General features: G+C 44.2%; 5 protein-coding genes and 1 long non-coding RNA gene across 6 annotated transcripts in view; 3 read left to right on the forward strand and 3 right to left on the reverse strand.

Annotated features, from left to right (window-relative positions):
- The window catches only part of HMCES (5-hydroxymethylcytosine binding, ES cell specific), a 13,733-nt gene extending 12,759 nt beyond the window's left edge, over window positions 1-974 (forward strand). Inside the window, exon 7 of the mRNA XM_081900944.1 lies at window positions 1-974. This exon is cut by the window's left edge and continues 223 nt beyond it. The gene's annotated coding sequence lies outside the window, so the exon portion shown is untranslated.
- A 3,080-nt stretch (window positions 975-4,054) lies between these two features.
- On the forward strand, window positions 4,055-7,651 carry LOC309363958 (histone H2A). Its single transcript, XM_081900558.1, has 2 exons — window positions 4,055-4,186; window positions 4,392-7,651. The coding sequence occupies exons 1-2, from the start codon at window positions 4,070-4,072 to the stop codon at window positions 4,869-4,871; spliced, it is 597 nt and encodes a 198-aa protein (XP_081756684.1). The 5' UTR covers window positions 4,055-4,069; the 3' UTR covers window positions 4,872-7,651.
- Window positions 5,974-11,193, reverse strand: LOC309363971. The gene is made up of 2 exons (XR_014165682.1): window positions 9,467-11,193; window positions 5,974-8,984 (listed from the first exon to the last, which is right to left on the reverse strand). It is a non-coding gene; the product is annotated as an uncharacterized lncRNA (long non-coding RNA).
- A 1,370-nt stretch (window positions 11,194-12,563) lies between these two features.
- H1-10 (H1.10 linker histone) lies at window positions 12,564-14,148 on the reverse strand. Its single transcript, XM_081900920.1, has one exon. The coding sequence runs from the start codon at window positions 14,043-14,045 to the stop codon at window positions 13,368-13,370; it is 678 nt and encodes a 225-aa protein (XP_081757046.1). The 5' UTR covers window positions 14,046-14,148; the 3' UTR covers window positions 12,564-13,367.
- Window positions 14,149-20,970: 6,822 nt separating this feature from the next.
- RAB7A (RAB7A, member RAS oncogene family) lies at window positions 20,971-48,001 on the reverse strand. The gene is made up of 6 exons (XM_081900557.1): window positions 47,843-48,001; window positions 27,370-27,460; window positions 24,544-24,670; window positions 23,237-23,455; window positions 22,760-22,888; window positions 20,971-22,263 (listed from the first exon to the last, which is right to left on the reverse strand). The coding sequence occupies exons 2-6, from the start codon at window positions 27,420-27,422 to the stop codon at window positions 22,168-22,170; spliced, it is 624 nt and encodes a 207-aa protein (XP_081756683.1). The 5' UTR covers window positions 27,423-27,460; window positions 47,843-48,001; the 3' UTR covers window positions 20,971-22,167.
- A 10,972-nt stretch (window positions 48,002-58,973) lies between these two features.
- RPN1 (ribophorin I) overlaps window positions 58,974-70,592 on the forward strand; it is a 13,625-nt gene continuing 2,006 nt past the window's right edge. Inside the window, exons 1-9 of the mRNA XM_081900470.1 lie at window positions 58,974-59,317; window positions 62,486-62,550; window positions 64,685-64,991; window positions 66,013-66,222; window positions 67,253-67,445; window positions 68,068-68,167; window positions 68,618-68,756; window positions 69,035-69,154; window positions 69,991-70,236. Of these exons, the coding sequence (XP_081756596.1) occupies window positions 59,003-59,317; window positions 62,486-62,550; window positions 64,685-64,991; window positions 66,013-66,222; window positions 67,253-67,445; window positions 68,068-68,167; window positions 68,618-68,756; window positions 69,035-69,154; window positions 69,991-70,236 (1,695 nt within the window). The 5' untranslated portion in view covers window positions 58,974-59,002. The remainder of the gene's footprint in view (window positions 59,318-62,485; window positions 62,551-64,684; window positions 64,992-66,012; window positions 66,223-67,252; window positions 67,446-68,067; window positions 68,168-68,617; window positions 68,757-69,034; window positions 69,155-69,990; window positions 70,237-70,592) is intronic.

Here is a 70,592-nt window from a genome sequence, read left to right on the forward strand (position 1 = left end):
TGCACTTTATTCTTAAAACACATTTGGCAGTTTCTACTGATTTGAATTTGCAGAGTGGGATTGCAAATATTCTGACTATGTGGGCCTTGACATTTAACACTTTTTCTTGTCTATAGTACAAACTGGGGTGTGCATTTTATGTGGTGTTGCTATTCCCCTGCCAACCTTGGGAGAGCAATTGTACTTCAAATATGTGAGACACTTAATATATTTCTCCTCCTAGGAGAGAAACAAAGATTCTGTAAGGCATGTTTCTTGTCCTGGTGTTCATCCAGTACACTTATTGGATTCTTTGGAGAGAACACACCACCATTAAAACTAAGATCTCCTGTTGCAAAAATAAAAATAACTGTGTTCTTAAAGCATTATAAATTTCTTATGTTCATCTTATGAGGCATGGGGTGTCTCCTTCACATACTTTGTAAGTATGAGCTGTATTAGTGGGAAACTGCTGTGGTGGTATGTCTGTAGCTACTGTTTTAATTATAACTGCCCAAATTTGTGATGAGAAAATGGATAGCAAAAATTCAGAACACTGGCATTGTAGAAGGAATGAGAGTTTGGGCCTATTTTTCTGACATCAGACTTACTCATATTTGGAACTGTACATGTTTTCATGTTTTAAGCAAGGTTGCCTGTTTCAACAATAAGAGATACTTCTTTTGGTTTAGTTTCTGGCTAGCAGTGTTCTTGGCATACCAAAGGATTATTTTGTAACCTCTCTGTTTTTAGTACCATTGAGCTGCTCTGGTACTCTGCTGTGTTGAACAACACCTGCTAAAAATTGATCCTCTAAAAGGGACAAAGCACATGCTGTGATGTTTGTGGACTTAAGTTTTGAATAAGCAGGTGCAAATCTTACTAAAGCTCACTATTTGAGCACAGTTTAGCAGAAGCCAGGCTATCTGGAAAAACATTCATTGCTTTTATTTAAATAATGGTTGTAAAAAATAAAATGCGTTTCTATCTCGTTATTTTTTTGTGCATTGCCCAATTCCAGCTAATCCTCAAAATACTCGTTTAGGCTACAGTGCTAACCATGCTTACTCAGAAGTAAATCCCACTTACTCCAAGGTAAGTGAGGTTAGGACTGCAGCCTCAGAGGCACTGAACAATATGCCTGTCTTGTCTTGAAGACTATAACAATGAACGTTAGCACATGAATTTGTAAGCACTCTGGCTATGTTAAGAATTAATGCTATAAGTGTATCATGCTAGCCCATGAGTGTTTGCAACATTTTATAAGTTCAGTACAGTGGTACCTTGGGTTACAAACACCTTGGGTTACAAACTCCGCTAACGCAGACGTAGTACTTTGGGTTACAAACTTTGCCCCAGGATGAGAACAGAGGCTCTATTAGCGAAAGCAGGAGGCTCTATTAGCGAAAGCGCACCTCAGGTTTAGAACGGTTTCGGGTTAGGACCGGACCTCCAGAACAAATTAAGTTCGTAACCTGTCTTCTACAAAGTCAGACTAATGGTCCGTGTAGCTCAGTATGGCCTGTACTGACTAGCTGCCTCTTCCAGATTTCAGGCAGGGGTCTCTCCTAGCCCCACATGGAGATGCCAGCCATTGGACCTGGGACCCTAGATGCAGGGCGGATGTTCTACCTGGGCCTTTTGACACAATGTCTCTGAATGCAGTTCATATTGCCTTGTAAGTAATATATATGAATGACGTGTGTTTAATAATGATACTGCCACAAGCTCAGTGCTCTTTTCTTATGAGGAATGGAATATGGGTCCATCACAAGCCTCTCCAATTCTTTCAGCTCTGGAAAGCCTCCAGAAGCAAATTTGTCTCTATTCTAGAGCCTTCTTACAATGTATATCACAGTGCTAAGTCCACCAAATAAATTTGTTTCGGTGTTTTGGAGGATGCCTCATATTTCTGTACAATTACCGTATTTTTTGCTCTATAAGACTCACTTTTCCCCTCCAAAAAGTAAGGGGAAATGTGTGTGTGTCTTATGGAGCGAATGCAGGCTGTGCAGCTATTTCAGAAGCCAGAACAGCAAGAGGGATTGCTGCTTTCACTGCGCAGCGATCCCTCTTGCTGTTCTGGCTTCTGAGATTCAGAATATTTTTTTCTTGTTTTCCTCCTCCAAAAACTAGGTGCATCTTGTGGTCTGGTGCGTCTTATAGAGTGAAAAATACGGTATGTCCAAAGTTGGTCTTCCTACCCATGGGTTGTCCGTTTCAATAATTTAAGGAAATAATTAACCTAGCTTGTTTAGATTCTTCTTGCTTAACGTCTAGCTGGGCCTAATTTCTGCTGAACCTAGAAACGATTTCACTCTCCCCTGGCCCTAGAAGCGTATCCCTGACTCAGCGGTTTCATCTGCCCCCTAAAGTCCAGTCTGGCAATTACAAGTGTTGGGGCATGCTGGAGACTTAACAAGATTTATTGCAGCAAGCATTTGTGGACTAGAGTCTACTTCAGCAGATGCATATTCATCCGTTTCATCTGGTAAAATGAGACACTGGTCCACAGCAGTTTATGCCATAACAAATCCTGTTAGTCTCTTAAGTGCCACAACATTCTACTGTATTTTGCTGCAACAGACTAGCACAGCTATCCCTGTGTGAAGTCGCTGGTCTGCCTGACAATGTTTGATTTAGCATTATTTGCAGCAGGTATTTAAAAACAACAAACAAACTAATTTAACTAGAATAGGAATGCTTGTGATTGGAGCATGGCCTGCTTGGCCCAACATACAGTACATCACAGAACAAGCTTGTTGGCCAGGCTCTTCTAAATCCTGCTGGCTTTCTCACCAGCCACAAAAACAGTAACAAAACCAGGCCCAGCATAACAGGCACAATTGCTGATCCATGAAGGTGGCACAACTCTTACTACAATCCTAACCCCCATATAATCTCAACCTAAATCCTTCCAGATGGGTATCCCCCCTGCCCCCACCCATTGATTTAAACTGGTGTAAACCCTCACATCTTCCCCGGCAGATTTCCTGAGTTAAGACTGCTCTGCCTTTCATTTCAGGGTGGCACAGTTGACTGGTTTTAAAAATACAATGTGACGCTTAAGACACTGACTTCTAATTTCACTTCTATCCATGAACTCCCTACAACTAGGTGGCTTTAGGCATGCCACTGTCTCTTAACCTCAACTGTAAGAACTTAGCAATACTGACTAGATTGTTAAATCATACCAGGATAACACTTGCAAAGTGCTCTGTGCAATAAAGGCACTATATAAAATGCTAATAAATTATTGCTGGATTAGGTTTCCCCACCTCAGATGTGCCAATCAAGAAACCCTTGATTTGGCCTTTTGACTAAGGTTTGGTTGGGGTTTGGGCACAGGCTTGCCTGCCTGCTTTGGGATGGGCCAGCATCCTTTTTCAGTGTCTTTGCCATAGGGTACTGCTAATTAGGCTTACAGAGAGAAAGCAATACCCAACGAGAGGATCTATAAATAAGAAACGTCCTCCAAAAGGGCACCCAGATACCGCACAAATAAATGGGAGGAGGTGTGTAATCCTATCATGCTCTTCCTCCTCAGGCCCTGCCTGAGTTAAGTTCCCCTTGTGAAAAACCAGACGGCCTTAAATGTTTGCCTTTATTGCGGGTGCTGCATTTGCCCTAGGGCGCGGCGGTCGTGATCCTAAGCTTGGGTTTGCACCTGCGGGTTAGTCTTCAGCTGGGTTTGGGGGAGGCAGACCAAGTATTTCAAGCAATTCAACTCGGGAGAGAAGGGATTGGGGAAATTTTGCTAACCTTGGCTGCCTTCTCCTCACCCAGAGGGGCGGCTGCTTGCTCCAGGTGGCATTATCAGGAGCAAGTGCAGCAGCCGCCCGCCCGCCTCCTCTTTCCCCCGGTGCATCCCTTTGTCACGCCGCGCCAGAGACCCCCCGCGTCTCCCAAAGCTGCTGCTGCTGCACATTAATATGCTTCACCAGCAGCTCTCTTTGCAGGCGGCCAAGCCTGCGCGTCTGTTGCCGCTCCAGCTCCCTCCGAGTCCGAACATGGACGACGGGAGTTCCTATGCAAATCAGGGATCGGAATACCCGCCAATAGCGGCGCGGCTCCGCGCTCGCCCCCGCCAATGGGAAGCCGCCGACAGGCTGGGCTTGGATTTATATCCTCCAGCATCTCGCGCTTGTTATTGTCACTGCAGCTGCGGCTCTCGGGCGGAGCGCTCCGCTTGGCGAGGCGGCGAACGGTGAGGGGAGGGAGGTGACCCCTGCGCGCGGCCGGGAGCGCGGCCTGCAACCTGCTCCCTGCCAGTCCGCTCCGCGGTTGGGTTGCAAGGCGGGGTGGCGCGCAGCGGGGAGGGGGCGGAGCTGCTCCGGAACACGCGTCAGGCTCGCAACCTGCGTTCCCACGTTACTTTGCTAACAATCTGTGGTGGCGGTGTTTTTCTCCAGGTCTTCCTCCTCCTCTGCCTGCTTCGCGCCGGGCCTCGGCTTGCAGCCCTTTCGGAGCGCCCCCCTGCCCGCCCCCTCCAGCCCAGCCGCCTGCCCGCGATGTCCGGCCGAGGGAAGTCCGGCGGCAAAGCGCGCGCCAAAGCCAAGTCCCGCTCGTCCCGCGCCGGCCTGCAGTTCCCGGTGGGCCGCGTGCACCGGCTGCTGCGGAAAGGGAACTACGCCGAGCGGGTGGGCGCCGGGGCGCCCGTCTACCTGGCGGCCGTGCTGGAGTACCTGTCGGCCGAGATCCTGGAGCTGGCCGGCAACGCGGCGCGGGACAACAAGAAGACCCGCATCATCCCGCGGCACCTGCAGCTGGCCATCCGCAACGACGAGGAGCTCAACAAGCTGCTGGGCGGGGTGACCATCGCCCAGGGCGGGGTCCTGCCCAACATCCAGGCCGTGCTGCTGCCCAAGAAGACCCAGAGCTCCAAGAAATGAGCCCGGCCCTGTTTCCGAAGGGGAACAACAAAGAATGGGCCGGTGATATGTCCCCGCCACCCCACCCGCAGGATCCGACCCAGCGGGCACCGGACATTTTCTCCCTTTTCTCTCTGCTTCACTTGGAGCAGCCAGCGCCAGGCAGATCTCTTCCTCTCCGCCTCCTCTGCCTTGGCGCAGACATCGCTGGGCCGCCTCTGCGCCTCCTCTCCTCGCTCTGGTCCTCCCTGTCCGCCTGGCGCTGCAGCCGCCGGGCTTCCCTCTCGCCCCCGCCAGCCCTCTTTCCTTCCAATGATCTGCACCTCGCTTGGCACTCCTGCCCCCTTTCAGTCCCAGGGATAGGTGTGGGAAGAGCAGGCTTAAATCATTTTTCTGTGTCGCGAGAGGGGCACGTGCTGGGGCCTGGTGGCTGCCACCTAGTGCCCTGCAAATTGATTTCTGTATTATTATTTTTCCTCCCTCCGTCTCTCTCTTCTCATTCTCCCTCCCATCCCCATGATTTATCCCCTAATCTACTACCCTGAAGCTGCTTATACCTGCAGCATCTGTGCAATTAGCTTTTCTTTTCCCTCCCTCCCCCTCCCTTAAAGCCACTATTAATTTTTCGGGAAAGGGGATTTGGAAAGAAAGGACAGTTTTGGAACTAGAAGAATGATTTGTGCATCTTGTTTTTCTTGCATTGGGACTAACTGGAAGAACGGAAGTCACGAAGCAAGGTGGAAGCTGCAAGCCTGCCCTAGGAAGGCAAGGGACTTGGCAGTGTGCCACCATTTGTGACCATGGAGGCTTTCTGCATCCTGTCTGTGCACCTGTCAGGGAGGGAGGATGAAGGCAGAGCCTCTCCATTCATTACTGTTCTGCACAAATATTCCGTCTACTCTCTTAAAACTGCTCTGTCAGGGAGCTCAATACAGTGATGGATCTATCTACCTGTTGTTGCTGCACATCCCCATTCAATGTGATCACAAACTTAATAAAATGTTGGAGGGGGGAGGGGAGAAAAGGAAGCTGCCAGAAAAATCGTAATGTGAAAAGAGCCACTACTCTTGTTGAGAGAAATATTTCATCTCTTCAAGCGCTAAGCTTTTTTTCTCCCCCTTCCTTGTTTGCTTTATGATGAGGTATTGTGTCACTGTATCTGTGCTCCATTCCTAATTGTGTGCTGGTGTTAAATTTTGATTTTATTGTTGTTGCAAACCTTTTTTTAAAGAAAGGGGGAATCTAGTTTATGAAGTTAACAGCCTTGGGCTGGAGGCAAACAGTAGTGTGTGTGTGTGTGTGTGTGTGTGTGTGTGTGTAAGAGAGAGAGAGGGGCAGGTTATTGGACAGTGTCTTCAGTTTCCTAAGGTATGCACATCTTGTCCTACTGTCACTTCTGGCCAAACATGCTTGGGGTAAGGTTTTGAATGATGTGAATCATTTGGGCCAGACACAAAAGTGAGATGAGTGCACAGGCCAAGAACAGTAATTGTCTTTCAGACCAACTCTTTGGAGAGGGAGGGCTCCTATTATCTGTCTCTAGCCTTGATTGGTGCTGCATTCAGATCTTCTGAATGCGCTTAGCAGCTTAGCTGGAACCTCATTTTAAGCAAGGGTTCTTGGATTTAGGTTGTATTTTTGTCCTGTTGACGTCAGCAGAGCTAAAATCAAAAGTATTTTAGTATAATGGCTTTTGTGGTTTTTCAGCCTAAGTGATGGTAGGTCTGGAGGTGCCTGAAGCTTCCTTGAGACAGAAGCATTACGTTGTGTGGTCTGTTCTGTCCTCCTCCCACCCCCATTCCCTTTTGGGTTATTAATTCTGTTATAGACCTTTCCCCAACGATGGAGGTTTGGCATTCTATATCTTTGTTTTGCACTTTAAAACTATACACAGTTTTTCCCCTGTTCAGAATTTCACGCCTGGTGCATAAAATAGAGTGCAATTGTGGCATCTGTTTAATTGTAATCCTCAATGGATTAATTTTTGGGATTTGGGTTTTTCTAGGGGAAAAAACTGAATTTATACTAGAGTAAAATATCTAGTTAATGTGTTGGTTTACTAAATTGGTGTTTGGGTAACGTATGAGCATGGAAGATGGCCTAGCCAGTCCTGTGGTGCATAGTAGCTATGGTACTCTAGAGATGGTATCGGAGCCAAATCTTGCTTGCTTGCCTAGGTGAAAAGTTTATAGAACCACGTGCATGCAGCAGTGTCTAGGCTATTGAGCAAGTAGAACTTGTAATATTTATGGGCAACTGTGTATGTGCTGTCAAGTAGCATGTGTTCAACCTATCAAGTGAGGTGTAAATCTGTGGATGAAGTATTGTCTTGCTCTGATTTGACAAATAACACATAGGTTAGTGGAACTTGGATGCTTTAATACCTGGGTAATGAAGGTGGTTTGTTCACTCCTTAGTGATACCTAAGAGGTAGAACCTTGATCTGCTCCTGTCTGATTTGTCTTGCCTATCTCCCACTGCAGACCCAGGAAAAAAAGACCCATTGTTTCTAAGTTCCTATCTCATTCCTCTGGCACTGGACCAGTGTGAGGCTCTTGCCTTCTTCTAGAATGAACATGGATTGCATAATTGTGGGGAAGAGATTGTTTAAATGCAAATAACTACTGAGAAATAGGAAATGAGAGTTTGTGTCTTTCTGTCTTTTATTATTTCAAGATCAGTATTTTGTGTTCTGTCAAAAGACTGCTTTGTATTTATTAGAAAATGCAGAACTTGTGATACTGGAAAAGTGCAAAACCAATATTCTTATTAAACCGATTCAGTCTTGAATGCACGTCAAAGATGTCTCTTGTCGACACATCACTTAATTAGCTGTTTGGGGGTTACTGAATCCACGAAAGGTTTTTGGGTGGTTTGAGGTCTGTAATGTGCATTTATGCCCTACTCTCCTGAAAATACTGCTGGAAGAAAGGGAAGGTGGGCAGTGGAAGGTCAAAGGTTTGGTCTAGTAACTCTGACTTGACTGCAGTGTGAGCTATTTGTCTTTCAGCTCCCATGTTCCCTCTTTCTATCTAATAGCAAATTAAATGGTGTTGATTAATAAATGGGAAATTGTTTGTATCAAATCTTAAAGCCCATTTTGCCCAAAGTGTGGTCCTGGCAGTGGAGCCCATTTTTTAAAATATTTATCTGACTTGCACAACCAAATGCCTCATATCTTCCTCACTTCTCTCTGCTTGGCAAATGACACCCTGATCCCAAGATTCCCTTGCATGCAGAGAGCCCTGCACAACCCAAGGTTTCCCATTAATTTACATTATAAATGCACTGGGTTATTCCTGACATCAGTGCAACCCATGCACTATTAATCTGTGTTAGACCCGTCAAGCATTTATTTGGTGGTGCCCATTCAAAGTTGATATGACTTGCTTCCGAAAAGTGCTAGCATCAGAGTATGAAGTCCTGAGGAAGCCAGTTCAGTTGGATGCAGTATTCAAAGTAAATGGGGACAGGATTAAGCTGTGCAGTGCATTTCTGGCTGGCAGAACTTGCATTGTGCTCTCGTGTATTCTCTGTTCAGAATTAATGAAATCTGTTTAGCAATTAACAAATATAACCTTCCTAAGCCCTCATCACATGGCCCCTTGGTATATTTTACTTTTAACTGTGTTTTAAATGTAAAGCTGAAGGGAAGAGAACATGATTAAATCAACAGATGGTAAAAAGTAATATTAGAAAGGGATGTCAGTTCTACAAAGGGGCTTCGCTGTGAAGAGCTTAGGGTCCCGTATGTGAGCATCTAAAAGGCTGGTGCTTCCCTGCAGCCTCCCCCCTTTAGTACCTTTCTACCATCTGGTTATGTCAATGGGTAGAGCTGGCATGTGGGGTTGTGAAAACTTAAATGACACTAAAAGAAAATATTGCTCTTGTCCAGAAAGGGCATTCCTTACAATAGCAGCTAGCTTGCTCTTCTATCTGTAGGAGTCCATAGTTCAGTTTGCAAGTAACACTAAGCCAAACCATGAATGTATTGATGTCCAGACGGCCAAAGAGGAGAGAGTATGGCTGCTTTGTTCTTCCTCCGAGCTAAGCTATGATTTAGTTTAGCATGTTATCCAGACTTGTAGTTTGCCTTGCTCCAGACAAACGAGGAACTGTAAACCAAAAGCAAACCTTGGAGTTTACTGGAGCAAGGCAAGCCATGAGCCTGGCCTGCATTTGGATGACATGCTAAGCTAAACCGTGACTTAGCTCACAGGGGCAGGAGCTAAGTGGAATCTATGATCTCCAGGAATCCCGATGGTATGGCTTAGCGTGGTGTATGAACTGTGTCTGTATATTGCTTGAATTAGTGGCACAAATGTGAGCTTTTCTGCCCTGTCGTAAGTGTCACCGTTAACTCTTCCCTTTAACGCAGGTGGAAATGAATGAATGGTGGAAACTAGATTCAGGAAGAGAATGCAGGTGGCAAAGTGTGTGGAAAAGCTTAGAAGTGACTTGAAAGCAGCAGCCTTTATATCCATTTTAGAAGATAACTTTGGATTGAGGGTGAAGAGAGGAAGTCTTGGTGATCGGTCACTTCAAATGTACAGCACAGCTTAGAAACATAATTTAATTGTACAGCTTAACATAATGTAATTGTACAGCTTAGAAACATAAGTCATTGCAATATATAAGGATCTTGGTGAACAGCATTAATGACCACTCTACAGAGTACCAAAAAATAAAAAATTATTCTAAATTTATTAGATTCCCAATAGTGAACTGAACAGCCATCTTTAACAAACTGGGGATATGCATTTAAAAGGCCTTCCATCCATACTATAGAATACTGTTGAAATCTGATGTGAGCCACAGCAGGTAGGTCAGGACTAGTACTGTGTTGCCACATGATGCTTCTCAACACATTATATAATATAGCACTTGGATTGAAAAATGTGCTTCTATAATCCTGAAAACAGTTTAAGGTAGTGGACACAGAGCTTGTGTAAAAGGAACGAGAGATCTTCAACATAAAAATGCCTCCAAACTCCCAGCAGACTCTGCTACCTGCTACTCTTCTGTTTGAGCCTGTAGCCTGAGAGCCTTGCAAATTATAGAAGGGGGTGCTGTGGTTTTCCCCCTCTGCCTATTTTTCACGTGCCTGTTTCTGCCTTTTGGAAATATCCTTGCAGGGAATTAGGGTAATCATGGCTCCTTTTGGAAAAGGTGAAGTCATTTAATGTTTTCCTTCTCTTGGAGAAACATACCATGCTGCTACAGTGGTGGTTGTAGCTATCTGCACTTAGATATAACAGGGGTAGCCAGAGTGGGGCCCTCCAGGTGTTGAACTACTACTTCCATCAGCCCCAGCCAGTAGTTCCAAGGTAATGGATGGTGGGAGTTGTAGTTCAACAGCTGTACCACATGGTGTTCTTTCCCCCCCTGTGTACAGAGCCCCCATAGCTTAAGTGTGGCTTAGTTGGATGCTGCTGGTTAAAGCTTGAAACTGTTGGATCATTCTGGAATGGACAAAGTTGAACTGTAAGAAATGTGAAAATACCAGTTCACAAAAGTGAAAGTATCTCCATGCATGATTTGAATAAAGTCTATCAATATAGTTTGCAGGGGGGTGCCTTGCTCCTGTATGTGCATTGGGTTGTGAAGCTGGGAGAATATCTTACCATCCTGTCTTCTTAAGTAGTTTATCAAGATAGAGGTTTTTCCTGAAGTGCCAAAATCTGGCCCACTGCAGGCAGTTCTAGGCCACAACCCAGGCTATATTTATTATAAGGATCTTTCTATTTCACTAGTTTTATCTGGACATTTAGAATAGTATTATCACCCTTTTTGTACAATTTGGATACTCCTTACAGTGGCACACTTGCTATGTATTATTACGTTCTTCAGAACCAAATGGTGGTGGTTAAATTTGCATGATGGTGAGTTATGGCACCTATTAGGGACCATTTCATGGTGGGTGATACATTCTCTTACCCTCCCCCTTATTTGTAAACCTGAACTGTGTGCTGTGTGTTTTCTTTTATGTAGAGGATTCCTTGTGGACAAGTGCTAAGATTAAAAGTGTAGGAGAAGCAGTCAGGCTGCTCCTTCTACAGGCTTGGTCTTAGTTCCTGATCCTAATGTGCTCAGCTATTGGAGCTCCTTTAAGTGTTCTCCAAGGGGTTGAAAGTTAGGCCATAATTTAATATGTGGGGTGATATTTGTGTTTGTATTAGCAGGGCCCTGCTCTACTGCACCATTTCTGCCACCCTAAACAGGTGCCCTCCAATTCCCTTCTTAAGGTTATATACTTCCCTGACCTGAGTAGCCCCATGGCAAGATCCTGCAAAAGCAGGCCTGGGGCTAGCCCAGCTTCCCTCTCTCCCAGGCCATATTTTCCCTAGACCTTTCCCCTAGCCGACGGCACCAGGGTACCAGCCTCCGCCGTTCATTTCCCACTTTCACCTCTTCATTTGCTGCGACTGCCCCTTCATATTGCTGCCACGGACAGGTAGCAAGCTGCGGAAGGTGTAGCCGTGAAGTCCATTTCCCAGCTCTGGGTGGAGCTCTTGTTTTTCTGGCAGCGGAAAGCAGGCCACTGGCAGGAAGGGACACTGGCAGGAAGGGTGGGTGACTATGCAACTACAGTGGTACCTCGGATTAAGTACTTAATTCGTTCCGGAGATCTGTTCTTAACCTGAAACTCTTCTTAACCTGAAGCACCACTTTAGCTAATGGGGCCTCCTGCTGCCACCGCGCTGCTGCACAATTTGTTCTCATCCTGAAGCAAAGTTCTTAACCTGAAGCACTATTTCTGGGTTAGCAGAGTCTGTAACCTGAAGCGTATGTGACCCAAGGTACCACTGTACCGCCCAGCATCATATGGGATGGTTAAGAAGAGCACTGACTCTATATGTATTATAGGGTGTTTTTACACATTGGGTGTTTGTAGCTTAGGGAGCTACACTGCAGGGCTGTTGTAAGGCACTCCCGCCCCTTACGCTGAGATAAACGATAGGCCGGAGCAGGCCTTTGGCCGCGAGGGCGGGTGGCAGAAAGCAGCGGTAGCAGCTCCGGAGAGATGATCAATTCACGACTCAGTTGAGCACTTTGGTGCCGCCTCCCCCCTTTCAACCTGCTATCTGCGAAAGGAGTGACGCTACCGGTGCAGACGAATGGCTTGACGTAACCGCCCCGGCCAGCCAACCAACGGGCGTTTCCCCACTCGTGCGCACTGGCGCCCGATGACGTAACCCCCCATGTACGCAAAGGCTAGGCTCGCCCCCTAGACGCTTCTTTTTAGCAAGGTGCTTGTGCGGGGTTTGGGAAAGGAGGGGGACCGCCAAACCAAAGGACTGCCGCCTTCTCCCTGGAACTTCAGGTCCGGCTCGGATTTTTATGTGGACGACGACCTCCAACTTGCAATATAGGTGAAAAAAGTGACCAAGGGCAGAGTTTTTGCTAACAGGGCAATGCAATGCCTGCCGGCTTTTGCAGAAAATGGAGCTCAAATCAGAGAGGAAAGAGCTCGTTTGAAATGATTGACACGCCCACCTCCAGAAAACTCCACACCGGCAGAAAATTAAGCGGGTGGAATGCGCAACCTTCCCCACCCCCCACGCACAAGCTACAGCTTTCCCCTGCCTGGTACCCAGCCTCCTCCACCCTATCATCTCCGGTTAATCCCACTAACGCCCCCATTTCCCACCCTCCCTCCCAAGCCGTTTTCATTTGCCTCTTGCAGTTAAAACACACGGAGGAAGCAGCGAGTGAAAAAAAGCATTTTAAACGATTTATTGAACAAAAAAACCAAAAAACACAAGTGCGGAGGGGAAAGGCTACCGAAGGCAAGACACATTTGAAGGCAGTACTGTATGATGATCTTCCAGGAGAGGAGGGAGATCCCCTCCGATCCCCACCTTCCCTAGAACTGAGCATCTACGCATCCCGCCCGGTAATGGCTGTGCAGGCCTCTCAAAGGCAAAAACGAAATAAAAAAGCACCCCGCCACAACCCCCCCCCCTTGGTCCCAACCGCTCCCCATTTCTCCCCTCCCTCCTTGCATCCCGAGAAGCGCCTTTTTAAAGGGAAAAGCCGAGACGCCCTTGCAAAGCCGTTGCCATGGCGCCGCAGCGGCATCCGAGGGGCGGCCACGACGGCCGGGGAAACTTTCGGAAGGCAGCCAAAACGCCCCCGTGAGCATGGAGAACCAGGGGCAAGCAGGGAAGCGGCGCCGCCTATCCTCCATATTTTTCGAGGGAGGGGGGCAGGAAAAAATAAACTATTCCAAATTAAAAAACAAAAGAACCCCGCACAAGCCCTCAAGTCATCCCCCCTTTATTAAAAAAAAATAAAATAAAGGGCTGGGGCGAATAACGTGTTCTTCTCCCCTCCAAGGAACCGGCGGCCATGAAGAAAAGGTGCGCCTCCAACCCACGCCCACCCCTCACCCCCCCAAAAAGAAAAAGCTACAGAAACGAAACCGGGTAACATGGCTGTGCTGAGAGCAATAAGTCACAATGTCTCGAGGCTCCACAAGTCCAGGGCCCCCTGCCCTCTCCATCTGCGCCTCATTCATTTCCTGCTCTTGAGCGCCTTGGGCTTGGCCGACTTCTTCACCTTCTTGGCGCTGGGCGAGGCGGCCGTCTTCTTGGCCGCCTTCTTGGCTTTCACCTTGTCCTTCTTGGCGGCGGCCCCGCCGGCGCCTTTCTTGTGCGACTTCTTCTCCAGCTTTTTGCTCTTGGCCACGGGCTTCTTCTCGACCTTGCGCGAGGCGGGCACGGCCACCGCCTTCTTGTGCGACTTGGCGTGCGAGGCGCCGCCGCCTCCTGCTCCGGCGCCCCCTTCTCCGCCCTCCAGCTTCTTCCTGTTGAGCTTGAAGGAGCCGTTGGCGCCCGTGCCCTTCACCTGCAGCAAGGTGTCGTTCTGCACCAGCGCCTTGATGGAGTACTTGAGGTAGGTGCGCCCGTTCTGCTGGTCGAACCAGGCCACTTTCTTGGCTTCGTTGTAGATCTTGGCCAGCGAAGAGCCGTTGCGCTCGCCCAGCTTGCGGATCGCCTCCACCACCAGCTGGCTATACTTGCCCGGCTGGTTCTTCTTCTTGCTATTTTTCTTCTTCTTGGAGGGCGACAACACTGACCCGCCGCCGCCGCCGCCTTTGGCTTTCTTGGCGGCGCCTTTCTTCTCCGGAGCCAGAGGCGCCTCTTCCGCCTCGGCCAGGGGCAGGTCGGCTTCTTCCAGCTCAACAGACATGCCGGATAAAGCGGGACGGCGCTCTTCGCAAGAGAAAAAGACCAGGCTCGTGTGCGCACTCGGGAAGCACAGCTCGCCTCTGCTCCGCCCGAGAGAAAGCCGTCTGCCTGGGCGGGCTCCGCCACAGCTCTTTATATGCGCCAGGAGCGGACCACGTTGAGAACAACAACAGGCAGCGAGGAGGCCGGCTCCAAGTTGTGCTTTTTGTGGCCCCTTCGGCGAGCTCTCCCGCCCGCGTCCGGCGGCCTAGGGTCGGGCTGCCGGCGTCAGCGGCTGCTCCCGACGGTGCCTGACGGAGCTGCCCGGGCGCTGCAGCCTCCCGGGGCTGGGAAAGGTTCCCTGGAGGCGATTTTAAGGGCGCACCCTATGCTGGGGGAAGGCAGAGGATGGGGGCGCCCTGTATGGAGGGCTCTGGGGGCCCCCGAGGGATCCGCACGGCACGGCCAACGCGCGGACCCCGTAGAGAAGAGTGCGCCGCGTGCCGCTGGCCGGTCGTGGGGCGCCGGCGACCCTCGGGGGGGTGACTAGCCCAGGGTTAATTTGTTGCAACTAACACACTGGACGCCCTCACGTGGTCGGCTGCAGCAGCAACGGAGCTGTGGAGCTCATTCCAGGGGGGTCCCCGCCCGATCTGGAGGGGCCGTGACTCAAGGGGTTGCGGGGCTCAGAGAGGGCAGGATTTGGCCGCCCAGGGATCCTCGGTTGTAGGGCGGCAGCACCTTCCAGTTTGAGCTAGAGGGGGTTGCAAGCCCTCCCCCTACCACGCAGGCACTCCCGACGGAGGCGCGTTTGGTCTCTGGTATGAAGTGGTATGGAAGGGCAAAGGGGCGCCTCTATTTGTGCTGCTTTTGGGGGCGAGGAGGCGCGATGTATATTTACCATAGGAAATGCCCAAATTCGTGAAACAACTGATGAAGCGAAGGTCGGGGGTGGGTGGGCGATTCTTGAACAACCAGGTGAAGGAACCTGCAGAGAAGGCGTTGGGTGCCCATCGCTTTATTGCTTTTGAGTTTGTATATATTTATATTTGCGAGTTCATTATATCAGCCTCGGTAACTCTTGTTAGATGGGGTTGGGGTGGCCATGTCTCAACTTGGGCTTCGTGCGGGGAAATGAATATGGAGGATGCTTTCAGGATCTTGCCACTTGTCTTTAAAGGCACGGGTCCATTGCAAGGCACCTGGAGATAAGAGGGTATGTAAAGTCTAGCCACGAGAAGTCTCTCCGGGCTACTCCGCACCCCACTTCGAGCTACCTAGGGAGGGGGCGGTGCCCTTTAGTTTCTGGTTAAAAGAAAGCGATAATCGGAGGCGTGCAAAACGGGGAGAAGATCAGCGCCGCGGGGTGGGGGCGGTTTGGTGCAGCGGCTCCTTTTCAGCCAAGGCGCACCTTGGGTTTTTTCCCCCCTTTTCCGGATTTGATTGGAAACAGATCGGGTGGCAACGGACACTTCCTTCGGGGAGCAGCTACTGGCCGCAGGAGGCATCTTGCTCCGCACGCGGGATGCCATGGATTTATCCCGCCTGCCAAGTGTCCTTCCCGCCCCCCAATTTGGGCAGAATTTAAATTCCCCTTTACCCACGTTAGCTTATAAGCTATCTGAGAGGGCGCCCGATCCGGACGTATTTAAATAGGGGGGGGCGCATATGCCCCCCTATAGGAAGGGGGCTGGCAGGGAAAGGGGGGCGGGGCGGCACCACCTCTGCTTTAGAAGTGCAGACAGCCGTAGCCAGTGTTGCCAAGAGCAGTGTGTAAAATATGTGTGTGTGTGTGTGTGTGTAGGAGGGGGACGTTTCTTTTTAGATTGGGGGGGTGGGGGGGAGAGCTTCATGCAGGGAAGAAAACGAAAGCAACCCAGCGCGGTTACTGAAGGCGAGGGAGCTTTTTAGACATGGAATCCGCCTACTCCATCAAAGCCTCTTCTCCGCTGCCACCTTTTAAAGCTGGTTCACGATCGCTCTGGGAGGGAGAGAAGCAGGCGCGTTACACCCACTTTCAACTGCATCTTCCTGCGCAGGAAAAGTTACCCCCACCTTCCTTTGCCTTGAATCTGATTTGCTTCTTATGCCAAAAGGGGGGAAAGGGGGGAGAGAGAGGCAATTCAAACGCTCGAGCTCCGCAGCTTGCTTTCTCGCTCCCCCTCCCACTTTCGATAAATCTGACACCCGTCCTCCTCCTCCTCCTCCTCCTCCTCCTCCCATGTCTTATTTTCTCCGCCATTTCGCTCGCCCTGCCTCCCTCTTGCACGGCTTTAAAAAACAGCAGTTCTGTGCAGGAGGTAAAAGCCGCGCTCTGGGGAAGAGCCCACCCCGTAGACGTCTTGCAAAGCATGTTGGGACGAGGTGGACCTCGGTTTACCACAGCCTTTTCTGCTCTTAAGCAAAGGATCGCTTTTAAACCCATTGGTTATGCCTTAGAACAGCCAGAGGTTTCTTCTATGGAGATGTAAAAAAGCACGTTGGTGAACCGTGGGGATTTTATTTTTAAAACCTTCAAAGCTGAGACCATATCACCACACTGCTTCTCATCTAACTTTTGTTTGAGAAGCAGAGTTCAAATCCCCATGCATCCAGGTAACTACCGACTGGTCAGTTTGACATTGATACCAGGACATTGATACTAGAACAGATAATTAAACCGTCCATCTGTAAGCACTTAGAAAAGGATGCTGTGATTACTAAGACCCAGCATGGGTTTCTCAAAAACATGTCATGCCAGACAAATCTTATTTCTTTTTTTTTATGGAGTTACAAGCTTGATGGATCAGGGGAATACTGTGGACATGGTGTATCTTGATTTCAGAAAGGCTTTTGACAAAGTCCCCCATGATGTGGAGAAGCTGGTAAAGTGTGGGCTAGACATGGTAACTGTTAGATGGATTTGTAGATCCTTGACTCACTGAACCCAGAGTGCTCACTAATGGTTCCTTGTGTCTTGGGAAAGTGACAAGTGGGATGCCACAGGGTTCTGTCCTGTGCCTGTTGCTGTTCAACATCTTTATAAATGACTTGGACAAATCAAGGATAAGATCATCCAATTTGCAGATGACATGAAACTGGGAGTGGTAGCTAATGCTGCAGAAGACAGAATCAGGATTCAGCATGATCTTAACACACTGGAGAACTAGACCTAAACTAATAAAATGAAATTCAATAGAGACAAATGTAAGGAATAAACTTAGGCACAAATAACCAGTTGCAAACGTAAGATGGGGAACACCTGGCTTGCCAGTAGTACATGTGAAAAGGATCTTAGTAGACCAAAAGCTTAACATGAGTCAACAGTGTGATGTATCAGCAAAAAAATTAATGCTACTCTAGGCTGCATCAACAGTAATGTCCCAGTCAAGGGAAGCAGTAGTCCTGCTCTGTTCTGCCTTGGTTGGATTACACCTAGAGTACTGCATCCAGTTCTGGGCACCACAATTTAAGAAGGATGTTGACAAGTTGGAACGTGTTCAGAGGAGGGCAACCAAGATTATCAAAGGTCTGGAAACCAAGCCTTCACAGCCTTACAAAACTGAATTCTGCACTTTCCCCCAGGCTCTGATGGAATCACAGTATACACACATCCCCAATAATAGGGAGTACAGTGTAAAATATGGAAATGCCAAAGAGCATCAGCTTATAGGTTGGCCAAATTTCCACATGGAACCCACTAGAGAAAAGGGAGTGTTAATAAACAAGCTAAAGAATTACCAACCCAGTGTGGTGTAGTGGTTAGGAGCGTTAGTCTCATAATCTGGGGAACCGGGTTCGCATCTCCGCTCCTCCATATGCAGCTGCTGGGTGACCTTGGGCTAGTCACACTTCTTTGAAGTCTCTCAGCCCCACTCACCACTCACTGTTTGTTGTGGGGAAGGAAGGGAAAGGAGAATGTTAGCTGCTTTGAGACTCCTTCAGGTAGTGATAACGTGGGATATCAAATCCAAACTCCTCTTCTTCTTTTGACCAAGGCAATAGAGTAGGCCTGTTACTTCCTTTGAATGGCTTGCATAACTTCCTAGCCCTTCTTATTACATGTGTTAAAGATGCACAGCACTCAGAAGTTTTAATAAATTTTATTCCAAACTGCTTTGGGGCTAGTGGCACTGGTGATTTGGAATACATGGTCAATCCAAGAGTTTACCGCTCTGTCAATGCATTATTAGCTCCTGCTTTTGCCTTTTTGAACCATAGCAGCTTTGCATGTATGCGGAATTGACAGAGGACATGCCCAGTTGCCATGCATCTCAAGCCTTGTTAGAACCCAGAAAAAAAAATATCAGTTGACATGCAGGATATCATTATCTACTACACTCCTAAGTCCTATACAGGACATCGCATTCCCCCAAACAGGCAGACTCCCAAGAAAAAAGCTAACCTATTTTGTCTAGTCTTCCAACTCCAATTTCCAAAAGATTCTAGCTGATATTTAAGGATACTCAAGTGACAATGATGCGAAGGCTATAGAAAATCCAAATTGTTCTACGCCTAGGAGAAAGGAATTCATTATAGACCAGTTACTAGAAATGAAATCATTAATATGAACTTTTCATTGAATCAGCTGGTCCAAAACAGCTTTTGATCTAACAAAAGGAATCAGTTGGGGAGCCCTTTTTGCTGATTATCTCTGTACCACCACCAACTTCCACCCTATTTTTTTTTGGGGGGGGGCTTTGAATCAGCAAAACTCTCTTCTGTTAAAAGATGCCTCTGCTGGACCAGAAACCCTTCCCTGGGGGGTCCCCACCCACTGATGCCAATTCATCACAGAGCAAATATGAGGTTTTCTAATGAGGGTTCATCAATATGCTTTTGAAAGAATGTAGATCGAAGACAGTGATCAGACCATTGCAACTGCTACAGAACTATGGTATAAGTGAGAGTGCGGGTCCAAAGCAAAATAGCTACTCCAAGTTCAGCAGCATTTTCTAACTATACTACAATGGCAACAGCCATCCCCTGTATCACAGCAGAAGTTTCCTGAAGGTATATTGGAGGGCAGCTGTCAATGGTTTTACATCCATGAGTGAAGACTTGTTGCCATGACAATTTTAAAATTTGCAAGCATTCTTGGTGTTCACAACACAGAAATTAATAGTGGGCTCTGCTATGACTTTTTCAGTTCCTCCTGGGTTGTTTTGATTTGTCAGCTTCTACTTCACTGGAGCCCTGGGAGGCCTGGTGTTACAAGATGCGGTTTTGAACAAGTCATGCTTTTCAAGTGGCAATTCTGTTTGATCAGTGAAGTACGCTTGAAGATACTGAAGCAGCTGGCTACACTGAAACCTGCAATGGCAGAAAAGGCTGTGACATCGCAGCACAGCTATGAAGTAAATCAGCTGCAAACCTCTTTTGGAAGACAAAGAGAACATTTCTGAGAAGAAACCATAGACCATGAAAAAGGCAAAGAAATTTAGAGGAGCCCAAACCATATTGCAACAACCATAGCACATATCCATTTTGTGGCATTCATGTACCATATAGCCATGGGTGGATGTTTTGACAAGTGAAAGAAACTAGCTGCACAGGCAGAACAAGTGTATAGCAATCTGCAGTTCTCGATCTACCTTGTCAAAGGCATAAAGGTGGGACATTGCAACAATCCTACTGACAATAACCATACCAGAAGGCCTGTGCATACATGGTAACGGAAGAGGTTACATTATATACTGGCCTAGATCATCCAATTATTCCTGGCATTGGAGGTGAGCACCATCACTGAATGCCCGGAGGATAAAGAACAGCAGCAGCTCCTTGAAAAATGTTCTAAGCCTCTCCCACTATAGAAGAATTTTACTCTGAAATACTACCAATTAACTGTGTTTGCTTTCTAGAGCTCAAGGCTTTTTGAAAATCACATTGACCTCACACACAACCCACTACCAGGAATGCGTGGTTTCAGCATTGCCGATGTTCAGAGAAGCAGAAGTGCTCAGTATTTTTATCCATGTTTAATTTTGGAGGGATACTCCACACATGAGATGCCTTGAATCTAACGCTTTCATGTGTCATCTATATGGCTAGTGGCCCATATAGTGGTAAGGTTTTGGAGCCAGCTATTGCATTAAAACAATCTGTCCTACATTGTACAGCAAGGATTTGACCCCATTTCTGTTAAACAACATATACAAACTACAGAGTGGAGGAACTAAATATCTGTTCCTTCTGATATGAAACAAGAAACTGCAGTACAACAATGAGAGCTCTATTGTTCTCCAGGCAATTAGTTAGCTATACAAGACAATGGCCCAGTTTGCACTCAGTGCTAAGCCAAACCATGGCTTAGCACAAATATGCAGGTGTGTGGGTTCCTGGGATGCAGAATGCAAACACTGTGCTCCTTCCCTGGTCCTGCTGTGCTACATAGGAATAAGTCAGGGTTTAGCATTGTATGAACCTGTGGTTGTGGTTGGTTTCTGCTCAAGCCATGAACAGCAAGCCAAGAACAACAAACCTCGAAAATGCGCTCAGATGCAATGCCAAACCTTGGCATAGTTCTGGGTAGCTGGCAGTAACAGGACAGGGTGTTTGGGAGATGGCTTTCAGCAGAATTTTCACTCCAGGAACGCATTTGCTCATTCATGCTAAGCCATGGTTTGGCTTAGCTTACATGCAAACAATGTCAATGTCAAGCCACAGAAACTATCCATATAGCTCATGATGAGAATTAGCATGGTAAGTCTGAGCATGTTAATGTTTGCTGTCACAACGTTTCCCTAACAAGAATTAAAAATATTAAAAGCAGCACAGCTTTACTTCCTTGCTGTTGCAAGCAGTAGCTGAGATTTCTGCTTCATTCTACCCTTTCCCTGGCTGGCTAAGGTTATGCGAAGGGGAAGTAATAGAACAGTTAAAAGTGGGCAGTGGACAAGAAGAGATTAAAATTAGCTCAGGAGCTTCAGTTTCAGTAACGTGATAAAAATAGAAACAGGAGCAAGAAGTTTTGTTCTTGTTAAGTTTATTGGCATGTTTCTTTACAGAAGAGCTCTGCCTACATACTAGAATGTAGACCTCTGGGAAAAACAGTAGAAGGGCTCCATTTAAGAAAGCTACAAATGCAAGAACAAGGAGGGGGCAGAACAAAGTTGCCAAGTTTCCATCCAGAAAATCCAGACTAGTGACAGTAAGAGAGAAAGGGGAAGGTGCTCTTAGTCACCAAGAATGACCATCACAACCCATATGGAGATTGTTCTACAAGACAGGCATGTTAGATTCCTCTTTACATTTGCAGAATTAATCATGAAGGGTGGTGGTGGTGGTGGTAAAAGGCAAACAAAGTGATCATTCTGAAAGCTGTATTTAATTTTTCTTTTTAAGTCCAATAATCCAGTGTGCAAGGTTATGCAAATCATCCTTTGAAGATTTAGCTACAAAGAAGCCAGACAATATTTTTCCAGAAGATGAAGCTTTTTGGCTCTTAAAATCAATAAAAATGTTTACATAATTCTTGCTTCTACTGTACAGAATACTGCCTCTATCTGGACTTGTGTTGCTAGCACACGGCATTCCACAAGTGTCCTGTTCACTTCCTAAACAACCTGTGTTTCAGTACTTAAACATGTAATTCAAGAATTTTACACTAATTTATACATTTTAATTGGTTGCATATATTAACATGTACTATAAGATTTCTCCTAAAGAAGCCATTACATAATACGTGGATACTGTAAAAAGATCTGATTAGTTAAAAGTAACAAGCATTAACAGATACATACAAAACTCAACCTAGTTGGATCGAATGCTGAGCTTGCAATGAACTATGAGTAATCAGCCTTTCCAGTTGCAGCCTTCACAGGGGAAACACAAGACATTAAAAGGTAAATTGTTACAGATTCTGTACATAGTTTCTTTCCGCTGGGACACCTGGAAGTAGCTTAAGTTCCAAACATAGTTTCCTCTTTTTAAAACTAGGAGAAAGGTCTGCTACCATGAAATAATGAGATGGGATGTAGGGACATGGGAGGCGTGAAAAGGAATGGGCTTACAAGTTGTTCATGGTAAAATGGGTGATTTTGGCCACTGAAAATAGGATCTTGTTTTTCTTTTTACACAGAAGAGGGGCTGTGTGTGTATGTGTTTGAAGGCCTAAGTGTGATATCTGTTTGTGAAGGACTGTTCCCAACCCCTCCAGCCCCACCTCAGCAGCTGCAGCTCTCCGCAGAGGCTTTCGCCCGGTCATTCTTGTCTAGTTTGATAGGTTCAGGAAATTCGTTGTAAAGCTCCACTTCAGTTTCCTATAATGAAAGAAAGAAAATGTCACCAACTACAATTTGGTCCCTTTATTCAACTAAGTGGGTGCTAATAGCACCACTTCACCATCATGTCCAATACCTGCTTCCTCAACTCCTGTTCTCTGGAGGAAACAAGCGAAGCAAAGTCTTCCTAACTTGGATGGAACCAAGTTAATACTACAGTTTATGACAGGAGAAGGTGCAATGTAAAAACCAGGTGCAGCACACCTTGAAGTGCCATGAACTGAAGCACACAATTCCAACTGTTGATGACGTAAGAGGCATCACTGCCTATGGGGATGTATGTTCATCCCACTTTTGCCTTTGAAAACAGGTTTTTGCAATGTTTCAGAATCCTGTTCAACTGGAAAACATATTGGACAAATGCCAGTGCACAAAGGCATCAGTGCCTCCATCACCTATCTCCAGCCATCGCCTGGTTTGATATTGCATATAGAATAAGGACCAGACTGCCAGAAGAGGGCACTAGAACTCATACCTGCTTAAGTGCATTTCGTGCAATTGTTTGGAAAGCCTGTTCCACGTTAATGGCCTCCTTGGCACTGGTTTCAAAATAAGGGATATTGTTTTTGCTGTAGCACCAGGCCTGTGCTCGTTTTGTAGTAACCTGTAATAGAAGCAAACTCCTTTAAGCTCTTTATAATTACCAAGAGTCAACTGCATTCATCTTCCATGTCCGTACCAGCCATCTTTTTTCACTGCCAAAAAGCACAGCAATTTGCCATGCTAATGTAAAACCCCATGTTTCCCAGAATCCCCAGGAAACATTGTTCACCAACTGTTCTCCCCCTCCCCCCTCCCATTGTTTTCTCTTCACTATTTAAAAATAGCAGACTTCTGCAGACAGGATTCAGTTTAGCATCCTTAGGAGATCCTGGTTAATGGTGGTAGATTCAGAATGTTTGCTTTGATAATTATTCTAATTAAACCCCACAGTATGCATCAACCAGCTTACTTGTCTGTTTTCAAGGTCAATCTTGTTTCCCAGCACAACAAAAGGAAAGTTCTCAGGATCTCGCGGACTGGCTTGAATGAGAAACTCATCTCGCCAGCTGTCGAGAGTTTTAAATGTGTTGGGAGCCGTTACATCAAACACCAGCACGCAGCAGTCTGCTCCTCTGTAGAAGGCTACTCCCAGAGACTGAAACCGTTCCTGCCCTGCTGTATCCCATATCTGCAAGACATTGGAGAAGAACTCTTAGGGACAAGCTCAGATCAGGCCTCAAAATCATACTGACTGAAGTTCCTCAATGCCATAACGCTGCTTGTCAGAATGTCATACAAATTTGGAAGGAACACATTCATGCCTTTGGAAAAAGTATCAGCATGCCCCTAATGGAGAGTAGGTTCTTAAAGACCAATAGTGCCAATAGTTTGGCAAGTGAATTTGGAGCAGCCTGCCAAATGTGGGAAGGAAGTGCCTTTACCCCTTAAACAAAGCAGGACCATCTAGAATTACAAACCATTCCCCACCCCACCCAGTTCAGAAAATTGCAGGCCATGCAGGGAAAGCTCCATGCCATGCTGAGCTATATAAGAGCAGGCTAGTCTTTAGTCTGCATGACAGAAAATAAGCCTCTCCTTCTCAGCTCTCCTGCATCCTATACTTGTGCCTGTGATTTTTTTCTATCTAGATGCAGGATTTCACATCTATCTGTTAAATTTCATCTAATTGTTTTTGCTCAGGGTTGTTTTTGCTTATGGTGTTGCTGGGAGCAGCACCAGAGGGTTAGAGCAGGTTGCCAGAGGGAAAAGTTTTGTGATGCTACTCAATTTGCCCTCTGGCACCGCAGGGTAAGGGGCAAGCCACTCTCACCTATGTCGCTACTAACAAGACACCATAACATAATTTAAGCATTCTGTAGATATTTGACAACGGCTAGTTTAGAGTAGTTGTCCAACTATCAAATATGCCATCCCTAGTAAGATCTGATTCTTTTCTACTTGTGTCAACGCATCAAGGGTCTCTGTCTCTCACGCACAGTCACGTTTGCCACTGTCTCCTCCAGAGGCTTGAGAAGAGCAAGACATGTTCTCAACAGTGTGCTGAGCCTTGGGACCACCAGTCAATCATCCTATTGCTTTCCAAGCATCAATGCAGGGCCTGGTGTGACTGGCTCTTTCAAACTGGGCATTCCTCCCTACCATGCTGTTACCCCTATCAATGCTGTCTAGCAGCAAAGCAGATTATAAACACCTAAACACAAAATACAATTTGTGGATCTCTGCAAGTTGCAGAAATGCAACGGATACAATTCTTACCTGCATTGTGACTAGCCTGTCATCCACCATCACTTCCTTTGTGAGGAAGTCGGCTCCTATTGTAGCTTTGTACTGGTTACTGAATTTCTTGTTCACATACTGGTTCATGAGAGATGTCTTTCCCACCCTATGGGAGGAGGAAGAGAGAAAAGCCATAAGGATACAAAGAATACATGTTGTTGTGCACACACAGTATGCAGCCATATTCCATTTACAGAAGAATACAAGTTACCCTGCATCACTTTTGGATTTATTCAGGAGTGTTTTAATCCTTAGGACTAGAACTAAAACACTGGTGCATTGGTGGCAAACTTACGACTCTCGAAATGTTGTGGGACTCCCAACAATTAGCCCCAGCTGGCATTGCCAATGGTCAGGGATGATGAAAAGCTGCAGTCTAGCAAAGGGGGTGGGGGTGGGGGGAACAACAGGATGCCGACCCCACCTTAGATCTGAAGGTACATGAGACCACCACTTTGCTGAAGCTAACAGGCCAGAGTCTGGTCTGGGTCTGCATGTAAGACTGTTTGGAAAGCACCTACATTGCATTGGGTTTCATGATGTAAGAATATCAGGATATAAATGAAAAAGGTAAAGAAATCCAAACAACTAACTCCTTTCAGGGGTCATTTCAGTGGTGGCCCTATATTTAGGTGCATCTGGGATCACTTCCACATAACCCATTTAACTGAGAATACACCCTAATTTGTTCACAGAGAGATCAGAAGATGTTGCACCAAGCAAATGTCACCCTCCTTGCCAGTGCATTTGCCTGTCACTTTCCTTCTGGCAAAAAGTATGATCTTTTGTTGAAACAGTTAGTTGAGCAAGACCTCAAAATCAACTTTAACTGCATTAACTTGAATTTGCCACAATAGAATTTCACCTGAAAATAGCAGCAGTCTGGAAGCACCCAAAGCCTGTCAGCTTGCTTTTAAGTGGGCTTTGAGTGTTTTTATTGCCATCTGTTTTTTACTGAAATGATCTTGATCTTGAAATACCATTGCTCAGTTTTCAATTACAGTATAGCTCTTTTCTGGTGTGCCTGGAAATTTTTGTATCCTGCTGTTTAACATGCATTTTTAAATACACGTTTTTAAGTTAGTTTCAAGTGTTTTTGAAAGGCAACATAAAGCCCTAAAAGATAAGAAAATTCAGCCCCGTGTTTAGCATTCAACTTATGAAAGAAATAGTTCACCCTCCAATACATCCCTTTAATAATTTGAGGTTGAATTAGGTTCAGGAACAAGTTATCCCACAGAATAACTGAAACAAAAGAGGCTCAAAGATGTTGCATGAGCTATCTGAAGCAGCACTTTCAAATATATTGATTAGATGAATACATCAAATGCACTATCAGTAAGGTGGGTGTTATATTCTTTCTCTGGAAAATAAAGGATTCATTTCAACATGCCAACCTGCACAAATGTGGAATTAAAACAGCAAATTGTGCTGAAAGCCTTGTGTCTCTACTGGACTAGGCTTTAATTCCATTAGTATCTTTAGGTGCTGAAGTAAGCTCTTTCACAAGACCAGTATTGAGATGTGGCCCAAATTTATTTTCTATTGAAGCAACTCTGCCTATTAGGTGATATAGGGTATGAAAATATGTGAGCAGGCTGTAATTGAGGAAAGGAAATTAGTATGGATGGAATAGTTTTGGTCTTTCACTTACACCTTTCCTCTGGTATGATACAATATCATATGTGTGTACAACAGATTGTTTAAGGAAGCTTCACTCTATCGAATGAGAGGCTGGTGTGGCACATTAGCAGAATTTGCTATTTCACAACTATGACTGCAGCGGCCAATCTCTTTTGCAGAGATGTACTCAAGATGGCCACAACATCTTTCAGAAGCCTGGGCCAAATGACATCAGATCTGTTTATTAAGAGTAGAATTTGGGTCACATTACATCCCAGGCAGCAAATATGAAACTGCTTTTCCACTGACAGTTGTGAAACAGCTTTACTCACAAAAAAACCCCATCCATTTGCATTAAGCATCTCTTTGGTATTCTATGACAGCATGGTTTGTACCGTGCTGCTTTAATGCCTAGAGCACTGCTCTTAAGAGAACTGGTAGAGCTTTATGATCATTGATTTTTCTGTCGCACATCTGCTCTCTCTCTTGTGGGAAGCTCCAAAAAGCCTGGATTTCCTCAGTCATGCAATATGTAGGTGAAGCTCTTAATTGCCTAGGCAGCATAATGCAGGTAGGATGTTTTGACAATTTATTCAGCACTGAAGGTTAGATCAGGCAGCAACAATATAGTTGTTTTTAAGTTTACACCCCATCTGACTCTGAAGAATTTACAATAAAAAAATAGTCTTAATTCTACCAGGGTTGTGAGTTTTTGTAAAAAAACAAACAAACCTATCCGTGTAATTTGAGCCTTTAAACAAGTTTCCCCAGCAACTATGGACTGAAAGTGGAGTGCTGGTTTATTTATTTTTATTATTTTCTTCATTATTCTTGAACTTGTTTCAAAACCTAAATCTACTTCTCCCTTTTGTGGTAATCCGCACAACACATGCAACGCTGCAGCCCAAGTTGCTTCCTTTACTTTTGATCACAATTCAATGGCAGCAACAATTTGAATTTCAACAAGTGTTTTCCTGGATTCTGCATGGCTCACTGATGCTGCACAGCAATTTATACAGTGCCAGTAAAGCAAACAAAACTTAGGTAGCTTCACAGGTAAGATAGATAGGTCCCCTTCCAACTACCCCAGTCATATGCATTTCAAGTGAGTGTTTTAAGATGCAGCAAACACTGTGCTACATCCAACAGTAACAGACACTACTTTGCTGAGGCTCCACTTACCCCGAGTCGCCAAGGATGATGACCTTGAGTAATACTTTCTTCCTAGAAGTCATTGTTCAAGGGTTCAGAAGATCAGTTCCAAGTGCACTTACTGGACCAAAAAAAGAGAGAGAATACTATTTTTTTAAAAAAACAACATGGAGCTCATTTGCCGCTTGCAGCATCTCAAAGTACAGGACAACCGATGAGCAGGTTGTGTGGCTTCAAGCTAGGTTAACAGGTACGTACTGCCTCTTCAGATACATACTTGTTAAACCCGTAGGGTTTGGCCTACTCTTATGACTAGAAAACACGAGGACCCATCAGGCTCTTCAAGTTCTGGGAAAGTCTGGCCATGAAACACAAGTAGTAAGGAAATAAAATGTATCCAAGCAAGAGCAGCAAAAAGTTGCCTGCCAGGGAAACTAGGCTGCCACACTATCTAATAATGAAGAATCCCAATGATTAACAATGGCTTGCATGCAACATACTTTTTTTTTTATCCAGCTGCCTGAATGCTAACAGTCTTAGTAAATGCTACTATGCACACTGCAACTTCAGTCCTCTTTAGGCTTCAGATTTCACAAGGATTATCCCTTGTGAAAGAACAAAGAGTCTCATCTTACCCCTATTCTATGCATGAATCATGCATTACTAACCAGATTAGACTCTGCAGCAAGGACTCCAGTTCAAAAGTCTTAATTTTCACCAAAAGATCTATAACAAGTTTAGAAAGCGGTTTGGCTATTTGCATAGGCAGAAAAGAAATGCTCAACAAGATTCAGGTTTACACACACCCTTAAGGGATAAAAAAAAACCCTTCGATCTACAGTGGCCCACTGGCAGTTAGTTGCAATGCTTTGCAATGTTTGTATACCAAGTGCTGGAGAATTAAAACGGGCAGCAAGGAAGCTTTCGCAAGCAGCCTCTTCCAAAGGAAGCAGGATGAAGGAGAGCAGGGGCTTTTAAGAAGAACCGATGAAGGCACAGGAGCAAGGAAAAGGTATCACAGTTCTTTGAATGCTGGACAGTCACTATTGTCAAGATAGCAGCATCTGTAAATAGTTCATAAAACAGCTATAAAGTTCAGCTGGTCAGCAAATGTAGAAGAGGAAAATATCACAAGGGGCAAGCAGCAATTAACCAAAAGTTCTACATGCAATTCATACACCAGAGATTGCTAAGCTGCACTGATAGCTTATGACAGCAGCCTTTTGCAGCTTCTTTTTTTTTTTTTTTTAAAGGACGGCAATGGTTAATCACTGGGCTTGCTCAGGAAGCAAGAGGAGCTACCTACGTTAGAAGAATGGAGAATGAAGATGAGGGACTATGATAGACTGACTGGAAGGATTCAAAATTGACGAGATCAGAGATTTACAGAAGATTGGGAAAAGTTTATAGAATATATGCATAAACTAAGTGATAATCAAATAACGTTTGTAAGTTTTAATGAAGCTCTGTGAGAAGAAACGTTGGGTTGTGTGTAAAAATAAGAACTAATTTATAAAAATAATGGAAATAAGATTTTAGAAATGTGTAAGAAATTAAGAAGGGAAGGAGTATCAGTCAAGTTGAGGGAAGTCAAAAAGAGAATGGAGATAAAAATAAGATGTATGAATTGTATAAATTTTGTATTGGAAAAATGAATAAAAATATTATATATATATATATATATATATATATATATATATATATATATATATATAAAATCACTGGGCTTGCTCATTGAATGCACAAACTAGTATTTGTACTCAGTTCCTTAGAATTTGTTGTTTTAGCTGGCACTTAAGGGACCCAGACATTGTGCAACAGACTCATTGCTGTAAATTTCTACTGCAGGCAAGGGAAATTTCCATCCTGTGTACCATATTAGGCCCACACTATTTATTATTTTGATAAGCATGAACTAATATGCAATTGGCATAAGTGACACATTGTTAATGTGACATTTTTAGCAGAAATTGTTAATACACGTTTTATTTGGTGTTTAAAATAAAACTATTGGTACCGTACTTCAGTTTTCAAAACACTCTACTCTTTATTGTTAAACTCATTGGCATATTGTCTATCCTTAGCATATACTTTGAGGCTTCAAAAGGACATACACTTCAATAATCCTTGAGTGTCAGTCAGGAACAAAAAATGGCACCCAGACTTTTTGAAGTGCTCACAAATGAAGAATCTTCAGATGCAAAATGCACCTGGTGCCCTGCTAATTTCAAGCCCAGTATCATAGTGTCAGGCGAATGACAGGAGGGTAGTCCCACCCTCTTCAAAGTGGTCCACAATAGGTGGGTGAGGTCAGGATCCAGCACACCAGAGGTTTCCAACCCCTGTTCTAGAACTCTGATTTTTGACACTGACAAACCCAAGGCAACTCTTACTTCAAGACTTAAGTGCACAGCCAGAATCTAAGTGAAATCATTTTTAAAAGATCACCTAAAGTATCCAGGAATTTTTACTTGCTTCGTGCTTTTGAAATTATATGCAGAAATGCAGCTTGAAATAGATCTACAGAAATTATCTTTTGAGATGCACAAAAGCACTACCACATAAGCTTCCTATTCCTGCAGTGTTAGGAACTCAGATACAGTCGTACCTTGGCTCCCGAATGTCTTGGGAGTCGAACGTTGTGGCTCTCAAATGATCGGAAACCGGAAGTGAGTGTTTGGGTTTTCGAATGTTCTTTTGGAAGCTGAACATCCAGTGCAGCTTCCACTATTGTTTCCGGTGCGCCTGCGCAATCGGAAAACAATCAGAAGCCGTGCCTTGGTTTCTGAATGTTTTGGAAGTCGTACGGACTTCTGGAACGGATTCTGTTCGACTTCCGAGGTACGACTGTATACAAGTTAGGCGCCAAATGGCTCCTTAAACCAAGGCTACAGTTGATGGACTGACTGATAATGATTCTCAGTTCAGATTACAACTTTGCGCTGGTTTAAGAGCTTTTAGAACTTAAAAGTAGAAAGGTCACTTGATCCAGGGCCTATTCCAATCTCTTTTTCTTAATGGCGACTGCTCCTGCTCAGGCTGCACAATAAAAGCAATTTGGTTCCAGAAATTCATTCCGATTGTGCAGATTAAATGTAACTGATAAAATTCTACAGGATAGGGTATTAGTGTGTGAAAACAATCTAGATCCAATGATCCTCAGATGATGGAGATGTCAGGCACCAGCCTGGCCCCCAGGCATCCTCACTTGGTTACAAGTGGTCAAAAACCTGGTGCCAAATGCGCCTGCCGCTTGGCTAATTTCAAACACTGCATTCCTGTTTGAGGCATTCAGTCTTAAAAACCCCACACAACCAAGGAACACGAGAAGTGCAGCAGCACAAGCAGTACTGCTTCTGAGTGTTATTGCCCACAAAAAAGAAACTAGAAAAGAGTTACAGAGCATGTCAGATGATCATGGCCACCCAACATTTTTTAAGGTGGAAAAAGTCATGCTTGGTACAAACTTTGTTTTCCATCTAGACACATTGAAAGAGCTAATGAATTTGGTTACAAGGTGTCTCATGTCTCCTGTTCGCTATTCACAGCAACAGTATTGCATTTGAGCCAACTAGCTTAAGAGGAGCTACACAAGAACAACTGGTATGTGGAAGCTTCCACATAACTGAATTGCTGTACAGTGGGACCTTGGGTTACAGACGCTGCAGTTTACAGACTCCACTAACCCGGAAGTAGTACCTCGGGTTAAGAACTTTGCTACAGGATGAGAACAGAAATCGTGCAGCGGTGGCGCAGCAGAAGCGGGAGGCCCCATTAGCTAAAGTGGTACCTCAGGTTAAGATCAGTTTCAGGTTAAGAACGGACCTCCAGAACAAATTAAGTTCTTAACCAGAGGTAAAGGTAAAGGGACCCCTGACCATTAGGTCCAGTCGTGACCGACTCTGGGGTTGGGGCGCTCATCTCGCTTTATTGGCCGAGGGAGCTGGTGTACAGCTTCCGGGTCATGTGGCCAGCATGACTAAGCCGCTTCTGGCAAACCAGAGCAGCGCGCAGTAACACCGTTTACCTTCACACCGGAGCAGTACCTATTTATCTACTTGCACTTTGACGTGCATTTAAACTGCTAGGTTGGCAGGAGCACGGACCGAGCAACGGGAGCTCAGCCCGTCATGGGGATTCAAACTGCCGACCTTCTGATCGGCAAGTCCTAGGCTCTATGATTTAACCCACAGCGCCACCCACATACCATTGTACTAAAAAAATGGGTGAGTGGAATACAGTGGTACCTCTGGTTACAAACTTAATTCCTTCCGGAGGTCTGTTCTTAAGCTGAAACTGTTCTTATCCTGAGGCGCGTATTTGCTAATGGGGCCTCCCCCTGCACGCATGCCTCTAGCACACGATTTCTGTTCGCAACCTGGGGCAAAGTTTGCAACCAGGAGCAGCTACTTCTGGGTTAGCAAGAGTTCGTAACCCGAAGCGTTTGTAACCAGAAGCTAATTCCTTTAACTGCACGATTTCCAAGGAAACACTAGGGACTGCAGATCAGTTTTGCTATTAATGCTTGTCAAAGAAGCCTTGTCCCTTCCCACTGAACGAGTTTGTCAGACACAAGGCAACTTGAGGCACTATAATTCTGTTGCAAAAGCATGAACTGTAACAGCCTCAAACATTTTGGTACTGAAAGTCTATTTAAAGAAATGGGCATGTGATATAGGCATCTTTGATGAAGCAGCTCAAAAATATTAAGACTGATACTAAGATAATCAGAATATCCTGCCTTAAGTCAACTTGTTATTAACCTGAAAATTTGCTTAATAAGTGTTCCTTTAGACACCTTGTCAGATATTGCCCCAGTATTCTCTCTTGCAGCAAAATAAATCCGAGACAGTTAACAGGATTTTGCTTCTTACTGAATTCCAACAGCTAGCATTGCTCACACATAGCAAGGATGAATACTATCATTGAAAAGTAGTTTTTTTGAGTCACTTGTGAGAAATACTTAATAAGTCCATGTGACAGCCACAATTAGGAGAGTCAATTGTTCAAGAGTGGCTGCCTCATGCTATTCGATATACAGCCTTGGCCAGTTCAAGCACTTCTACCACCAAGGCATGACTAAGGACTCCTGAAGACTCAGAAGGATCACATGCTTTGTAAACATCCACAGAGCCAGAGCTTCCTAGTGACGAGCCAACGATGCATCTCAGTTTCAGGCTTTATATAAATCCTCTGTGCCCTGCTGCAAATTCAACCTTTGGTGATCAGCTGGACTAGTTTAAGTACATCATGAGTAAAGTCAAATTCAGCATTTGGTTTTGGGCCAATATATTCCAATTACTCCAGAGGCCCGAACAATTTGGAGTTTGCCTCAATGAAGGCCAAGGTGGTAACAACTACCTAAACCAGTGTTTTCCAACCTTTTGCTGACCATGGCCCCTTTCAGACCTTGTTTCCTTCCTATGCCCCCCCCCCCCACGGTCCTACCGGTAGAAAGGTAGCTATTTAAATGTTTTGTTTGTAAATAGAGTATGTTTTATTTATATCTTTTTATAATTCATACCAAATACAATTCCATTAAATGGTAGGAACAAAATTAAATATTGTTAAAGCAGAAAAAACAAAGAATCATAGAGTTGGAAGGGATCAAAGCATACATGACAGTTGGCCATCCAACCTCTGCTTAGAAACCTCCAAGGAAGGAGAGTCCAGAACCTCCCAAGGGAGATCCATCTTTCATGTATTATAAAAAGTAAACAACACTTATTTGACTCCAGTTATTAGACAAAGACGGGAGAACCTACAGATTACAGTCCAAAACCATACCCTCCAACATTTCTCCAATGAAAATAGAGATGTTGTATTCCATAATAATAATTTTACTATTTATACCCCACCTATCAGACTGGGTTGCCCCAGTCACTCTGGGCAGCTTTCAACATACATAAAAAACATAATAAAACATTAAACATTACATAAACTTCCCTACACAGGGCTGCCTTCAGATGGCTCAGGGGTCAGATACCCTTCAAAGTTTTCCAGTGAAAATAGGGACGTCCTAAGGAAAAGCAGGGCATTCTGGAATCAAATCAGAAACTGAGACAATTTCTGTAAATCCGGGACTGTCTCAAGTGGTCCTCACTGACCTGGTGCAAAAAGATCTTGTCATCCAGAGGAGCCCTGGCTGCCTAGATAAAACACTATAGCCCCACACACCTTCACCTAGGAGGAAGGCCCGCTGAGGCCAGTGTGGCTTTCTTCTGAGTAGAAACGTAGTAATTTACTAGATGCAAGTCAGCAGCACCAGACCTTATTGGCTAGGCTCTGGGGGGGGGGGATCCCTGATCTGCTAGGTGCTGGGGTGGATTGCACCCCAGCAACTTGCAGAGTCTGTCCCAGGGTGCCACTGGCACTGGCAACTGCTACAAGCAGTGATCAAAACGGGAACCTCAGTGATCACCCTCTCCGACTGGAAACAAACCAGGACTGCTCCAAGAAAATGCATGTGGCAAAAAGAAGAGCTAGGCCAACCCCTTACCTGCTTGTTATTGGCCAAGCAGATAGCCAGCCAATCTTTTTTTTAGAAAAAGATTTTTTTCTTTTCTTCTCACTTCACTCTGTGGCCCCCCCGAGCCTCATGCTATGCTCCCCCCCCCCATTTATGTAATTTTCACCTGGGGAGGCCTGGAATATCCTGGGGCCCCCAGCTGGGAAACACTGACCTAAACCATACAGTCAGCAGCTATCATAATGGAGATTGTAAGGAAAACTAAGAGCTATGCATTTTGAGGATTTAAGATGCCTTCTGCACCAATTAGTACCCCTGGTATTCCATCAGCTCTAATTTATTAAGATGTTGGACTTCCTTCAATTGTGGCCCAAGTCCATAATTAACTGTTTTTAAAAACTTCAGATACAATAAGATTCTTATTATCTTATGATAACTCAAGTTATAGAATTGGCTCTCCAGGAAACTCTTGAGATAAAATGAACACTCTCAACATCAGGGGCAGGAAACCTTTCCGGCCCAAGGGCTGTATGCAAAAGTAGGCATGCAAATGCATGTAACTCTTACCTTTGTACAATAGATTTATATTCCAGCTGCACAAATGCCAGAGGTTTTTACGGACAAAGCTGCCTCCCTCCAGAATGAGAGGTATTTGCACTATTCAAGGAAACATTCCAGGCAGGCAAAAACAGTGAGGCCTGGACAGAGTCCTGAGGGACAACTAGAAAGGTGTGGAGAGCTGCATTTAGCCCCTGACCCCCAAGGTTCCCTATCCCTGCTCTATATACTCTTTGATTACCCAAATCACAGGTGCTAAAATTATTGCTCTTAAAATTGTCCTTGTTCAAAAAGACTGAGTTTTATGTTCAAAAACTTCCAGCTGAACTTGACTATGTAAAGATAACCACTGTAGAGCTCCTTTTTGGTTTAATCTTGTTTTCCCAAGCTCAAGCAAGCCTTTATGGCTATTCTCAGAGTATGTCATTGATGGCCATGATTGATGGCCAGTACTGCTGGGCTCATTTGACTCAGGATGCAATGTGGAAGATCTATTTTATGCTTCATACTTTTATCTAGGCACTTGAATTGGGATCCTACTTTATCGGGATTACATTCAGCATCTTTTTTCTGGGATGGTACCTTTTTGCACTGGTTACTGCATGGATATCTATTTATGTATTTATATTTAGTTAGTTATTAAGTAAGTACTGAACTTATATGCCACCCTATACCTGGAGGTCTCAGGGCGATTCACAGAATAAAATCAAAACATTAAACCACAAAATACACAATCACAATAAAAACAACCCAATAATCCCCCCCCAAGTCACATTTTAAAAGGGCATAGGATGTCAATCAGATCAACCAAAGGCCTGGTTAAAAAGGAATGTTTTTACCTGGCGCCTAAAGGTGTAGAATGAAGGCGCCAGGTGAACTTCCCTGGGGAGAGCATTCCACAGATGGGGAGCCACTGCAGAGAAGGCCCATTCTTGTGTTGCCACCCTTCAGACCTCTCGAGGAGGAGGCACATGAAGAACGGCCTCAGAAGATGATCTCAGGTTTTGGGTAGGTTCATATGGGAACAAGTGGTCCTTGAAGTATTGTGGTCCCGAGCCATTTAAGGCTTTATATGTCAAAACCAGCACTTTTAATTCGGCCTGGAAACTAAGTGGTAGCCAGTGCAGTCGGACCAGGATTGGTGTAATATGCTCAAATGATCTTGCTCCGGTGAGCAACCTGGCCGCTGAATTCTGCACTAGCAGAAGTTTCCGAACCATCTTCAGAGGCAGACCTATGTATAACACATTTCAGTAATCTAACCTTGAGGTTACCACAGCATAGACAAAAGTAGTTAAGTTATCCCTGTCGAGATAGCGGCGTAGCTGAGCCACCAGTCGAAGCTGATGGCAGACACTCCAGGCAACTGAGGCCACCTAAGCCTCAAGCAACAGCTAAGGATCCAGTAGGACCCCCAAGTTATGAACCTGCTTCTTCAGAGGAAGTGTAACCCCATCAACAGCAGGTGATCTCCCACCTATCTGGTCTAGGGTACCAACCACTAATAGTGCTCAGTCTTATGTGGATTGAGTTTCAGTTTGTTGGCTCTCATGGAGTCCATTACTGAGGCAAGACACTGGCCCAGCACTTCCACTGCCTCACCTGCAGATGTAAAGGAGAAATAGAGCTGAGTGTCATCAGCATACTGCTGACAACATACTCCAAACCTCCAGATAACCCCACCCAGTGGTTTCATGTAGATGTTAAACAATGCAGGGGATCAATGTCCCCCACCTTCAAATCAGCCTCTTGCTGCCCAGTCAAGAAAACAAGGTCCAGAGTGTGGCCTGCCATGTGCTTTGTGCCGGGGAAATGTTGGGACAGCCCCATGGTTGTCATGGCAGCCATGAAGTCGTGAGCTGCCCCAGAGCCAGCTGCCTTGACATGAATGTTGAAGTGTCACAGAACCAGCAGTCTAGGAGTACCCAACACCTTCTCCGAGACCAGTTCTGTCCGCTCAGGCAGGGAGATTGCTGGGCAGCGAGGCAGACAGCAAACCAGCAGAATCCCTAATCTGTCCCAATTGTCCAATGCTAGGAACACACACTCTAGATTCCCACCCCACCCTACCCCCCCGGACTGGACAAAGAGCCTGGAGATAGAGAGAGAATCTGTATAAACCACAGCAACTCCCCCTCCCCGACCCTCAAGTCTAGCCTGATGCTGCACTGAGTGCCCAGGTGGGCACAGCTGGGTGAGACCAACTCCACCCTGCTCACCCACCCAGGTTTCAGTGAAAGATGCCAGATGAGCCTCCTCATCCATAGTCAGATAATGGATGAGGGATTTTATTCTGGACCAACCTGGCATTCAACAGCAGCAGTCACAGATCCGAGGGCTGGCTGATATGACAACCACAATTCCCCAGGTTGGAGGAGGGGGCTGGCACACAGCACAGTCACTAACTACCTGTGCCATGTGCACCTTAACTGGTCTGCCCCACCTCCCATGCCATACCTTCCGCTACCCACAACCACTGTAATTGGGCCTGTCCCTGCTTTCAGAAAAAGCTAGAATTATCAGGGTGATACCCAATTTAATTTTATTGCTTTCTTCATCCTTTGTTTTACTGCTTTCTTATCCTCGAGTCTGGCTTTTATTGTGCTTTCTATACTTTTTAAAAACTATCTGTATTTTCAAATATAATTTGTTGCATACCTTTGAGCCGGTTTGAATCTCAATTTTTGCAAAGGCTCTAAGCAATAGAAATTTGACCTGCTCAATGAGTGCAGAATTAGCAGTTAAGGTCTGCATTACATTTTTAAAGGAATATCTGGCACCTTTAACACTCTGGTAGTTACCACTGCTTAAGGAATGCCATGAATTCACACAATGTTTGCCACTTCAGCAGTCAATTGCATTTTAGGGGCATGGTGTGTATGACCCTCCCTAAATATTTTTCTTTTGAAATCACATTTTAAAAAACTATAACCTGTAACCTATCTACTGTGTCTGTAACAGCAGTACTTCACTACATAGAGTATGTTTTTAGATTTATATATACTTCACCAAGAACCTTCCTGTTTTAGAGTTATGCTGGAAAGAGGCTCTTAGGAGTTAGGAAAAGGTTTGCAAGCTACTTCTGATATGCCAGATACTACCTAATTCACACCATGTTCCAAATTCTGTAGTTCCAAGGTATTTTCTACTCATTAGAATTGTGAAGATTTTTTTTGCCGTTTTACTGTTTTCTATCACAACAGCAATTTATTTATCAAACAGCCTGAATAAAACAAAAGCTGAATTAAGTAATTACAGGAGAGGTGTGGAACCTTCAGCCCGTGAGCCTAGTTAGGCCCAGCACATGCCTCAATTTGGCCCGCCGAAGTTTCCCACAGACCACAGCCACCTGCCACATACCTGAGGTCACAGGCAACATCAAATGTGAGGAAAGGGTGGGTCCATTTGTTCCTTTGCAAGTGTGACTCCCAGTCAGCAGCAATCAGCTGATTGATGCTGAATGGAAACCCTGCTGGGAATTCTCTAGAGCATTTGTGGGGGGGGGGCTGAAGGAAGTGATTTGAATCAGCAACTTCCTTTGAACTTGGACAGGTGTCAATCACCTGACAGATGAGTGACCATGCCCACTTACCCAAGGTGGCCTATTTTTTGGGGGGGGGGGATTTTGGAAACTGGCCCATCAGCAGGATCCAATTCCAAACCCCTGCATTATTAGGGTGGTCTCCAACCAGGTAATATTCAGAATACAGCAAGAGAAAGTGACTTTTAGTCATTCCTAATTTTAAGTACATTAATTTTAATGGATCTACTCAGAGCATGACTTAGATAGTACCCATAGTTAATTTGCATCTGCTAATGTTAACTCACCTGGGACAGATTATTCTGTATTTGGCTGCTAGGTATTTGGCCACAAGCAACTAAACCGCCATTTCACAATCACTACCAGATAGAATGTAAATTAGGACACTGCAAATTTAAAGACTACAGGGCGAACTATCAGTCACATAGGTAACAAGTCAGCCGCTACTAGCCTTGCTACTTTACTGATTTCCTGTACACTTGGCCTGAATATGCCTTTACGCTCCTGACCAGTTGCTGCCTCCTTTAAAGAGGTATTTGGACACCAAGCCTCTCAAGTGCCAATCTGGAGGAATGTAAAGAGTCAGAAGCTTCTGGAAAAGTACAGGTGGCATCCATACCGGTTCAGCAGCTCTATATATATTGCATCTGATGAAATTGTCAGTTCTCCCATATAAACATGGGACCTACACTGTGCGACAGATAGAACAGGCTCTTTCTGCATTACCAAGGAGTCAGAAGCTGTTCTACTGAGTTAATATACCGGTATGTCTCAAAGCCTAGCACACTGTGGCAGGTTTGTGCTTCTATATTGTAGAGCACAACTATGAGGGGAGGGGCCAAAAGAGAGGATACCTTGAACATGCTATGCTACTTTGAAGGAAATAAATTCAGTTAAAACTGAACAGTATTTCAGTTTCTGCACATATTAAGCAAGTTCCTCTTGCCAACTTTCTTTCTGGTGGCATGTCTTCCCTCCTCCTGTTCACTCCCTCTGGTGTCCATAGGAACAGTACTTGGCTCAAGGCTGCACAGTCAGATTACAGCATCATGTGTGGGCTCAGGGTGCTTAATCACTTGCCCCCCCCTTGAGAAAACACTCCATGTCTGCTTCCCCACCCTGTCAGAATGAGTCTTTGACTTTCTATAATGGCTTTAGATGTATTGTGAACTCAGCACAGTTGAATGATTCTTTTGGAAGTGAGCAGAAGTATAAGCAATCAGCATTTCTCCCCTGAGTTTCTAAATGCTGCTAGGATAGGGCCACACATTTGAGTGGCAAGTTGTACTTTTCCTATAAATGCCCCTCCTCAAATTGAGAAGCAGCAAAGACACTAGCAAAAGCTTCTGAACAGCTGAAAGTAGCAGTTCAGCCTCTGAGGAGGTAGGGTGGAACTAGGCTTTGCAGTCTGATGTGCTCACTTGGTTGTTGCCAGACCCTAGATATATTAGAATGGTTATTTCACATGGTTTTTCAAAGTAAGCTCAAGGGCATGCAACACAAAACCTCACTGCTAACACATGAATGATTCAATGGATTCATCTGCCTTCAAATCCCTAACTCTTCACCACCTAGATCGACAGTCAACTTTGGCACATCAGCCCTGCCTCCCACAGATTCTGGAACCACTAACAGTTGATACCTAAACATGACTGCCAGTGCTTGCTAGCTTCTAGTCCTTTAGTTCCAAGCTTGAGGCACATGAAAGCAACAGAAAAAGATTCAAGAAGGGCTCAAGGTAGGAGGGTCTCCATTAGCATTACAATGGTATACTTATATTACAATGGTTTGGAAAAAATTAAGCTAGATACAGAAAACCAGATAAATCTATTCAATTAACAACAAGAACTAAAATGAGTAATTTGTTAAGCAGCAAGTACAGGTAAAGAAGTTACCCTGCCATACAACCTGTCCACAAGATATAGCAGAGTACTGGACTAGTTTTAGATCAAGTCTTATGTCATCATTGTAAAATCTTCTAGCAAAGGAATAACTCACCTGGTTAATGCAACTGTTTCCTTACCTAGCCACAAGGATTTACTATCTTCATAATAGTTTATCAAATATAAACCAGGCTTACATCTTATCGAGCCTTCACTATTAATCTGGGCACAATGGGCAGTTTCAAACTGCCAGATCACACAGGCAAATGTATTAGACGCTTTAAGACAACCTGTGTACAAGCTGAATTAGTGAAGCACTATGATTAAGTAACAGATAAGCCCCTCCCCTCTTTGAGAAGACACCCTATGCAATTTTTCTTTGAGAAGTCAGCAATGCTAGATCTTGTATGATACAGGAATACTTTTAGTACTCAGGAGAACAATGCAAATCTTTCTATCAAGCGTTTATGGTCTCAACTCTGAATTAGCCTTTATGGCAATTAAAGTGCCACCTCCTTTAAATTTCACAACACTCAGTAATTTACAGGTCCGTATTTCACAACAGCATCTAAAAAAATTAGTTAAGAATAACCTGCTTGCTTAAACAGGCAATACTTTTTGCCAACCCCAAGGTTTACTGAGTGCTCCATGTTCTGGACAAAGTTGTGCTTCCACTAAAAGATCAGGTGGGCAGCTTGGAGACCTCCTGGCTCTATTACCACCACTGGAGGCACAAGTGCCACCCCCCATGTGCAGGGTGCCTTCCAGTATTAGAAATTAGCCAGGCACCAGCTGCATTTTGTGACTGACGTGGGTCCAACTGCAACCATGTGGAGATTTCTGATGCCAGGTTGGTGACTCAGAAAAGCAAAATGTCACTCAAATTGAAATATTTTCCTTGAAGCTTAAATTTGTTTTATTCTGGATTGTTTTAATATGTTGCAAACTGCTTTCAGGTTTGTTCTGTAAAATATGAAGCAGTATAGAAATGAAATGAACAATAATAATAATAAATCGGAGGGGGGCACTGTGCCAAGACATTCCAATGTGTCGACTGGGTTTAAAGTGCTATTGGGCAATTACGGTATATTATATATCCAAGTTTCTAACACCGGTCCCTTCTGCTGCCTTCAGTGCTTCAGTGGTCTAGACTACATTACTGCAATACATTATATGTATTATTGTCTTTGAAGCTGCCGTTATAGTGCAGAACTCAGCAGCCAGATTATTAATGGGAACTAGGGGTCTGAACATATCTCGCCAGTTCTGGTGAAGTTGAATTGGCTAACAATATGCCACTGAGCTCAATTCAAAGTAATGGCTTTTACCTATAAAACCGTACACAACTTGGAACCACAAAACCTAATGGATGGCTCTGCCATATGCATATATCTGGAGCCCAAGATAGTCATCCAAGGCCCTTCTCAACATTTGCAAGTCCTCTCTAGTGAAGTCCAGGGGCTAGCTATGAGATAGCAGGCCTTTCAGCTGGCAGCCCCTGCCCACCCTCTCTGTTATGCTCTCACAGGTCAAGGCGCCTAGAATCAACTCTTTCTGGCACCAGGAAAGATGTTTTGGTTTTAGCACTGCTGCTGTTTTAGAGGGCATTCTGTTGGTTTTGTGACAATTGTTCTTTGGTGAATGGAAAGGATATTTCCTCAAGTATTATTGTTGGATAGACACTTCTTAATGTGCTTTTGTATGGATTTTTATTCTGCAAGCTGCTTTGTGACTGTTTTGGTGCAAAGCAACTCATCAATATAACAAACAATATTAGCTAATCAGGCTGGTAGGCTTGACCAGACTTTCTACTTTTGACAGTTTACATTAACAGCACTACTGAGAAAACCTGCCATGTAGTTAGGCTCTCTTCTATGTAAGAAATGGCTTTATAGAACAGCAACAATGACATCACCAAGGGCAGACCAGTGCTGGGCAGAGAGCTTCAAGCACAGCTGCTGCATGTAAGCTGCAGCTTTGGTTTAAAAAAACAAAAAGGAAAGCTCATCAGCAGATATGCTTGTAGCAATATGTGCCAGAACGATAGCAACTGATAACAGAATGCTCCATGAAATGCCTGCATGCTATACAGCAACTCCTAGTCTATTCATTTACCTATCAATCATTCAACTGTGATACATAACCAAGCCATGTTTATACAACCTACCTTGTTCTTACGAGCCTGTCCTGATCTAAGTCAGAGCAACAGTCCTTGAACCAGCCCTCTGCTGGCTGAATTCCAAGTCCCTGAATGGACTGAAAAGCGTTAGGGTGCAAGTGCAAATTAATGACTATCCCACTACACACAAAATGTTGTACTCCAGTACATCCAATGGTGTTAAAAGGGTACTTCAAACTTTGCATTTGGGGCGTTTGTATAGTGCAAAGTGGTTTCTTGAAAACCTATTTCTCAAGTTTAACACTAGATGTTTAATTCTACACTAGTCAGGGTCAACCCAGAATTGAGCTATGTTGAAGCTATGCAGGCTCTCTTTAACTGCATCACTGACCCTCATCATATATTGAGTGCCATGGGAATCATATTTGATGCAAAGCAGTGTTAGAAACTCAGATATATAAGCTAATCACCAAACGGCACCCTAAACTTAGGTTATGGCCACCACAATAGAATGTCTAGTTGCCTTTTTTAAAAATGGGATTTATTATTATTAATTTCATTTATATATTTCTTTATATTTTAAAGAAAATTTTTTCAAAGAGTTATACAACACATTAAAACAAAACAATCCTACTCGTGCAACTTATCCCCCCTCCCCCTACTGAATATGCTCAGGGGTGGGGGACCCCTAAAACAAGATTAAGGGGCCTGCAGGGGAAGAAAGGGAAATGTATCCTTGCACAAGCGAATTCCACTTAGCACTACATTAAATTCCACCCTGTAGTTTAATTTTGTTATTTTTCACACCCTTGCATGAAATGGCAGATTGGAAGAAACATATGTACCAGCACTGGGGAGGGCAGAGAAAAATGTTGTTAAGGAAAGCACAGAAGGAAGAGTTTTGGACAGCTGAATAGTGGCACAGAAGATAGAGGGAGATATTATCTAATGGGGATGAGTATAATTGTCAGCTAGCGTTAGGGTGAATGCTTCCAGCAGTTCACCTGAAATGCAGCTACTGTAATGAGATCACCCATCAGACATGGATGAGACCCCTGCAGAGTTTGCTCATACTTTCTTCCTGCACCTTATAACTAGTCAAGGCTAAAAGTATAAGACTTGCAAGTCAGCATGAGCGAGTGGATAGATAACCCCGAGAGATGGTGTTGCTGCAACAGAAATGATCTTGCCAATGATATTACAGAGAGTACCTCCAGCTATTTCACAGAGGACTCCAAGAAGGCTTCGTGCATTCATCTCAGTATCACAAACCAACTCTGAGTTGGCTAATCCCAAGTGGGGGGTGGGGAGGGAGAAATCTACCTTAATGTTTTATCTTCTGAAGCTATCAAGAGTGTGCTACATGGCTAGGATCTGGATTTAAGAACATTATCCTCATGCATCTCACAGAAAATCAAGTACACATTTAACTTATCTGCAAAACTGGTTGAAGGTGTGCTTCCCAAAGAAGGTAAGGCAGGGCAACAACTGGTGCGTTATCTGTCTTCAGGCAACTGCAAGCAAACTGTGACCCCAAAATTAAGGAGACTATGGTTACTCAACATGGTGCCCTCCTAGTGCTCCTGGACTACAGTCCAACTCTAATCAATCCCACAGGGTTTTCAAAATTAGCCAGGCACATTTTGCACCTGGCTTTCGACCACTTGCAACCAAGTGAAGATGACAGGGTGCCAGGATGGTACCTGACATCTCCACCATTTGGGGATCATTGGACCTGGACTGTTTTCACATGCTAATACTCCATCCTGTAGAATTCTATCAGTTATATTTTATCTGCATGATCAGAATGAATTTCTGGAACCAAATTGTTTTTTCTGTGAAGACTGAGCAAGAGCAGTCTGCCTTAGGAAAAGCGGTCGGAATAGGCCAATATATATGCGGAGTGTCCCTGAATCAAGCGACTTTGCACTTCTCAAAGCTCTTAACCTAGCTCAAGGTAGTCATCTGAACTAGCCAGATGTTTAACTGAGAATCAATCACAGGCAGTCCATCATTTGAAAAATAAGACTTTAGAGCTGTCTTGCCTCAAAATAGCAACTAGAGATTCCATTTTGGCAACTGCAACCTTGGTTTAAGGAGCCATTTGGCACTTAGCTTATATCTGAGTTTCAAACACTGCCAGCCAGCATGGCCAACATTCAAGGATGATGGGACTTTTAGTCCAGGAATATCTGGAGTGCACATTGGATATCCCCTTCAATTTTTACCTACTTGGGCTATATACCAATTGCAAAAATACCTGGATGGATGCATCTTGGAGAACAATTATGTATGTGGTTGTAGCTGCCTATTTAGATTACTGCAATGCAGTGTACAAGGGGCATCCTTTTAAAAAATGGCCAGGAAACTGCAGCTAGCTCAAGACAGAAACACAAGATCATCAACTGGGGCTGGACACTCTGGTGATATTATGCCAGCACTTTACCAGCTATGTTGGCTTCCAATCTCTTTCCATACCCAATTTCAATGGCTGGTTTTAAGCTTTAATTCCCTTAATAGCTTGTGGCCAGGTTAACGGAAAGGTTGGCTTCTTCCATATATACCTACCTGAACCTTACATTCCTCTTTGCACTCCCACCAAGTAAGGCCAGTTGGATGGCTACTAATACGGCCTTCATGGTGTGGGCACCTAAACTATGAACGAGGTTCACTAAAGAAGCTTGCCTGGCACTGCTTCTAATTGTTTCTTCAGTGCCAAGTGAATACATTTTTATCCATGCATTTTAAACTAACTTATTTTAATAAAATAAAAAGGCAGGCTCTAACCATTTACTGTTTCGTCTGTTTGCTAGAAGCAAAGTTACACTGTATTTTTATTTTAACTGTTGCGTGCTTTTAATATTGCCACTTGTTTAGTTGGGGGTTGGCAGATTGCTCTATAAACTGACTACAGAATATTTGTTGATGGGTGTCCACAAAGCTAATCATGATGATGCCAGCTTTCAACAACAAGGTAGAAACTAGTCCACTGTATAAGAGTAAAATTAACATTCTTTGTCCTAGCCACTTTTGCTCTAGTTGCACTCACTGCTGGCATGCTGCCCAGAAGGATATCCAGAAAAGAACACAACCCTCAGGTTCAAACAGATTCACCAACTATAACTACCATTTTTGGCCCTATTCAGTGTACTGCTCCCTCTAGACAAAGGCAGTCTGCCATCCACATAGACATTCATTTTAACAGGGAGCTTCCAACTATGGAAGGAAATCCAGTACCATTTTAGTTGATTTAACATCAAGTGGCTTGCATTAAAAATGTTTGCTATAACACCACACTTCCAGGATATCCCTTGCCATGTATAATTTTGAATACAGGTTGAATTCAGAGCACACATATATAATTTAACTGTTGTCAGCTTTCTTTTTCCTAGGAGGCTGCCTTACACTAGGTCAGACCACTGGTGCACAGAGTTCAGTATCATTTACTCTTACTGGCAGTAGTTCTCTGGTAGCTGGCATAAGTCAACACCTGCTACTCTAGAACCAGACTGAAGCCGGAACCTTCTGCACACAAAGTATATGGTCTCACACAGTATGAAATCAAATTTGTTGAACTGAAAATGCCTTAAGTCTTGCTTTAATAGCCGCCAGGTAAAGTAAAAAAACTTCAATACCAACTTAATTTTTTTAAAAAAAATAAGCTTTGTACTGCAGCTTGCAGCTCTAAGGTGATCTATTTCCTGTATTCCAAGTTTATCCTTTCTTGCGTCTGTTTTTAAGAACCCTTGGCTGGAACTTTTATAAGTACAGTATTGCGTGCAGGAAAACATATGCAAGAGCATCTTTCTATTACTGAGACACTGAATGAAACAGACATTTCTACAGATTTTGTACTATTTGTATTTTATAAGACTGAAAGTTATTTTTAGAATTCATCTAGAACATAGAGGCTATGTTGATGAAGTCCAGGATGTGACCATTTCCCCCCTAAAAAGTGAATCTGCATAAACATGCCAGGATTTCGAAAGACGAGAGTGACATGTATTTCTTTGCTTCCATTAAAGACATGGCATTTATTTGATACCTAGTCAAATCATAGTTAACTATTCATAAACTAAATCATGTGCTTAATCAGCTGCTGCTGAAGTCACAAGCAAGACAGTATGTTTGTTCTTCCCAACTAAGAGGGCATGGCTTAGAACAGGAAGAGTTTTCTGGACGTTTCACTTTTCAGCCCCTGAACAAAGTAAATATATTCTGAAAATATATGCTGCCTATAAGAGATACTAGATTACATATGTTACATCTGACAAATAGTCTGCATCCAGGAGTGTTGCATTATTGTTGACCTAAATATTACGCTGGTCCGATTTTCAGCTGGCTTAAAAGAAAGGTTTTCTTTCACTATGGTAGTTAGTATTTGGTAGTCATTAGAGTAAAATCACTTTTAGGGCCCAATACATTTTTGTTCTTACCATTTGGCTGATGCTTTAGAAACAACATGCTTCTATTGTGCTCATGCTGAAATATTTTTAGTTTAGCAAACTGGTTTAAAAGAATCAGCCTGACAAGATCCACTACAATAGGACTAAGATAAGATAAGATCTTTATTTAAGGATATCAGCACTTCAAACCTTGGAGATCAGAACACCTGCAGTCTTGCTCTGACCAGTGACTTCTAAAGCATTACTCATGGGCAACACTCCAGGATGAGAAGATCACATTTTGTTTACCATCCCAACTTATCAATGACCTCATGTTTAGCTAGTAAGATAACATGTAGCTGGCCCAATTTATTTAACATTCAAGGTATTCAGAGCAGATTCTGTAATAGATTCTTCAAATAACTACTCTCTTAGTTCTCTGTGTAAATATCGCCACATCATTCCACACATGCAATTCACCAAAACTAGTATTGTCAAGTCACAATCATTACTAATAGCTTATGTGCAACACTCCACTCAGGATTAAGTCCAGCTGCATTCAATGGGACCGAGTGTCTGGCAGCATGCTGCCCACTAGGAAAAAGCACCGCCCTCCATCACAATCCCCCCCCCACCCCAAACTCTGCATGCACTTCGAGAGCTCCTTTTTTAAGCACGGCAAAGGAACAAACCAACCTCCTCGGGTAATCACAAATATAAAGCTACACGGGAAAGGTGGAGAAGAGAGCAAAGGCTACAAAAGTTCGGCAATAACACGAACAGGGCTAGCACCCCCACCGGGAAGTCATCCAACATGCCTTGCTCCAGCCGGCAGCTACGGGAAGCTTTATTGTTTGGCCGGGAGGGGCGGGGAGAAGGAACTTGGGCTGGGCTTGCAATCTACTCCTCCGCTCTCACCTTCCAGAGCTTCCCGAGGACTCGGGAGCCGAACGGTCCCGGGCGGCCCGCACCGTGACAGCACCCTGGGGGAGGGCGGCCCCTTTCCCACGTTTCTTTGTTCCGGGGAGGGCGCTGGTGGAAGGGAAGGAGGGAGCCAGACAAGGAAAGAGGAACCAACCCTCCCCCGCGCCCCGGGCTTCTCCTGCCGGGTCTGCCACACAGGCACGGCCGGTGCTCGCGGGGGAGACCCGCTCCTGTGACACACAGGCGGAGGGTAGCGAAGCGGGTAAAATACCCCACCGCCACCCCCGCGCCGCGAAAAGACCAACCCGAATTTGCTCCCCGCCTTCCTAGAAGACCAGGGCGGGGCCCAGCCAGCCGCTCCTCGACGCCCCGAACCCCTCAGCAAACGCGGACCCAGCGAAGAGGCAGGAGGAGCAGCCGCAGCCGCTCCGGCGCCGGTAACGGAGCCGCACCCAGCCTCCCCTCCTTCAGCCCCGGCGAGCGAGCCGAGACCGCCGCACCCGGGGCCTCGCACCCAGCACCGGGCCCAGCGGCCCTAGATCCCGAACAGCCTCCGCCTCCGCCCTCTCTAGGTCTCCCGCTCTCCCACCCTCCGCCCCACAGCATCGCCCCCTCCGCCCTCACCGTATACGAAAAGCTCGGCCGCCGCGCTGTACTCGCCCCTCCGCTACCTTCGGCTCCCTCTATTAATGGGGCCAAACACCCTCCCCGCTTTCACTTCCGCCTCTTGCTCGCCCTCTTCCGGTCACGGGACCCGCCCGCCGTGTTGACGCTCTGACGTGATGGGGAGGCGCGTAGGTGGGGCTGGCAGAGGGCGGGGCTTGGTGTCCCAAGGCGGCTCGGGCAGCGTCTGGTGCGACGACGGGCGGGCCGGGCTAACCTCGACAGTGTTTGGCCGGCGCCCCACGTGACTTAGATGCGGTTGAGGGGCTTCTGGGAACTCTGGGGCGAACTGCTCTTTGAGCCTTGGCAGCCTCCCGGTGCCGGGTCGAGTTAACTTTGAAGAAAACAGGCCGCAACCCAGTTCCCCCATCTTGTCTTCTGGCATTATATACCGTGCCTCTCGCTTTCTCTCTCCAAGAGTTTCTGGCGCTGTGGTACTTTGTGCCATTGCACTAGCTTGCTCTACGCCTCCCCCATTTAAAATGTTATAAGAATTTTCAATGTCATCAGCTTTTTATCATCTTCATCCTCAGCGGGAGGTTCTTTCAAACTGGACATGCCTCAGTTTAAAAGCTGTTCTCCTAGTAGTCTGGTTTCATCCTGGTTCAATTGGAGCCCCCACCCCGTTTGTAGTAGTCCCAGCTTGCCCCCAAATGTTCCCTGGTCCCTAAGAAATTAAAAAGCCTCCTTCCGACACTGTCACCCTCGTCTCAGCCACACGTTGGTCCTACACGTGGATACCTGTATTTCAGAGAAGGCTACCTTGAAGGTCCTGGCTTTTGACATCCTACCCAGCAACTTAAATTCTGATTCCAGGAGCTCACAACATGTCCCCATGCCATTTATGTATTAATTAAATTTGTATACCGCCCAATACCCATAGATCTCAGAGAAGTTCACAACCTAAGATTGCTAACAGGTCATGGTCCATATTGCAATTTTTTGTAAGTCAATGACTAAGTCCCACTGAAAGCTAGAGACCCCAGGATTTACTTCTGACTCAGAGTAAATTCTGAGTAAACAAGCATAGGTTTGTGCTGTTAATTCCCCCAAGGTAAAGGATTTCTTCCCCCGTGAGTTTTTCATTAATGTTTTTTATTGCTTTTCTTTTGTCTTTTTTGTACCAAATTGGGCTATCTCACAAATAAAAACCTGGAAGAAAATCAGTAATTAAAACCTCTACTGGGGACAGAAACTGACATTTATGCAACTGAAAGAGGTTGTTCAAGAGGCTATTCCTTACTAATCCCCCTCCTGGCACTCATCAGAAAGCAATAAAATGGACTGAAGCCACAAAAGGAAATATTTAATTCACTGCAAAGTACCTGTGAGGAGGGAGCAAGGAAGTGTGCCAACGGGCTCCCAGTCTGACCCAGAAGTGGTATTGCAGGGAGAAAGTGCTGAGGATGTAACGCCGCTCTGTCCAACAGAAGATTAAGGCAGGGGAAAAGACATATCAGGTGTGGGCCCTCACTATCAAGAAGGGGAAACGAGCTAAAGAACCGACATATAGCAAAGGAAGCCAAAGTGAAAGGAGCAACAGCAGAGCGCATAGATGAAGGAATGAAATTTTATTATGTTATCTCCAAAATTGATTGAGCTATAATAATATGCTGATATTTTGGCTTTATAATAGCCTCCAAGATCTTCAGGATGAGGCATGTTTTCACCACCCCTGTCCCTGAAACTGGGATCCACCATATTTCCAAAGATTCTCGGCCCTAGGGCAGGTGTTGAGATCCTTTGGTCCTTCATCGGCCCCATCAAGCTTTGCCCAATGGCCAGGGATTATGGGAGAACATCTATACCAGGGGAAGGGTAGGGAACTTTTTTTTCTATTCCAAAGGCCACATTTCATTGTGAGCAACCTCATCCCAGTCAGGCAAGAACATTTGTGAAGCGTGGCTGATGAAGAGTTTAGCCTTGAGAATGCAGAACAAAAAGAATGTCTGAAGGGACCCTAGATTCCCAGTGCATTTCAAAATCATACTAACACATCTCTTCGTATGCTAGGCAGGAAAAACAATGCAGGAGGCAGCACCCCAGACATAACAGCTAACAGTAGTAGTGTAATCCTAACCATTTCCTTAGAAACTCTCACTGAGTTCAATGCATTCTTTGTGTCGTTAAAAGCCTCTTCATTTTCTTCTAACATTTTTTTTCTCTTTGCAGAGGGAAAATTTCACTCATCCTGCAAACACTGCACACCTGTGACAAATGAAACAACTGTGTTTTGATTGGCTGAGGTAGAAAGCATCTCATTCTGACAAATGAGAAGTCTTGCCATAAAGAGGTGTGCATGACAATTTTGCTCTACACCAATGATTTAGTTTTGTTATCTCTGAATGAAATTGGACTTAGAAGGATGCTGGTTAAATTTGGACAGCTGTGTAAAAAAGAGCATCTAAAAACTACAATAAAACCAAGGTCACTGTATTTGGCAAGAGGACTACCAAGTCCAGGTAGACTCTAGAGCAGCCTTTCTCAACTTGTGGATCCCTAGATATTGTTGAACTACAACAGAGCTTAGTACTCCACCTAAAGTTTGGGTACTTAAACATACCGCTAGCCCTTGGTTTGATGATGAATGTTTCCAGCTAAAAAGAAAACTGCGCCAAACATTTAAAAATAATCGCACTAAACTAGAGCCCTCTTATCTTGATGAAAAAAGAAAATATCATTACATTCTGGCCGAAAAGAAACAGAAATACGCAACCCAAAAATGGCTACAATTATTTGACTCAATTCAGAGTAAAAACAACAAAGCGTTCTGGAACTTAGTGTATGGAGGATTGAAAGCCGAAAATCAACTAACTCTACCACCAATTGCAGAATCCAAATGGTCCCAATACTTTACATCTGTATTTAACAATCTACATAGTGAACTTAAAGGAAATGAAACCACTAAAAATAAAATTATTAAACTCCAGGAGTGGCCAAGGGTAGAGGAAGAGGAAATTAGAGAGATAGTTAAAAATTTCAAATCGGGGAAATCTCCTGGGCCAGACGGTCTACCAATAGAATTATTTAAGACCTATATAGATTGGTGGGCAGAACCCTTAGCCCAACTGTTTACGCTTATAGATAAATATGGGATCATACCTGAGATATGGCTAAGATCAATAATTATTCCAATCTTTAAAAATGGCGACCCAAAAGAACCAAGGAATTATAGACCGATAAGCCTTCTATCAGTGATAGGGAAAATCTACGCTAAGCACCTCTTATCTAAACTCCTTACCTGGATGAAAAATCTAAATTTACCAGGGAAAGAACAAATAGGTTTCTCCAAAGGTTGCTCTACACTAGACCACTGTCTTATTCTTATGCATCTGGTTGAAAAATACAGATCCCAAAGGCAATCTAAGATATACGCTGCTTTTGTAGATTTTCGTGGTGCATTCGACTCAATTGACCGCCCAAAGTTGTGGAGGAAACTCGCAGAATTAAAAATTGATCAGCGCCTATTGATCCTAATCCAAAATCTACACTCTTCCAATACCTGTCAAGTCAAACTTAACATCAAAGGTCACCTTTCATCAGACATCCCAATCTCGAAAGGGGTAAAACAAGGGTGCATTCTTGCCCCCTTTCTATTTAATTTATTTTTATCAGACTTGCCAGATTACCTTCAAAAAATAGAATCACATGCCCCTAAACTTAATCAGAAACCAGTTCCTCTCTTACTATACGCAGACGATGCTGTCCTACTATCCTTAACGAGCTTGGGTCTAAAACGTCTTATATCTTCACTGATCCTCTATTGCGAATGTAACAAACTCTCTATAAACTATGAGAAGACAAAAATTTTGGTCTTCTCGAATGGTTGGAAATTAGAGAAACGGAAAATAAGAGGGCAAGAAATCCAACAAGTGAAAATCTAAAGGTATCTGGGAATCTTATTCCAGAGCAATTTAGGGTGGGCAACCCATCGCACAAATGCCATAAAACAGGCAAAGTGCATCTCATCAGCAGTTGCCCGTTTTCATTATCAGAAAGGTAATCAATTTATTCCTGCGGCAAATCAGATATTTCAAACAAAAGTGCAATCCCAGATATTCTATGGAATCCCGCTATGGGTCCAAGCATATAACAATGATTTAAAAAAGATTCACTCTAGCTTTCTGAGACGTATTCTTGGACTCCCAGCTATGATCAAATATGAAACAATGTGTGCAGAAATAGGCATACACACAATGGAATATTGGGCATGGTCCACCTCAATAAAGTATTGGTTACGCTGCCACTTCCGCTGCCCTCCATCAAGTCTGCTCGCTGATTTGCTCAAAGACTCCTATAAATCAAGATGGTATCAGCACCTCGAAAAAAAGATTGAATCTTTAGGCGTCGAGCTGGAGTCCCTGTACAATTCTAATGAGCAATATATTTCCCATAATATCCTAACTAGACTAAAGGATGTCGAGAGACAAAATATTACGGCAGCTGTAAACAAAATTTGCTCCCCCATATTCTATGAATTAAATATCTTAGATAGCAGAGCCAATTACGTCACTAAACTAATAATCCCAGCCCAACGTAGGGCTTTTATGCTGGCCCGCTTGAATGTTTTTCCCTCAGCATTTGTCAGGGGAAGATATCAAAACATTCCTAGAAACAAGAGACTCTGCAGATGCTCTATGAATGTCCCGGACACTGTAGAGCATATTCTCCTTCATTGCCCACTGTACAGTACGCTCCGTCAACGCGTGCTGTCCCCTCTTTTGGGTGGTCTGGAACCGCAGCAAGGTGAATGTGTGGGATTCTACCTATCCGACGTTGACCAAAGGGTAACGGCGGGGGTAGCCGAGTTTTTGGCAGCAGTCCTCCAAGGAGCAGGTTAACAAGGAAAACCACTGACTCTATATGTATATATATATATGTACTTAGCAAACTGCTGCCTTTTTTATATATATTTCAAGGCTTTTATATGTTATTTTCTCTTTTAAGGTTTTATTTCCATAATGCCTAATAAAGGTTTGATAAAGTAAGTAAGTTGAACTACAACTCCCATCACCCCTAGCTAGCAAGGACCCACAGGTTGAGAACTGCTGCTCTAGAGGGTCACACCCTTGAGCAAGTACCCAGATTTAAATATCTAGGATTACCATACTTATTGATGGGAAGTCACCATGGAAACCCCATCTGGAAGCAATTAAGCTAATATCTGGCCGTTCTACTGGGCACCTGTATAGGTTCTTCCATTCAAAGGGCAGGCAGGGCAGTTCATCAACCCAGCTATTAAGATCTCTGTCTCTAAAATCATCGCCAAAACAGTCTACGGATATGACATATGAGGAATTGGTGTTAAATCTGAAATAGACACCCCAAGAATAAATTTATGAGGCAGATTTTAGGGCTTTCTTGTGGTACACCGGCAGCCCACCTTAGAGCTGAGTTGGGCCTCCTCTTGCTAGCAGCCAGAATTGATCTAGCCTATCTGAGATACTGACACAGACTAAATGCCTTCAAGGATCGTACTCTTATTAAGCTCTGCTGGTTAGAGCAACTAAGGACACGGGGCTGGGCACAAAAGTGCCAACATTAGTTTAGGGCTTATAATCTTCAAATGGAGAACTACTTAGCCCTTAGCCCACCTGACCTTAGAAATTGGACTTTTTGGTCAGGGTGCCAACCAAGACAGCATGCATCCATTGCCACCAGTTACTCTACTTGGTAACCCCAAATTAAGACCAATCACTCAAGGCCCTGTTACCTTGAGACTCTAACCTTCCCACAACTACACAGGGCCTTTGCAGAACTAAGATTTCAACAGATGCCCTCAGCATATTTAGAGTGGAGATATCGGGGGATTTCTCATGTGGATCGCAAATGTATATATGGATGCAATCAGGTAAAACACCATTGACTGATTTGCCCCCTGTATACAACACCCAGAGGAAAATTTATATCACCAATTCCTAATTGGCTTTCAGGTCAATCCACACAGGAAGTGACAGTTTAACTCCTAGCAGATAATCATCTATATATACACCAGGTAGCCAAATTTGCGCTGGCAACCAAGAAGCTCCGTTCCAGCTATGTGAATGCACTCCAATCTTCAGTTTTAATGTTGTAAATTTCTTTTTATCTTGTAAACTGCTACAGGTTACGTTGTATGATTTTAGATGAAAGTGTCCTTTTATTATCTGTCGTCCATTGTAAAAACCTTTGGCTATACAGTAAGATTGATTGATTGACTAGGGCATGAAAGTTTTTGATGCAGCTTTTGTTCTTCAGCTTTGAAGCGAGTTATCAGACAAATGTTGCCAAAACTCTTCTATATACTCATTGGTGGAGATTTCAAAAGTTTGAAAAGCAGGCCTATAAATCGAGAATAAGAGATTTTAGTTGACAACAGCAATCCCTCTAAAGACTCCTTATCGATTTAAATCACAGCATGTTATAAAAGTGAAAGGTTGCCTCATTTATTACTCCTGGAATCAAGCCACCAACACCCTGGTTCCATGCATAGCTACTTTGAAGTAACTCATTGGATTCGGTGCTGCTTTCTCCAAACAGATGTGTACGCACAGACTTCCTGGTATGCAGCACAAACCTAAACAGTGGTGGCTGGTACCCATTGACAGTGGTACACCAGAAGGCAGGGACACCAACAGTAGGTGGAACCAGAGACAATTGATTCCTCCCTGCTGAGTTCCGCAAGGACTAAGGAGGAGGAAGATGACCCAGTGCCATCTTCTGGGCTGGATGTGAAGAAGGCAAGGCAGGTGGGAGCTGGCGGCAGGCCAACTGAGGATGGTGGGGAAGTGCCCCATTTGCCCTAATGGACCAGCCTTGACGAATCCTAAGCATGTTTACTGAGGAACAAGTCCCAATGAATTCAGTGGGATGTGTTGTGAAGTAAGCAAGGGTCATACTTGTGCTTCGGTTTCAGTCGTTCCAAACACAGAACATTCATTTTTTTTATAATAATATTTATTAAAAGTTTTCAACAGTAAAAAGCATACAAAGTTACATATAGTTTTCCAATATCCACAGTTCGATCTCCTCCTTGGACTTCCTCACGACTCTCGTTCCTGCATTCTGAACTCATAAATTTTACCAGCAAATTATTAACTTGTTTCAATTCTAATAGTACAATTTTCCAATATTAAATCTCAAACTTTAGAAAATTTAAACCACAATTCTAGAATCTTATTTTTAAAGTGATATTTATCCAAAATTTGTCTTTTCTTTTAATGGCATTTAAGTTCTTATTCCTTTTAGCTAGTTTGTTGGTACCATGTTATTGCAAATCTTACATCTTTCTTAACATTCATACAATTTATAATGTTTTTGTAAATAGTCCTTAAATTTCTTCCAATCCTCCTCCACCAGTTCTTCTCCCAGGTCTCAGATTCTGCCAGTCATTTCCGCCAGTTCCATATAGTCCATCAGTTGCAGCTGCCATTCTTCCAGTGTGGGCAAATCTTGAGTTTTCCAGTATTTAGCAATGAGTATCCTTGCTGCTGTTGTGGCATACATAAAAAAAAGTTCGGTCTTTCTTTTGCACCCTCTGGCCGACAATGCCCAGAAGAAAGGCCTCTGGTTTCTTAGAAAAGGTATACTTAAATATCTTTTTCAACTCATTATATATCATTTCCCAGAAAGCCTTAACTCTAGAGCAGGTCCACCAGAGGTGAAAGAATGTTCCTTCAGTTTCTTTACATTTCCAACATTTATTATCTGGCAAATGGTATATCTTTGCAAGCTTGACTGGGGTCATGTACCACCCAAACACAGAACATTCAAATGGAGCTGTACCTTTTCTCTGCAAAGTGAGCAACCTGAAAACAGGTCAATCATACTTGCTACAGTTCAAAGGAAGGTTGTGTAATCTACAGGAGAAAGATTATACTAGGACTTATCCAAATCCTGCTATTAATGGGACTGCTCAAAAGAGTTTTTAGAACAAACTAGTGATCTCTTTTAGAGTATTCACTTTGCTGCTACACATTTTTGCATCCTACTAATAATATAAGGGACGCAGGTGGCACTGTGGGTTAAACCACAGAGCCTAGGACTTGCCGATCAGAAGGTCGGCGGTTCAAAGATGGAGATAATTGGAAATTGCAGAGTATGGAGAAAATGAAGGACAAAGTGCGAGACTGGTTACACTACGCTCAGATTAAGGAAATTTTTAAAAGTGACAAAAAGTTAGGATTCCAGGTGGAGAAATCGAAGTTGGAAACAGAACTGTTAGAACCTAAGACTAAGGTACTTTCAAGAATGTATAACTTGCTGTTGAAATGGAACACACAAGACGAAATGGTTAAGTCGGCTATGATAAAATGGGCACAGGATATTGGGCATAACATTATGTTTGAGGACTGGGAAAGGTTGTGGACCACTGGGTTGAACTTTACTGCATGTAATGCTTTGAAAGAAAATGTAATGAAAATGATATACAGATGGTACATGACCCCAGTTAAACTTGCCAAAATATACCATTCGTCTGATAACAAATGCTGGAAATGTAAAGAAAATGAAGGAACATTCTTTCACCTCTGGTGGACTTGCCCCAAAGTGAAGGCCTTCTGGGAAATGATATATAATGAGCTGAAAAAGGTATTTAAGTATACCTTTACTAAGAAACCAGGGGCCTTTCTTCTGGGCATTGTCGACCAGAAGGTGTTAAAGAAAGATAGAACATTTTTCATGTATGCAACAACAGCAGCAAGGATACTACTTGCTAAGAACTGGAAAACTCAAGATCTACCCACACTGGAAGAATGGCAGATGCAACTGATGGACTATATGCAACTGGCGGAGATGACTGGCAGAATCCGAGACCTGGGAGAAGAAAGGATTGAAGAAGATTGGAAGAAATTCAAGACTTACTTACAGAAATATTGTGATTTAGTGGAATGTTAAGAAGGATGCTTGGTTATAAATAATTGGCCATCACTAAAATAGATCAGGAATTGATGATAAGAGAGATTAAGAGAAACAAATTTGCAGGAGAATTATTTTATTGTATTTAAGTAAGTGGCTACAGATTTGGAAATAAGATGATAATTTGCTTGACAAAAACTTATTAATGATGTAAGTGGGAGCGGGAGACGTGAGGAAGTTCAAGGATATTATGAAATTTTGTTAAAACAAAGCAATAATGTTTACTATCACTGTATTCTTTTTTTCTAAAAACTCTAATAAATATTTATATATATAAAAAAACAGAAGGTCGGCGGTTCAAATCCCTGCGACAGGGTGAGCTCCCGTTGCTCGGTCCCTGCTCCTGCCAACCTAGCAGTTCGAAAGTATAGTGGTACCTTGGGTTAAGTACTTAATTTGTTCCGGAGGTCCGTTCTTAACCTGAAACTGTTCTTAACCTGAAGCACCACTTTAGCGAATGGGGCCTCCTGCTGCCGCCATGCCGCCAGAGCACGATTTCTGTTCTCATCCTGAAGCAAAGTTCTTAACCCGAGGTACTATTTCTGGGTTAGTGGAGTCTGTAACCTGAAGCGTATGTAACCCAAGGTACCACTGTACATCAAAGTGCAAGTAGATAGATAGGAATCACTCCGGCGGGAAGGTAAACGGCATTTCCGTGCGCTGCTCTGGTTTGCCAGAAGCGGCTTAGTCATGCTGGCCACATGACCCAAAAGCTGTATGTCGGCTCCCTCAGCCAATAAAGCGAGATGAGTGCTGCAATCCCAGAGTCAGCCACGATTGGACCTAATGGTCAGAGGTCTCTTTACTAAGAATATATACATAAGTGTGAACTATGCATATTTACTTAAAAGCAGATCTCTGTGAGTTCAAAGGGATTTACTCCAAAGTCAGTGTGCACTTCTAGGTTGTTTTGTTTGTTTGGAGGCTGCCTGTTATACAGATGCTATGCAACTTCAAAGTTATATAGAAATGTTGGTCATCTAGTCCAACCCCCTGAAAAGCAGTAATCTCAAATGCTTAAAAACTAAAGCATCCATGACAGACCCAATCTCTATTTAAAAATCTCCAAGGAGAGTCTGCCATTTTCTGAGAGAATTTGTTCCACCATTGAACAGCTCTTACTCTCAGAGATTTCTTCCTGGAGACATCCTTAGGCTCAAAGCAGACCTGTGGGGGGCAGATGGGTATGCTTGCCCGTGGGCCTTGGAGGGCTAAGCTAGTCAGGGTCCTCCGTCAAAGACCAGCTGCCTTTTTTGTTTGAATTGATAAGTTTATTCTAACAAGACTCTCACCCTGACCTCAGATAAGCTCTGCCCTGACCTGGCTCAAAGTCTTTCATACTCCCTTATGCATGGGATGTGGAATAAATAGAGCTTTTTTTCTCAGTCCTAGAATCACTGTTAGTATGAACTTCTGCTATTATCATTGTGCACTGTATTTTCTTAATAAACCAACTATATAGAAATGTAACATTTTACACAGAAATATACCCGCAATACAGTATTTATTAGAATTAAATTCCCATACAAATGGTAGAGCAAACATTGAAGTACTCGGAAAAAGCAGCTCCTAATCTTATATCTAGAGGCAGCCCTGTTATTCTGTTAGCAGTCTCCTGGCACCTGAAAAATCAACAAAGTGGATTGTAGCCCATGAAAGCTTATGCATTATAACTTTATTATAATTGATTAGCCACTCAACCTAATTTCCGTTTTCTATAAAACTGTTCTCTGTGTTTTCCCATAAAGACCTGGACACTCGCTCTCACACAAGTGTAACTTATTACAGTATTGCTTTTCTCACACTAATCCCATTGGCTGTTTTGCCCTCTGCTTCTTTAACTAGAGACTTCGTAATTTGAAAACCGTATGTTAGAATTTTGGAAAGGTTACATTGGAGAATAAAGGTCTCCCTGGATAAGCAGCTTACTTCTCCAAGAGCAGTTTACTGCCTATTTTTTTTAAAAAAAAATTATTCGAACATCTGACCCAGTGGTATCCATTACTACGGCTGCTGCAATCTGACGCATTCCGGCAGCTTTCAGGCTGACATTTTCTTATACAGCTGAGGAGGCTCCTCCCTTCGCACCCTCGGTCACGTGACGGGGAGGCCCCCCCCTCGCTCCCTCTCCGTCGTCCGCGCTGCCATCTTGGAGCTCCGACGGCCTCTGGGCGCCGCCATCTTGTCTTTCTCTCGGCGTGGAGGGCGCCATCTTGTGCCCGCCTGATGAATGAACCTTGCCGCGAGGGAGGGGAGTCTATCCGGTTCGCTCGGCTGCTCAGTCTTTCGGCGTGGCCAGCCATGGAGAGCCGCGCCGCTCGTGTCTCCCTCCTCCTCCTCCTCTGCTTGGGGGGCGCCCTGGCTGCCCCGGAGCTGGTCAACGAAGAAGTGAAGAGGACTGTGGACCTCGGCACTCACCTGGCCAAAGTGACGACCGAGCTGAGCCTGGCCAACCCCGCGGGGGGCTCCGGGTCGGCCGCCTCCTTCCTGCTGGCTCTGGACCCGGGCCTGGAGAGCCACCTGGCCTACCTGGGGGTGCAGGTGAGCGAGCTACTGGCGGGACGCGCAGCCTCCGCGGCCTTCCGCTTCCGAAGCCCTTCCCGCTGCCGCCGCGCCTCATGTCTCGGAGCCCCGTGAGCCTCGCTCGCCCTCTCCCTCCGGCCTCTCGCAGAGACGGCGCCCTCGGCCAGCCCTGGCGCCTCCCCGCTCGCGCTTCTCCTTTTCCTTCTGCGCGCGGGGCAAGTGTTTCTAGGAGTTGTGCTTCTGCCTTTCTTTCGCCTTCCCTCGCCGCGCCCAGGCTTCGAAAATCATCTCCCCCCCTCCAACCCACTTTGCCTTCGCCTCTTGGTTTTTCCTGGGCATCTGCCTCCATTCCCTGCAGCTTTTCATTCCCTAATAAGTTCGCTTGTTGGCATTTGAGCGGATATCATTTCCAAAGCATCCCCTCCCCTCGCCTCAACAACGCTATGGCATTGCATTTCAGGGGTTTGTCTTTCTTAACTGTACTGACTGTGGTATGTTTGGCTCCTTTCCCCGTATAGTTAGCAGGGATGGAGGCTAAACTGCAGATTTGGGGTGGCTATCTCCTTCTTCCCATAGAGGAGGCCGTGCTGCAGAGATATATGGGCCACGAAGAAAACGCTATCAATTTTTTGTCCACTCGAAATAAAAGTGTGGGATCTTCTGGGCAGCACACACAGTGGATTGTGATCTGGGAATGCAGTGTTAGAAGAATATGTGATCCACATTGGCATGGGGGTGGAAATAGAGGTCTTTTCTAAAGTTACACGTAAGCTGCCCTTTGGGGGTTTGCCAGCTTTTTGACCCAGATAATGTCATGGAAAGGGTTGTCACTTTGCAGCAGTGCTCACCACATATTTGTTTTATTTCTCTTCCTGGCTGCTGACTCCCTTCAGAGCTGCCGCTGTAGTAAATGGCCTGGCATATACTGACACGTAAGCGTAAGTGCTGCAATCGGAGAGCAACCAGTGGCAACCTAGAGGGAAGGAGGCGTGGATCTCAAGGCATGTCTATAAAACCGCATAACGCATGCGTTTGCAGGGCCTGTGGCTAGCTGAACAGCAGGCTGCTGGCATCAGAACATTTTAAGTGGCTTATTATTATTCATTGCTGCCTGTGTTTCCTGCCTGCCTGCAATAATTGGAGGTGTTCGTAAATGTGAGCTTAGGAGAAAGCCTTTCTAGAAGGTGTGTTTTAGCTGCTTCTATCTGTGTGGCAATGTGTTAATGAAAACGGTTAGTTGAAGCTCTGTCCTGAACCGTGAATGGCTGCAGATATCATAGTGGAGTGCGCTCTGTTATTAGAAAGTGAGCAGTCACAGCTATTTGGAAAGGACTGTAGCTTGGTGGTAGAGCATCTGATTTGAATATAGAAAGTCCTATGTTCAATCCCTAGTATTCCTAGAGAGGACCAGGAGAAAGCCCAGTCTGAAATCCCGGATAGTGGCTTCCAGTCAGTGAGTTGGATGGACCAGTGGCCTGACTTGATAAAAGGTGCTGCAGAGTATTCATTCCACAAGGCAACTTGATTTTAAGGAATGTAATAGCAGCTAGAAAGCTGAGCTAAGCTTATTTTGCCTTTGGAAGAAAGGGTTGTAAGTACGTACAGTAAAGGTAGGTGAAGGCAGTAAGGGTAGTGGACTGAGTCTTTGGCATTGTATCTGATGGCCAAAAGTGAGCTCATTGGGACCTAGGCCCTGCTCCCTATGCAATCACAGTTTCTATAGGGGTCTTCCCCAACCTGGTGCCCTTCAGCTGGTTCCCAGTCAACCTGGGTGGTGGTGTCAAAAACAATGGGAGGACACCACGTTAGGCAAAGCTACCCTCAAGTATGATTTCTTATGTTATTTACAGTCCCATTCTAAATAATGGAACTTGCTTCCTTGTAACTATATGCATAGGATAACTGCCGTTGTCTTCTATTTCATCATTTTGCAAAATGGGAATACTTGCTGGCCTATTGGATAGTGGATAATGCTGAATATGGATAGGCATTGCACTCTCATACATGAATTTCTTGATAGTCCTTGGACAATCAGGTACTGGTTGCAGTATCTGGTAGTTTTGATCCATTACAGTGAGAGGCCTGTGAAGCCCTTTGTGGATTAAAAATGGAACTAAATTATTTTTTACTTGGGGGTAGGTGTACATATATATTTGGGTCTGAAAATATGAATTATCAGTAAAATAATTCTACATCCTAGCCATGCCTTTACTTTCTAGTGAACCCCTTCCCAAGGACCTGAAAGAATCACATGTATCTTTTTTAATTTTGGCCAGTTTACTCTCAAATTAAGAAGAAAAGTGCTGTCAGGTGCATCGTCTGTCCTTGTAACATTGGGGAGGCTGTTGGAGAAAGTAAAATCAGGACTGTTTTCAACAAATCATGTCATCCAACACTTGTCTGTCTAGTTGTGGCTATTCAGTGAGTTCTCACAAAAGACTTCTGGTAGAAGAACAGTAAGTCTTTGATCAGAACTTGCATCCCATAAATCACTACTGTATGTCTCTTGTTCTGAAGCTAACACAGTAACAGGGTTCCAGAACTTGCCTACCTGCTTGCCAGCAGTGTGTGTACTCCCTGTCCAGTAAGCAGAAGAAAAATGTGCTTTATCTCTGTTGTTTTGGCTTCTGCAGAAAGCACCAGTAGTGCCTCACTGTTGCTTTAGAATTACAGAAGCCAAATTCAGAGGGAAAGGATTTGCCTCTTCAAAATCACCACAGAGAAAAGGGAGGAATGCTTTCTCATAGTTTGAAATTTGCAGGAGACAGCAGCACATTGTTGCTTGCTCCTTCTGCAGGATCCCTTCAGAAAGGCAAACACCCCTCCATTCTCTAGGTTCTTCAAAATGCGGCAGGACTCCAGGAAGGGGTGAATGACAGCTGCAGACAATGGGCTTGGCTAGTAATCCAAGCCAGCATTTACGTGTTCTTGTATAAGTCTCAAGGGTTTAACAGACCTCTGTGTATGTTGCTTTTAGATAATGCTGCAGGGTTTGTGGAGTTAGCCAACAACTTGTTCATGATTGGATGGCTAATTATTGGTGTGTGTGTGTCAAATTCAAGTGTGTCTTTGCTGACTTGCAGACCCCTGGGAGTAGGAATTAGCACTTGTGATGAATTCAGCTGTCTCAGATGGAAAATGTAAATGGTAACAATGACCAAACTTGAATTTAATCGTTTTTTATAGGTGAAAGGCGAGGAAGAAGAAGAGAGTACTCTTGAGTTGAAGGAGACAAAGGTAAAAGGTAAAAGGTAAGTTTTGCCAAGGGAAACTATATCATATCCAGGTTTGCCACAAAATATACACTGAAGAATTTGCGCCCAGTCTGTATAACGCATATACTTAGCACATTCAGACTTTATATTTTTGTAATTTCCAAAGTGTTTCTTAAAAAATAAATATTGTACTAGGTCAGAGACGTTTGCTTGTAGCCCTGCAGAATCATAGAAAATCTAAGACTTCAGATGCTATTTTAATAGTGGCTTTCTTTTTGATTATTGGATTAAAAAATTAAGAAAAACAAATCTAATCTGACAATTCTGATGACATGCAGTTATCACTTGAAATTGGGAGGCATAGTAATTCACAGAGTTGCATTATAATCTGCTTGCTTCTTAGAAGCCTAAACCTGTCTATTGGAAACAAAAATTACCATTATCATTATTTACCTGCCCGCAGAATGGGTTACAACATTACAACACCATACTAGTAAAACAACTTACAATTACAGAAATAAGGTGGGTTCTATCAATGTACACCTCAAGTGTCAAAAGTCAGGGCAAAGAGGTGTGTCTTCAGCTTTCACCATAATGAAAGTGCCAGATGCACCTCTGTGGGGAGGGAGTTCAGAACCTAGGGGCTGCCACAGAAAATACCCTCTCCTAGGCCACCACCACATAAGCTTTTCAATGCAGAGGAACTACCAAGTGTGCTCGCTCTGGCAATCTTAGCACCTAAGAGAGTGGGGTGGGAAATATAGCCTGCATGTATTGAAGAGCTGGGAAGAGCTGTTACAGAGTTGTGAAAAGAATGCTGTTGAAAGAAAGAAAGGATGTCTTTGAATATGTTGCAAAGGAATGTGCTGGCCCTGATAGATGAGCTTTTTAGCCTTGTACTGTCTCTCCTGATAAGACTCCAGTTGCTTAGTTACCTGATAAGACCCATGCTATGTATGGTACTTGGGTATTGTGCATGTGTTAGGAGCTTAGAAACCTTATAAAAAACTCAGGTATTCCTAGGGATGCTGGAATTCACCCTGGTGACTTCCCCCAAATGTTACATTTGACCAAATAAAGCTGCCTTAAACTTTCTTTGATGTGCTTCTTGAAGAAATCCACAACAAGGGTCTGTAAGGAAGGAGGTGGTCTTTTAGGTATTTGGGGCCTGAGTCGTTTAGGGCTTTGAACATTAATGTGAGTGGCTTGAACTGGGCCCAGAAATGAACTGGCAACCAGTGCAGCTGTTTTAGCACAGGAGGTTATGTGAGATCTGAACTAAACTGCAACCAGTAATCGAGCTGCTGCATTTTGGACCAATCAAAGTTTCCAAGTCATCTTCAAGGGCAGCCCTGTATAGAGTGCATTGCTGTAATCCAGTCTGGAAGTTACCAGATCATGGAGTGGCCAAGTGATCTGTATCCAAAATGGGCTGTGGCTGGCGAACCGGCTGGAACTGAAAAAAGGCATTCCTAACCACCTGGTCCTCCAGTGACACTTTAAATCCAGGAAAATGCCTTCCCCAGCTACAAACCTGCTCCTTTCATGGAAGTGCAAGGCAGACTGCCTCCCCACCTCCCACAACACCTCTGTCTTTTCAGGATTCAGCTTCAGTTTTATTAGCTCTCATCCAACCTATCTGTTGTCAGTCGTTACTGACCAGTCTTTAAAAGCTAATGCAATATATCTTTTGACATTTAAATCAAACTGTTAGCTGTTATAACATTAGTCAATTGAGATCAGGGTTCTCTGAAATAGCAAACGTTCCCAAGAGTCCATGTTCTGATTGCTGACAGCAATGGGCCATGTTACTGCCATTTTGATTAAACCCAGGCTAATATAACTGAGCTAGGAATACAAAGATGGTTTTGGGTATCCATAGCATTACATTTATTATTACATTTATATTTAATCTTTTATCCTCACAACAACCTTGTGAAATAGATTAGGTTGAGAAACTCTGACTAGTCCAAGATCATCCAGTGAGTGGGGATTTGAACTTTAGTCTACACTCAAACCACTACGTGGCCCAAAACTGCAGCAGACAAATGAAGGTGGAGATGATATATTCTTCAGTGAGAATCTTTGTTGAGCTTCTTTCCATGCTTATGGGTGTCTGTAAAGCCAGCAGAGCCAGATTGATTTTTCTATCTTTTTTTCTCCTTTACAGTGGCAAATTCTTCACTGTAAAACTGCCATCTCCTTTGGCTCCAGGTGGAAAGATTCGCTTATCTGTTGAAACGGTTTTTACACATGTCCTGCAGCCGTACCCAACTCATATCACCCAAGCAGAGAAACAGTTTGTGGTTTTTGAGGGCAATCATTATTTTTACTCTCCGTATCCAACCAAGACCCAAACTACTCGGATTAAGCTGGCCTCAAGGAACGTGGAAAGCTACACCAAACTAGGCAATCCTAGTCGGTCAGAGGACATGATTGAATATGGACCCTTCAGGGATGTTCCACCATACAGTGAGGTAAACTCTTAATCCCAGTTAACATTCCTAGGGGAGAAGCTGTTTAAAAGGAATTTGTCACTCATGTAGAATTAAAATACATGCATGCCATTCTGCTGTGTCAAATGATTAATATAAATCCAAAAACCAGGAATGTAAGGGGCTTAAAAGGAACTAAAGTAAACTAAATCTGCCTTGTATGTAACAACTCCACCTGTTCATCCTGGGTGGACAAAGAATACCACGCAGGTGAGTACATGAGGTTATATGCAGGCCAGTGAGTGGACTAGCGAAGAAGAGAAAGATTGCTGTGTTCCTTTGCCTGCCAGCCTTTGGCACAAGACAGTTTTATAGCAGGCCTGCCAAGAGGCTTCTTCTCCTCCCTGGCCAGCACAGAAACATGCTAGTATTTACAAGATTCAGCCAAAGGGCACCAAGTCTTTAATCTTTCAAAATGGACAAGGCACTTTTTGTGTGTGCGCTATTACAGATTTCTAATGGGCTCAGAAAAAGTAATGCAGCCACTGTCTATGGACATTGCTCACATTATTCCACATGTGGTTTCTCAGCATAGACACCTTCCAACTGGGATAGCTCAGTCAGTAGAGCACGAGACTCTTAATCTCAGGGTCATGGGTTCAAGCCCCACGATGGGCAAAATATTCTGGCATTGCAGAGGGTTGGATGAGATGACCCTCATGGTCCCTTCCATCACTACAGTTCCATGATTCTAAGTACATATTGGGAGTAGACAATGAAATACTGTTTCCTTAATGCCCTGTTTATGAGCTTCTCAGAAGCTTACTTGTGTCGGAGGCTGAATGCTGGACAAGATGGATCCTTGCTAGATCTAGCCAACATTTCTTAATGAGTATTGTGAAATATTTCAATCAATACATAGATTGTGTAATACCTCAACAAAAATGATTGAGAGTCTGATTTGCAAGTAGGTCTTCTTAATAGGCATTGCTGTAAATGAAATGGCTTTTTCTACAACACACTCGAGCACAGAAAGTCTTCAGTTTCTACTTTTTCTCCTTAGGATAACCTTAAGGTGCACTATGAAAACAACAGTCCGTTCCTGACGATCACTACCATGACACGTGTCATTGAAGTTTCTCACTGGGGCAACATTGCTGTAGAAGAGACGGTTGACTTGAAGCACACAGGAGCTGTGCTCAAAGGGCCTTTCTCCAGATATGACTACCAAAGACAGCCGGACAGTGGAATATCCTCTGTGAAGTCTTTCAAGGTCTGCCCTTGCATATTTCTCTTTGTCTTAAAAGGAGCCTCGGGGGGGGGGGGGTGTATAAGTAAACAGTTCCTCTTCCCCTTGCCAGAAGGACCAGGCTTTGGGGGTAGGGAAGGGGACAGCAAAGAAGCATTGCTACTGATCTGCTTTTGAGGAGATGGTGCCTTACTGGAAACTTTCTTTCTGTCCTTTTTTATGTTGCTTCTTGTTTCTGATATGGAAGTACAGGCTTAGGGCGCAATCCTAGCCCTACTTGTCTGGGAACAAGCCCCACTGAAATCAGTAAGACTTAGGTCTGTTTAAATATGGTTAGGATTGCAGCCTTAGGTCGCTTGCCTTCCCCACCATTCTGTTTTGGAACAAAGCTAAAGGAGGCAGTGGGTGAGAAGATTCCCTTTCTAACTTTTGGAAGAATTGCTCAGACAGCATTTTAAAACTAAAAGGCATTAAATATTAAAATAATTACAGTGATTGACTTAGGAAACACAGTAATAAAAAAAAGGTACATACAGTGGTACTTCGGGTTACAAACTTAATCTGTTCTGGAGGCCTGTTCTTTGATCGAAGCGTTCTTAACCTGAGCTGTGTGCTTTCCCTAATGAGGCCTCCCACCGCCTGTGTTCGTCTTCCATTCATTTTCCGGGGCAAAGTGTGCTAACCGGAACACCTACATCCGGTTTTGCGGAGTCCATTGTTCAAAGTGTTCGTTAACAGGACTGTTCGTTGACCAAGGTAGCATTGTATGGTACTCTTTAGAAATGTAGGCACTTCATTTAGAATCTGGGGACTTTGAAGAAAAGATCAGGCAAGCCTTGCAGAGGGTTGGACTGTGACCAGAATCTCTTCCAATGTGATTTTTTAAATTCAGTCTGCTGTATATGATTTGCTTATACTGTGGTTGCAACTGCTGTGAGCATGGAGATAACTCTTTGCTTTTAGTGAAAATGCACTCTTAAAAACAGTGACTAGCAAGTGCCTCAATTATCGGTACTGGTGAATTTGACATTAAGTGCTTATCTTGCTTTTGCAGACTATCCTTCCTGCTGCTGCTCAAGATGTGTATTACAGAGATGAAATTGGCAACATATCCACCAGTCATCTCCTCATCCTGGATGACTCTGTGGAAATGGAGATCCGCCCTCGCTTCCCCCTATTTGGTGGTTGGAAGACACATTACATCATTGGTTATAACCTGCCTAGCTATGAATACCTCTTTAATCTTGGTAGGTTTCCTTGTTACGGTAGTGGCATATGGAATATAATGTGAGCAACTGGAGTACAAAGCTATTCACTGTCTGCAGTTCTATGCAGAATGGCATATTTGGAATTCCAAATATTCTTAGTTTTATTATTTGTGCATGTGTGCTCCGAAACCAGGTGCTGTACTGTTAAAGTGCATCTCAGTACTTGATTATATGAATTTAAATGATGCAGGCATCTCCTGAAAAATGCCATGCATGGTTAGAAGCTCCTTCAGGTTTGCTCTCAGGTACACCTCCCCGCACTTCCTACTCTCCTGACACCATTCTGTTCCTTTCCCAAAACCTACAAAATGATATACAGTGTGGTCAATGGGGGATATCCAGCTAAGCTGTACTAAGCTTTGTGCTCTGCACAGCTCATGCTGGGTGCATAGTTCAGTGTGTTGTCACAGTAATAGTGTGGATATTGCCTAACATTACTGTGAATACACAACATGCAGCTAAAATAAGTTGTAGTGGAGCTTAATGGGTTTTTTTTAAGCTCAGCTTTAAATTTGTGACTGTTTTACCCAACAGGGCTTTCATAGCTGGTATCCTGATACATTGAAAAAATAATAGTGTCCTCTTGGTTTTTGTTTCCCAGGTGATCAGTATGCCCTGAAGATGAGATTTGTTGACCACGTGTTTGATGAGCAAGTTACAGACTCACTAACTGTAAAGATAATCCTTCCAGAAGGTGCCAAGTAAGTAATAATATGGTTGAGATCAAGGCACTTTGTGTCAGCCAAAAAACACATGGCCTGCTTATGTATTATTCTGCGTGAGGTGAAGCAAGGAGGAGCAGCATTTATGTCCCTGTCTCAATTCCACATCCCCCTGCCCTGTATAATGACAGTGTGTGGAGCATGGTTGTCTGCAAAGGAACTCGTATGTTTGAGCAGCTGCTTGTGCACAGGGACACCACTCAATCAGGATACCAACACAGCCAGGCATCCCAGTTACATGCAGCCCCTGTGTGTGAGTGGCAACTCATGTGCACAGCTTTACTTGCAAAGGACCATGCCCCAGCCATGGACATCGGAGGGCAGGGGCTAATCCAGGGCTAATTTCTCTCCCCCCCTAACCCCCCCCCAACAACCAGGTTAAGTTTTTCCTGGGACAGCTAACAGTATTGTATACACCTCTGTTTGCAGGAATATCCATGTGGATAGTCCATATGACATCAGCCGGGCACCTGATGAACTTCACTACACCTATTTGGACACCTTTGGCCGTCCAGTCATAGTTGCGCACAAGAACAACCTAGTTGAGCAGCACATCCAGGATATTGTGGTAAGCATAAGCCCTTTGCTTAGATAGCATAAATAATGAGAAGTCCCGCGCTCATCTTTGCAGCCCAGATTGCTCTCTAGCAAGTGACATGGCTGCAATAGCAACAGACCACGTTCATAGATCAGTGTAAAGGCGGAGCTTCACTCTTGAGTTCTGATCTGCGTCTTAAATGTGCAAGTATCTCATTGTTCTTAGGTATAGGAATGTAAGGTGGGTAGCATGTCATCTTGACTAATGGAAGTTTACGCTCTTCTCCCTGCTTGCCCTGCTCTTCCTAGGTGCACTATAATTTTAACAAGATCCTGATGCTGCAAGAACCTCTCCTGGTAGTTGGAGCCTTCTACATCCTGTTCTTTACAGTGATCCTCTATGTGAGGCTGGACTTCTCTATCACTAAGGTACTGCAATAGAGGCACGATGAAACAGGGAGGATGTGGCAGGAGGGTTGGTCTCACTGTTTCCTTTGGGAGAGCCCTTTCCTTGGTATTAAATGCCCTTGCACTGACTGCTAGAGAACTGGATTCGCTGCTGTTTTTATGTGAGGTAGCACTTACTCTTTTTGTAAAATATGGATATATTGCGAGAGCAAGCTATTACCTTATCTTTATATCAGCGGTGCTCTGAAATTTAATAGTTTCTTAGCATAGGCAAACTATACTTGAAATACATTAATTCTTTGAGTCAATAAATGAGCATGTTGTGTCAGCGTTTACCTTTTTCAAAGCACTGCTAAGATCCAAATTGGCCAAAATTCTTCATCTATTAATTTTCACAGAATGAAGAAGACTTTTAAAATGGCATTTTGGTCCATGTTTTAATTAATTTTGATTCAGTCAAGATGGCTTGCACAGTGGATATCCTTGTTTCGTTATCACATACAAGTCTGTTTGAAGCAAATGGAACTCCTCAGTGTTTCTTGTTTTTGCACTTTGCTGCAAACAACTATTTTGGTAAAGTCTGTCTGATGAATTTAGCCAGTGTAGTGAATAAGCGACAGAATTGTGAACTAGGAACTCCTTTGGTTTAGATCTTGCCTTTTCCCTTTCGACTCTCTAGATAGACTTTAGGTATGCCAATCTCTCTGCCTCGGTCTTTTATTTCCAAGGTGGAGGTTATGCTGACAGATCTTACAGGGTTGTTGTAAGGACTACCAAGAGAGCACACAAAACACTTTCTGGACACTTAGAATGCACTATATACTGTAATAAGTATTTAAGCCATTGTGCTTTTACAGGATCCAGCTGCAGAAGCTAGGATGAAAGTTGCCTGCATCACAGAGCAAGTTCTCACCCTGGTGAATAAGAGACTACGTCTGTACCGCCATTTTGATGAAGCTGTGAATAAGTATAAGCAGTCACGGGATATTTCAAACCTAAACAGTGGCAAAAAATCACTGGAGACTGAACATAAGGCCTTAACCAACGAAATAGCTTCATTGCAGTCCAAGCTGAAGACAGAAGGCTCTGACTTGTGTGACAAAGTAAGAATCCGTTGGCCTCCTTAGTGTGTATTGTTACTGTACTGCCTTTATTCTAAACTGCCTTTTTTCTTGTCATTCCCAATCAGATATTTTCCTCACACTTTAAAGAAATTCTTTTTTGTTGTCTTCATTCTGTGTTTACAGTGTATCATGATGATTCCAGAATAATGCTGCTAAAGTTGAGATTTCTAGGTTCCTTGTAAGGTTTTATTTCCAAGCATTCCTCCATAGGTCTGGAGAGCCTTGGGGGAATTTCCCCCAGTTTTCATTCTGCCATGGCTTTAAATATTGCCCTACCTGTATAAAATATCTAAACCAGGACTGTCGACTATCCCAGCTAGCTGAGATGCATTGGC

The sequence above is a fragment of the Podarcis melisellensis genome, assembly GCF_964234715.1.
Source record: "Podarcis melisellensis genome assembly, chromosome: 2".
In the NCBI taxonomy this organism is placed as follows: Eukaryota; Metazoa; Chordata; class Lepidosauria; order Squamata; family Lacertidae; genus Podarcis; species Podarcis melisellensis.

Bases quoted from the DNA above. Each gene is read 5' to 3' on its own strand.
- H1-10 (XM_081900920.1), bottom strand. From the start codon at position 14,045: ATGTCTGTTGAGCTGGAAGAAGCCGACCTGCCCCTGGCCGAGGCGGAA.
- LOC309363958 (XM_081900558.1), top strand. From the start codon at position 4,070: ATGGGAAGCCGCCGACAGGCTGGGCTTGGATTTATATCCTCCAGCATC. The intron at 4,187-4,391 runs GTGAGGGGAGGG...GTTTTTCTCCAG, and splicing joins GCTTGGCGAGGCGGCGAACG to GTCTTCCTCCTCCTCTGCCT.
- RAB7A (XM_081900557.1), bottom strand. From the start codon at position 27,422: ATGACTTCTAGGAAGAAAGTATTACTCAAGGTCATCATCCTTGGCGAC. The intron at 24,671-27,369 runs GTAAGTGGAGCC...CTCCTCCCATAG, and splicing joins ATCATCCTTGGCGACTCGGG to GGTGGGAAAGACATCTCTCA. The intron at 23,456-24,543 runs GTAAGAATTGTA...AATGTCTTGCAG, and splicing joins ACAGGCTAGTCACAATGCAG to ATATGGGATACAGCAGGGCA.